At 40.5% G+C, this 54697-nt stretch overlaps 2 protein-coding genes across 2 annotated transcripts; both read right to left on the bottom strand.

The window, feature by feature from the left end:
- Nucleotides 1-14910: 14910 nt before the first annotated feature.
- On the bottom strand, nucleotides 14911-26929 carry LOC138955552 (UBX domain-containing protein 11-like). The gene is made up of 3 exons (XM_070327137.1): nucleotides 26857-26929; nucleotides 25802-26294; nucleotides 14911-23691 (listed from the first exon to the last, which is right to left on the bottom strand). The coding sequence occupies exons 2-3, from the start codon at nucleotides 26147-26149 to the stop codon at nucleotides 22408-22410; spliced, it is 1632 nt and encodes a 543-aa protein (XP_070183238.1). The 5' UTR covers nucleotides 26150-26294; nucleotides 26857-26929; the 3' UTR covers nucleotides 14911-22407.
- Nucleotides 26930-28287: 1358 nt separating this feature from the next.
- LOC138955550 (myoneurin-like) lies at nucleotides 28288-48530 on the bottom strand. The gene is made up of 6 exons (XM_070327136.1): nucleotides 48238-48530; nucleotides 42740-42947; nucleotides 41847-42133; nucleotides 40817-40975; nucleotides 40317-40482; nucleotides 28288-39629 (listed from the first exon to the last, which is right to left on the bottom strand). Exons 2-6 carry the CDS (start codon nucleotides 42942-42944, stop codon nucleotides 38716-38718), a joined length of 1731 nt encoding a protein of 576 aa, XP_070183237.1. The 5' UTR covers nucleotides 42945-42947; nucleotides 48238-48530; the 3' UTR covers nucleotides 28288-38715.
- Between the last annotated feature and the right edge of the window lie 6167 nt (nucleotides 48531-54697).

Genomic DNA, 54697 nt, shown 5'->3' with positions numbered 1-54697 from the left:
GGAGAAAGGGGGAATGTACGTTCTGGCTCACCGATTCCGACAGACCCTAAATATTAACGCAAAATAGGCTTCTGGACTAAACTTTTACTAAAATGAAACATGCGACAAAATCAGAAAAATACTGCATAAATCCATACAAAAAAATACAGTAAAGTAAGGTTGTTTTGAACCAATCCCGGGTCTGTCGGAATCAGTAACCCAGAACGTACATTCCCCCTTTCTCTTATACAACATTCTTAAGCTCAATACGCTCTCTCATTTACAAACTTTACTTCATATGTTCTTTCACTGTTAGAATTATATCTGATACATGCAATGTGACTGTCTAAACGAATAGTTAACTCTTTACAAGTGATTCTATTTTTACTTTTTCTTCCCGTCCTATTTGAATCCCCTTTTTTAAAAACTGCTTTTTCAGATCTTCTATATCGAGTGGCTTGTTATATTCAGCTCGTGTTTTTGTTTGAATACTTGCTTTCTTACTTTTGTAGTCATCAAAGTCTGTTTGTATCTGTTTGAATTCTTCGTCAGAAACTTTTGAATCTTCAAGTGCTTTACTGATAGACAGTTTTAGGCTAGACAATTTTGATGATGCAAGAGTGGAAATGGATTCGTGTTTTTCAAGCTTTTTCACAATTTTTTTCATTATAGCTGATGCTATAAATGATAAACCACCAACTGCTGCTGCGACACCACCTAGGATTAGAGAAACTGGAGTCCCTACTCCGGTAGCTAACAGAATTGTTCCCGTTACACCTGCAGCTGATGCAAGGATAGTAGAACCAGTGCTGGCATTAGAAAGGCTGTTGTAAGTTGTTGAGTACTTACGTCTAGCGCGAGAATATTTTTCTAATTCATCTTCTAGTTGTTTTTGTATATTACTAATGTGTGCCAGTCTGAATTGTTGACTTTCTGCTGCACTTTCATCAATATTAGGATAAAGCTTCACACTGCTAGTCATCTTTTTAATGCAAAATATAAAATATTTATCTTAATTCTCACTGGCCAGTGTTTCTGCTAAGCTTTGAAGCTGTTCATTGCTTAACACCTTATCTGTATAGTAGAAAGCAATCAAATCAAGATAAGTAAGATTAATACTTCTTATTTCTGTTAAATTATTTATATCTGCGTTAACAACAACATTTTGGTTTGACGTCTGTTTTTTTATTGTGTTAGAATCCTTTTGAACAGCAATAAATACTCTGACTTCTTCAACATTTAATGGTCTCCAGTTGAGATTTATTCCTCTCATTAGAACAGTGTTTGTGGTTTCTTCCCTTTTCCTGACAACTATATCAAATATCATAGTTGCATTCTGCCCTATTGGAAGCTTGGGTATAAAATCGACAATGGTGTCAGCGTCCTTTTCAACACTTTGTTTTCTGTGAATGAGATAGTTGTTCTTATGGAAAGGTTTAACTGCAACTTCTCCCCTGCTGTTAATCGCAGGAACAAGGCTAACAATTAGTGGTTTAGCATTGATTGACTTACGGAATGTGTCGTCTTTTCCAACAAGAGTGTATGGACTCACAAATTCAAACTTCATTTCCCAGTCAATCTTTTTCATAACAGGACTAAGTACCCATTTTTTATTCTGATGTTTCCACATGTAGAATGTGTCATCGACAATTGGATCAGGTACATTAACATCACGGATTTGGCCTAGTTTGAGAAATCTTGGTTTCTTTTCATCGTCGATTTCCTTTCTCTTGTAATGACCAGTGTCTGTAAACTCGAATGCATACACTGCACCAACTTCAGCATTGCTCTCAAAGTCGATAGCGTCTGCTAAATCTTTCAACTCTATAGTTGAACATGCAACAGGATAAGCTATTGTAGGTCCACTCGACATTTTAATACTCAATATTTTATGGAACTATTTCCAATGTAATGTTAAACAAACAATCAACTGGTTGTCCACTTTGATTTTTCAGATCAATGTGTAGGAATTCATGACACCCTTCCTCCAAGTCCTTGAACTGAAGTGTCTTAAATGTTGGCACGTGCATTTTACAAAAAGAGGCATCACTCGGTGGAAGAATCCTAAGCAGATCAGAACGCTGATCATTAAACAGATTATAGGATGTGTTAAGCTCTCTCATGTGAACAAACAGTACACTGTTAACATCCATGTCAATGGGACGTGTTCCCTTGTATATTTTTGTAATTCCAAGCATATCAAGGAGTTTGGTTGGAAACTCAACGTTTACTTCTCTAGTTTTGGGCATAGTAAGAGTAGCAATGAGACTTGCATGATTTAAACTCGCTGTAATACCTACTGGAGCAAACAATTCTTTCTCTAAAGTGCAGAAGTCATAGTAACCATCTTCTACAGAATGTGTTTTACCATTAATTCTAACCCAGTTGTTATTCTTTTTTTTACTGATATTATACCAAGTAACCTTGTACATAATTTCATGCAGTGCAACTTTCATTCCTCCATTTTGATTGTTGATAGGGTTTGCAAGTTTAACTGGCACACCAGTCTTCACATTTGTTAGTGTGATAAACATTTTTTATTCAACAACAAAAATGAGTCAGTATAAATTCAACAAAGATGTTAAATACAAAACTGGACCATATTACAATCCAAAGACTATTTCTTTCCATGAGTTGGACTTTGCTGTAACAGAAACAGAATCCATTCGCGTTAAAGTGCCTGACCCATTCCATTCTTACCTAAATCCCCCAATCAAAAATGATAGTGTTCCAAAGATGTGGAACTCTCACCCAATTCAGTTCTATCAGAATCAGTTAAACTTTGCAATATTCTGTGCAACCACAGGATGTGGAGTGTCCTATGCAGACCACATGAATAATTCAAACTTACTGACAAAGTGTGTGTACACATTTCACGTTTACTATCAGTGCAGGAGAATCTTGTCTGAACTTCAGGCACCAATGCCGCATGAAAAGAGCTGGAACCCATTCAACAATAGGATAAACATGAAAGTGTATGAGCGTCTCTGCAATGAATTCAATATAGATTTTAAGACCGACTTTAGGCAAAAGCAAGACAAAAACCATGGTATGGGAACACTATATTTATGGGGTGTCCACAGGAGGTATAATTTTGATTACTGGCCAGGTCATACATCTTTTTCTTCAAATGTGCAGGTACAGTTAGGATCAATAGAACAACAGCACCACAATGCATGGACTACTTTTATATTAGACACAGGCAAAGGTTTCACTGGATCAGGTGTTGAAAGGATCAATGAATCTATCCGAACATATGCGTGGTGCTTGCTAGGCTCGCAGGCACAGACACGATCAAACATAATGAGAACAAGCACAGGGTTTGGTGCGCAGAAACAGTTGTTATCAAATTTAGAAGATGTCATAAACTCTGCAGTTGATCTGCCTTCCAGCATCAAAAGGTATCAAGACTCTCTCCGTTATGCAAGATCAAAAGTTGACTTTGCTGTTGGTAACGGCCTTTACATGTTACCTTCTGATCTCCAGCTGCAGATTGGAACAATAACAAATTATAACAATGAAATCATTATTGCTAGTGACACCCAGCCGCTTGGAAAGGGTGAAGAACTGAATTCAGAAATCAGAACGATGCTACAGCCATATCACAATGAACAGAAACAAAGCGTGACAAGTGAAGATCACGCTGCAGGTGAAGATCATTCTGTCACTAGGGATGATCAAGCTGTTAGTATTAGTGATGATCATGAATCGCAGAAGACTGCTCTAGTAATTGGTGGAGTGGGTGTAGGCTTACTTTTGCTTTATTCTCGTTAGCAGAACACCTGCAATTAAAACTATTAGAGTCCAGAGATGTTCAGCCATGAAACCAACAACTTTACCTGCAAAAGATAACAGCCAGCTAACAATTGAACCAATGATTCCTGGAAGTGCATCCAAAGCTTTTGCTGCTAGTTTCTTTAATAGTTCTGCAATGTGTTTGAGTTGTTTCTTTACCCATCCCGGATCAGATGGAGATGAAGGTGGAGGTGGAGGTGGAGGTGTGACAGTGCCACCTGTGAGTGTTAACACTAATGTGCTTATTGCAAATCCTAACGCAGTTAGTATACTAGCTATTGTGATTCCCTGCTCTCTGAAAAGCGTTCTAATTCTTTCAGCAAGAGTTGTGTCTTCGTAAAGGATTCTTTGAATTGTATTTTTTATTCTGCTGACCTGTGTTCTCAGTTGTTCTCTATTGTTACTTAGAACTTCTAACCTTATGGCTTTCTCCTCCTGCAAATCTTTTAAACGCTTAGAAATTCTGTTTTTTACTTCTTGTTCTAGGTTCAAATCATCAGCATCAGCAAGTTTTTGTTTCTCTTTGTTTATATCTTCATCCAGCTGACCTAGTTTTGACAGATTATTTGCTATTTCACCTCTGATGGTTTGTAGTGATTGATTAAGGGCTTCTATTTCTCTCATAGGTAATAGTTCATGTGGAGTCTTCAGTGAAGTTTCCTCAGAAAAAGAAGTCTCTATCTCTTGTATAAGTTGATCAGCCTCATCTGCAAGTTTATTAAGATCTTGCAATGGAACAGATTCTATTTGAGTAGCAGTTGGTAGTCCTAGTTCTGCTTGTTGAAGTAAGGAAACAACATGGGAAGATGATGACCGTGTGCTAGGCACAATATCTAATTGCCTAAGTCGATTAGCAGTAAGTTTTTGTTTTAGTGAAACTTTTGATAGAAACTTAGCAGGATTAGATTTATATGTAAGTTGGACTTTTTCTCCTTTATCGCTAGTTGTATATAAATGATTTGCTTCCATTTTGAACTGGTTTGGATCTAAAACATCAGGTTCTTCTCCTAAACTTTTGTAGAAATCTCTAACTTTACCTTCCAGAAGTTCATGTCGTGCCACCTCATAATGCAGTGAATGATGGTAGGGAACCAAAGGGATTGCTTCGCTCATGTCGTCCGCTGGCTCAAATAAATCTTCAAATCCACCTTCTGCCATTTGTAACTTATTTTTTATTTTGAAAATAAAAAAAGATGGCACAATCGTTCGGTTCTGTTCTTGATCCTTACAGAAGGCTGAAAGAACCTCTCGGGGTAAAAGGAATAAGGCAAACAGTTATAGTCACAAATAATCCTTCTACTATTGATCAGAATGAAATACTTACTGTTAGGTTTCCTAATCTAGGTAAGAACGATGTTATTGTACCAGGCACTGTAAGACTATCATTCAAATTAGAATTAGAATCTGGCTCAGATGAAAATAGGACTTTGGCTTATAATGTAGGAAGAGCAATTGTGAGGAAGATTACTGTCAAACTGGAAGGGCGGGAAGTGATGTCATTGAATAATGCAGATGTATTTTTAGTTTATGCAGATAATTGGTTAACTGACAATGAAAAGAAAAACAGAGTGTTTCAAGGGATTCAGTCAGACAATGGGATAAAAGTTAGAATAGGAGCAGGAGATAAAGCTGACAACAAAAAAGATAACGCTGTCAATGTTGCTTTTGGAAACAAATTTTGTATTCCACTTGACTTTGAACTCATAAATTCACATCCTCCCTTCTATCAAGGAGCATTGCGTGACAGGCTGTCATACGACCTGACTTTCAATAGTTATGATCGTGTTATGCTTTCACAAGACCCGGAAGCAAAGTATAAGGTGTCTGGAATTTCTTTAGAGTTTGATGTTGTAAACCATCCTGAACTGGCTAGACTTATAGAAAATCAGTACAGTTCTAAGCTGCCTATCTATTATGAAAGAGTGTTGAATCACAGTACACTTTCAAAAAGCCAGGCTGATCCAATCTGGAACATTAACTTGAATACACCAGCTAGGTCAATGAAGGGAATACTTATGTTGTTTGAGGAACCAAAAGATTCATATGAAAGGCAAATAGAAAAGTTTTACAATCCACTAATCAATAGAGTATATTGCACAATTGAAGGGCAGCCAAACCAAATATTTGCATCTGGCATGCTGCCATACCAACACTATGATGAAGCAAGAAAGTACTTTACTGGAGGAAGATTGAAAGACCCAACATCTGATCTTGTGGCTAAAGATCTACATTTACACGGTGTTGGCGTAGAAGATTTCTTGACAAATAAATATGCGTTATGGCTGGATCTCAGAACAACTGACGACAACAAACTGCATGGAAGTGGAAGGCGAATTGAAAACGGATCAGAAGGAATCACAATACAAATTGAAAAGGAAGTAGGGAGTAGTAGTAAATCAGTTAAGATCTACGTGTTTGTTGTGTCAGATGCGCAGTTAAACATCTCTGAAAGCAGATTACAGGATATTGTTTATTGAACGTGTTAAAATGAAGTATCTAGATTTTCTTCCAAAAGATCCACACTGTTCTTTGATTTGTGGGGCAACAGGTTGCGGTAAAACAAGATATGTTTTGGATTTATTACAGACTGTTTACATAAATCACTTTGAACACATAGTCATATTCTGTCCAACCATAAAGCATAACAGAACATACAAGGAGAGAAAATTCATATGGTCTGATCAAAATATATTTATTGTAAATCCTTCTGATCGTCTAAATGTTTGCTTGGAGCATTATTTCGATCTTTTTCAGAACACACCAACACTGTTTATTATTGATGACTGTGCAGCAGAACGTGACATTGTTAGAAAGAAAAGTGCACTAGCAAAGCTTGCATTCAGTGGACGACATGCATTAATATCAGTTTGGATATTAACACAAAAATACAATGCAGTTCTGAAAGACTTTAGAGAGCAACTCAAAACAATAACATTGTTCTATTCAAAGGACCGTGACAGTTTTGAAGAGTGCCTTCGAGAAAATGATGTCATTGAAAACAAACAGGAGAGAGAAAGAATAAAGAATAATCTGAAATCTTCTAAGCACTCGAAACTGGTTTTAAAAACTGATCAACCAGTTCAGTATGTATGTTTGTAGAAATCCTTGCTAAGTTCTTGTCAAGTTCTTACTCAAGTTCTTGTCAAGTTCTTACTCAAGTTCTTGTCAAGTTCTTGTCAAGTTCTTACTCAAGTTCTTGTCAAGTTCTTACTCAAGTTTTTACTAAGTTCTTACCAAGTTCTTACACAAGTTCTTACTCAAGTTCTTACCAAGTTCTTACACAAGTTCTTACCCAAGTTCTTACACAAGTTCTTACTCAAGTTCTTGTTAAGTTCCTACCCAAGTTCTTACTCAAGTTCCTACCTAAGTTCTTGTTAAGTTCCTACCCAAGTTCTTACTCAAGTTTAATTACTAGATTTTAATTTTATTCTGCATCAAAATAAAATGAACTGTGATGAATTGCTGATGCAGACTGCTACAGATATTGAAATCTGTGACAGTAGGACTATACCTGATAAAAAAGAAAGATTGTATTCACTTGCTGTTTGTGGAAAAACAAAACACTACCTTGGGCAGCAGTTAACTGTGGAAGAAGTACAACATCTTTCCTCAGAAGATATAGAAAAGTATCATGGACGGTATGAATCAGTGCTTGGTTCTAAGATGGTTAGAAGTATTGGACAGACTGTTATAGGTTTGTACACAAAGATCTTTGGACATTTTACACCTCTCGACTCGGAGGAAAACTTAACACATGATCTAACTCATGACCCTGTTGTTTCCAAGTCCCTCGAATCTCTTGCCTGTGGCCTGTATTATCGATTTGGTGCTTTATTAGTACCATTTGTTGCTGGATTAATTACTTTCAAACACATTAATTTTCATAATAAAAAAGATGACAGATCAGTTGAAGCAGACAGTGGAGCAGACGAAAATACCAGAAGTGAACACAGTGACAAAGAAACCTGGTAGAGTAGAAGCAGGAAAAAAACTAGCCGAATGGAACAGACAAAAAAAGTTAAATCAAAAGGCAAAGCAGAACATTATGTCTGAAGTTGAGCAGACACCAAACATTCCTGAAGTGACTAAGGTCACACAAACTGATCAAGAATTAAAATCTTCATTTCTATCATACAGAAAAGTAGCTGTAGCAGCTGTTGTTGGAGGAGGTGGATACTTGCTTTACAAACTTTGGCAAGGCAAATATAAAGTGTCAGAAAAACCAAAATCAGAAACACCAAAATCAGAAACACCAAAACCAACAAACAAAGCAGTACAAACAATAAAAAAGCCCACAGTAGTACCTGCAGTGGATTCATTTCATATGGAATAATTTTAATATTTTAATTTTGATAACATAAAAATGAGTTCTGAAAAGACAATAGTTAATCTAGTTTATCACGCTGCAGTGATTGGAGGCTTGAGTGTAGGTTACACAATGCTGGGTAAAAGTCTCCTCAGAATGAAACCAGCCGACTTGGGAAAGTTAGACTTCGAAGACGGTGCTAAACTAATTGGTGTTGTGACAGCTTCCTTTGCAACAAAAGACTTCCTGGTGAAGCAAGGAATTATTCCAGAAAATATAAACATGTAAGACAATAAAAATGGCTAGCTTGGTTATGATGGTGGGAGGTGCGATTGTAAATGCGCTTGCATTTTCTGGCAGCAACTATTTGTTTTCTAAACTGCAAAATGGTGAAGAGAGGGAAAGGCACAACAAAGCCATGGAACAACTGGCGAAAGCACAGGATGAATACGAGAAGAAACGAATTGCGCAGTTAGACTTTATGAATGATAAACTCAGGCAGCAAGGACATGCAAACAAAACCTTTGCCAATGTTGATGCAGCCATTCAAGAATACTATCTCGTAACTGGAAAGAAAATGAAGACAAGTGCTCCTCCAAAACTGGGTGACTTTTATCAGCCTTCAGAAGAGCAGAAGGTGGGCGAGATTGTTTTCATTGTTATTGGTATGGCTGTTGTTTACTTTATTGCGCGTGCTGTCAAATCTTAATATTCTGTCATTTAAAAAACCATGAGTGATGCTTTGTTATCTAAAATATATTATTCCCCAAAAGGATACTGGAAAGGAAGAACTGCTATTGACAAGCTCAGTGACGCAGCAGGTGTTTCTCAAGATATAGCAAAGAAATGGTTGTCAAAGCAGGCAGTTTGGCAGATCTATTTACCTGCACCAAGAAAAATTACACGACCACACTTTGTTAACATTAAACCGAATGACACTCATCAAATAGACCTGCTGTATTTACCGCATGACACAGTCAGAAGGAAGAAATATAAGTATGCACTGACTGTAGTTGATGTTGCAACAAGATACAAAGATGCTGAACCGTTGACAGAGAAAAGTGCTATAGCTACAGCTGTTGCCCTGCAAGAAATTTACAGACGTGGACCACTAAAGTATCCCAGAATGATTCAGTGCGATGATGGTAAGGAGTTTAAAGGAGCTGTCAACCAGCTTCTGTTAAAACATCATGTTACAGTGAAGAGAGGTATTCCAGGAAACCACAGGTCACAGGCTATTGTTGAGAGCTTTAACAAACAGTTGGCAGAAAAACTGTTTTCATATCAGTACCATCAGGAATTTTTGGACACAGAAAGTAAATTGCGTAACACTGAATGGGTCAAAAGATTACCATCAGTACTTAGAGCAATGAATCTGGAGGTATTTAAAGCTACAGGGTTAAGACCAGTTGATGCAATCAAACAGAAAACAATACCTGTTGCTCCAAAGTCAACAACACCAGTGGCATTACTACCTTTCAATCAGAAAGTCAGATATTTATATGCACCCGGTGAAGCTGAGGGTGACAGCAGGAAGCGTGCAACGGATCCAATCTGGAGTATTGACATTCATGAAATCAAGAGAGTAGTAGAGACAAATCCACCTATATATTACTTGAGAGAACCAGCACCGCAAAGAGCCTTTGTAAAAGAGGAATTACAATTAGTTCCACGTGGTACAAATGTTAAATGATTTTTTATTTCAGATTTTATAGTGTTAACAAAAATGGAAGCTCTGAGAAAGAATTCTAAGCAACTTCATTTCTTTAATTTATATTTTTATTTTGAGTTATAAAATCAAACTCACAGCGATGGAAGACTCTGTATTAGAATCTTTATCGACAGTATTTGACACCGTTGAATTACAAGTAACGGATCCTCAAAATGTGCAGTCCAGTGTGCAAGACGCTATTGAACAAATTCCAAACAATTTGTTGATTGAACCTCCAGTAAAAGTGCAGATAGTCAGTTTAATAAAATACAAAACAGTCAGTGATGAGGTGCTAGAAGTTCATGTTTCAACCAGACAACTAGCACTTAATTCTATGGCAGAATTGAATGGAAACTGGGCAGATGAAATGATGAAACGGTTTGAGCAAGCTGCAGAGGATGCAAAGATGAAAGGATCCGGATGGTCAGAAGGTGAAATTCTAAAAATAGAATTGAAGCTAAGTAAATTTGCCCCCATCAGAGGTAGAAGTTACATACCTTTACCTCCTGCTCTTGTCAAAAAACGTGCTGTGCTGAACATAAAGAATGATGATGACAAATGTTTTATGTGGTGCGTTCTGGCAAGACTGTACAGTGTAAAGAAAAATGCAGAAAGAGTGTCTAACTATCATGCATACAGAAATAAACTAAACTTTACTGGTATTGAATTTCCTGTCAGCATTACAAGCATTGACAAATTTGAACAGCAAAACAAACCCATCACCGTAAATGTTTACACGTGGGATGAGGAAGATGAACTGAAACCAGTCAGAATATCAAAGAACTCACCAACGATTGGTGATTGTGATACTAACCATGTTGACATGTTACTAATGACTGATGGTGTAAAATATCATTACACTTTGATTCGTACAATGAGTAGACTGATGGCGAGCACAAGCAATCACAATAGTAAACAAGACTTTTGTAGGCGATGTCTCTTGCGTATTCCATCAATTCATGCAGCACTTATACACAAGCAACATTGTAAGAGCGTTGATGATGCGGTTGTGAAGTTAACAACACCACCGCCAGACAGCAAAGTGTATTTTAAGAATGTATGCAAACTACAGAAAAATCCTTATGTTGTTTATGCTGACTTTGAATCTATCATTGTGCCATATGAAGGACCTTTACCAAAAGACCTACCTAAAACAGTAACTCTAAGTAATCATCAAGTCTGTTCATATGCATTTATTGTTGTTAGTTCAGATGGTAAACATTCTAAACCGCAATTGTACAGAGGACCTAATGCAGCAAAGAACTTCTTACAGCAAATGAACCAAGTGCGAAATGACTGCTCCAAACAACTGAATCTTTCAGACATTGTTATGAAACCTGAAGACCAAGAACAGTTTAACTCTACCACACAGTGTTGGATATGCGAACAAAGTCTAACACCAAACACAGACAATCCAATAGTAAGAGATCATGATCATGTAAGTGGGCAGTTCCGAGGAGCAGCACACAGCAAATGTAATCTACAATTAAAGTTTGATCCTAAGACTTGGAAGCTTCCAATCTTCTTCCATAACTTGCGCGGTTATGATTCACATCTGATCATGCAGGCAGTAACTGATGAATACAAAGCAAGATGCATTGCGCAGTCTTCAGAAAAGTACATGGCCTTCACTCTGAATAGTTTATACTTCTACGATTCTGCTCAACATCTGATGGGAACACTTGAGTCTTTATCTTCATCACTAACTGCTTTCCCAATCACATGTAAGTACTTTGACAGTGACTTAGTTAGAAAGGGAGTCTATCCATATGAATACATGGATTCGTGGGAGAGGTTTGATGAAGATGAGTTACCACCAAAGGATGCTTACTTCTCACGGCTGAAGGGTAAAGGTATAAGTGACGAAGACTATGAACACGCTAAGACTGCATGGAATAAATTAGGATGTAATACAATGGGTGATTATCATGATCAATATTTGTTGGCTGATGTTTGTTTACTTGCAGATATATTTGAGAATTACAGAAGAACATGTATGAAGCACTACAATCTAGATCCTTCACATTACATATCTGCACCAGGCATGAGCTGGGATGCATTTCTTAGATTTACAGGAGTAAAGATTGACTTGCTATCAGATCTTCCTACACTTCAGATGATTGAAAATGGACTACGTGGAGGAATCAGTATGGCTTCACACAATTACTGCAAAGCCAACAACAAATACTTGGACGACTTTGATCCTATGAAACCTTCTAATTACATCATGTATCTAGATGCAAACAATTTGTATGGTTGGGCAATGTGTCAGACGCTTCCACTTCGGAACTTTAAGATCTATTCAGGACCATTTTCACAATGTGTTGTGCTGACAATATTAAAAGCAGGCCCAGACAGTCGAAAGGGATGGATACTAGAAGTTGACTTAGACTATCCACTATCACTTCATGATCTACATAATGATTATCCTTTAGCGGCTGAGAGGTTAAAAGTAAACCCAAGAGAACCTCCAAAGCTGGTGCCCAATCTGTTTCACAAAAAGAAGTATGTGTGTCACTACAGACTGTTACAGTTTTACATTAGACATGGATTAATTTTGAAGGCTGTTCATCGTATAATTTTATTTGATCAAGAACAGTTTATGAAACCTTACATCATGAAAAACACAGAACTGAGAACCAAAGCCGCTGATGCATCAGAGAAAGACTTTTTTAAACTGATGAACAACAGTTGCTTTGGTAAGACAATGGAAAACCCACACAAGAGAAAGGATGTTAGACTTGTTACAAGAGAAAATGAGGCCATCAAGCTGACATCCAAACCACAGTATCAAGACTTTAAATACTTTCATGAACAGCTGTATGGTATCTTAATGAAAAAACTTGTAGTCAAGCTTGACAAACCAGTATTCATAGGCTTTACTGTGCTAGAGTTGTCAAAACTGTTGATGCTTGAGTTTTTGTATGATTATTTGAAACCAAGATATCCCAAATCGAGAGTACTTTACACAGACACAGATTCATTCTTACTTGACATTCCAGCGGATGACATTTACAAAGATCTAGAAGCTGAAAGTCCTGCAGTAAAAGGAAAAGATTCTTTTTATGACACTTGCGACTACCCTAAAGAATCACCATTGCACTCAAATGTTAACAAGAAGGTTATTGGAAAGATGAAAGATGAAATGAATGGGAAGATAATTAAGGAGTATGTTGGATTGCGTGCAAAGATGTACAGTGTTGCAAGTGAGAAAGGGGTGGTTAAAAAAGCAAAGGGTGTAAGCAAACAGGTTGTAAAGTCGAGCATATCGCATGATAACTACAAGGAAGCACTGTTTCAGAAGCGAGTGTTTCACCATGACAACCCTAAGATCAGTTCCGCGCTTCATCAGATCAACACAACTATTGTAAACAAGAAATCTTTAGATGCTAATGACACAAAGCGCGTTTATTCATCACCAGAATATTCTTATGCAATTGGGCACTGGAGAACAAACGCAAATAGTCTGAGTGTGTAATAAGAATTTTTGTCAATCGGGAAAACCCGCTATGACGGGGAAGTGTTTGTGAAAGGGGAGTAGGCTTTGTTGAGTTTCAAAGCAGCCACCAAGTACACTTGTCAAAGCTTGATTCAATAAACAAGTTTTAATATTCATGAACCACGTGATACACCAGAACCAATCGTGGTGGAACAATATTACACAAGTCATTTGCATAAAGTGCACTCGGTGGCCGCCTGAAAAGGCAGCCTAAATATTGAAGCGAAGCGTTGAAACAGAGTGACCCAAGCCGCCGGTTTACCAGCAAGACCTACCGTTCACGCGTGAACGGTACTATTTTTAGAATCCTAGAATTCTTGAGAATTTCGGAGCTGGCTTGTTTCTGGTACAGGCAAAATTGGTCATCACTGAGTTTGTGTAACACAGGAAGTTGTGAAATACGTCACCCTATGGGAGGGGGAGACGGCAAAATTGTTACCAAAAACATCATAGATCGTATTGTGCAGGGTCAACTGCAACAAACTCAAACCGAGCCATTCATACCTAACTGTATTTGAGCGACTTATATACCAACATTTTTATGTCTTATTTTCAGCACAGGTGTAGGAAAAATCATATACCAAAGTCTTATTTATTTTCTAATTTAACATTTTTTTTACAAATATGACCATGGTCTTTTAAACATACAGTGACATTAAACATTGTTATGTTAAAAAAAAGAAAAAAGAAAGAAAGCTTTTGCGCACAAATCAGAAATACAGGCCAAACCGTGAGTTTCTGTGGCAAAGCGCGACAGAGGAAATTGCACTGGTTTTATTTTTAGATCAGTGGGAAATTTTCAAGAACAGACGCTTGCATTTGGATGTGTCCAATAATAGTAGGTTTGGTTGTGATCAATCAGAATAATGTAGGCAGGGATGTCGTTAGGCGTCGGACATCGGACATATAACGATGAAAATCCCCAAATGTCCGATTCACATTGCCGCATGTCGGTCAGATGTCCTATCCGTTTTAGCCTGAGCGTGGTCATTGTCCGATATGTACTCCATTACTTCGGACAGCGCGATATTCGTTAATTTTCATTTCAAAATACAAATCTTCTAAAAGACCGAACGCTCTCGTGTTCAGCTGACACTGAAGTTGCTGCAGTGCCGTATGATCTTTTCTTTTGTTGGGAATTCCCGAACCGTCTGGTGCAGCCACAGAGTCTGAGATGCAGCGCACTGATCTAAACTGACTAGTGCATGCTACAGGAGTACGGGAGACAACTCCAACTGACTAAATTTGTCGTCTGCTTTTGTTTTCGATACGAGACGATTATTTAGCTTGAACACCTGCAACGGCTTGTAATTTCCGTGGTTGTATGAGAGAAAGGGGGAATGTACGTTCTGGGTTACTGATTCCGACAGACCCGGCATTGGTTCAAAACAACCTTACTTTACTGTATTTTTTTTTGTATGGATTTATGCAGTATTTTTCTGATTTTGTCGCATGTTTCATTTTAGTAAAAGTTTAGTCCAGAAGCCTATTTTGAGTTAATATTTAGGGTCTGTCGGAATCGGTGAGCCAGAACGTACATTCCCCCTTTCTCTCTGTCCGAATAGTGACGATATCAATACAATAACACTAGACCACTGTCGCCACACATGTTAAATACTGGCCTTTGTGTCTATATGTTCTGAGAGTGTGTTTGTATGTGATGTTATCTCGTACACGAGCCAAAAGAAAAATGTCTGTTTGTTGCATGCAGACAGTCAAGGTTTATTGAATTGAATTGAATCGAAGGCACAGTCCTTCTCCAGAAAACAGTCCGACTCACCGTCTTAGGTCTGGACAAGGCTTTGACCAGGGATACGACCAGCCCTCCACTTGGTCACATACCACAAATCAACACCCTGACTGCTTCCTGTGATGATTTGCCATTTTTGATTAATTAATTTCTCAAAACAAAAAAAAAATGAATTCAACAAAACGGCTCACTGTGCACAGAGCCCCCAGGCTTTTCTTTCTTTATTTGGTGTTTAACGTCGTTTTCAACCATTCAAGGTTATATAGCGACGGGGAAAGGGGGGGGGGGGGGGGAGATGGGATAGAGCCACTTGTTAATTGTTTCTTGTTCACAAAAGCACTAATCAAAAATTTGCTCCAGGGGCTTGCAACGTAGTACAATATATTACCTTACTGGGAGAATGCAAGTTTCCAGTACAAAGGACTTAACATTTCTTACATACTGCTTGACTAAAATCTGTACAAACATGGACTATATTCTATACAAGAAACATTTAACAAGGGTAAAAGGAGAAACAGAATCCGTTAGTCGCCTCTTACGACATGCTGGGGAGCATGGGGTAAATTCTTCCCCCTAACCCGCGGGGGGCCCCCAGGCTTTTGAGTTTGGGTATGTGTCTACATGAAGGGACGGTCTTACACCATGTGAAGGTCTGGCCAGACATGAGCGCCTGTTCTTTTGGGCAAAGAAAGCATAATGTTGTTCTGGAATCAAGACACTGGCTGTTAGCTGTTCATTGTACAAAAGAAGAACGACTGCGTCTGCTTCATTGGAAAATTTTACACAGAATTTACCCAACGAATATTTTACTAAACAAGATGGGTTTATGTCAAACTAATAATTGTGAAGTTTGTAATGAACAGGATACACTTGAGCCAAGTACTCCTTCTAGAGAAGTAGTCCTTGACTTGAGCACTTCTTTTTTCATTGTCAAGAGGTGAGGAACGTTTGGAAACTATGTAAAGACTTTATTTATAAGCAAATTTATTATAATATAACTTTGAATGAAACAGATATATTATTTGGTTTTTGGAATGAAAATTTAAAAAGCGATCAAATTTATTTTATAAATTATTGTATTTTGATAACAAAAATGACCATGGGAAAATGTAAGTATGGGAAGAAGTTAGACTTACGTTGGAATTCGAGTTAAACATTAGACAGAAGTTTATGTTTTGCGTAATATAAAGTTGATTATGTTATACAGAAAAAGACCAAGGAAGAAGGACACTCCCCGCCTTAAAAAAAAAAAAATTTTAAAAAAAATTTAAAAAAAAAAAAAATAAAAATCGGGCAAAAAATATGGGTTGAAGCATCTGGCATGCAACTGAGGTAAAAAAAAAAAAAAAAAAAATCCGGCCAGATCTGAGATGATGAGTCAAACTGTTTTATACAAGCGAAGGAGTTATTTGCCTTTAAACGTGCATTCTTTCCTTTATAAACCACCACAGATTTGTCTTGTTCACTAAACAAAGAGCATCCTTCCACTTAAAAACGAACTAAAAATCGACAGCCCGGCTGTGTTCCTTGAGTAGAAATTTTTGACTGATCAGTTACATATAATTTTGCACATAGAAAATGTCACAGCGCTGCTGCTCTCTGAGCAAGGAGTTGAATTTTTTTTAAACTATTTTTTTGTTTTACTGAGGTACTTGCACACACAGAATGAACAGCTTGTCTGCTACCTGTGTGGATAATTTTGCTGATTTAATCTCACATGCTGACACTGGTGTCAATTATGAAATTAAATCAACAAAACACGTCCCTCTGAGTCTCTGCACAGACATGAAGCAGCCACTGGGTGGAAATGTGTTGTGTGTGTGTGCAAGTTGAAGAGTGGTCTTATCTCATGCAAAAACCTGGACAGCTCTGTGGTGGCCGACACGACGATTTACGTGAGAAGGACGGTACCTTTAAATATAAGTTAAAATCATGCAATGTTCTGCCAAAGGTACCTTTAAATATAAGTTAAAATCATGCATTGCTCTGCTGTGCAAATATTTGTTTGGTGTCTTTTTAAAACAAAAGTTTCTCATACTTATCAACTTATGTGATGTGCAAAAATGCTGATGTGAAACTGAAGAAGATATATATATATACCAAGGTCATCACAGTGATGGACAACATTCCCTGATACTAAAAGGAACTCAGGATAGCCAAACAAAATATTTTAAAACAAATAAATAAATAAATCTAATTGATAAAGAAAGAAAGAAAGAAAAATGGAGAAATTGCAATAACAAATACAACTGTAGCAAACAATGCAACAAAGTCATACAAATCAAAAACCTCAATATTGAATATATATAAGCACACAATAAAAATATTTAAAAAAATAAAAATAAAAATGTGAACAAGTTCAAAATAAGGGATCAGCATTAGCAGATCAAATCCATGAATCACATTCTACCATTAACTGCAGAAGCATATATATATACACACACAGGACAATACTAAAAAATGTATAATAAGCATTGACCATTTATTACACGACAGGGTGCAAAGCAAAGGGTTTCATTGATTTTTGGTTTGATTTAGCAATCATGGCACTTATCACAACTTGGTTTTACATATATATTTATCAATGATGATCTATGAACCAAAATATAAAAAGCTCACAATGAACAAGTGGACGGAGAGAAAATGTGGGGATGGGGGTTGGGAGGGAAGGGGTGGGAGGTCTAGTCGTAGAGTTAGTTAGAAATGTCTGCGTGTGCGCACCTGGTTGTGTGTGTGTGAATACGAATACGAATGAATATGAATACAAAAAATGTGTGTGTGTGTGTGTGTGTGTGAGTGTGTGTGTGTGTGTGGATGTGTGTGTGTGTGTGTGTGTGTGTGGATGTGTGTGTGTGTGTGTGGATGTGTGTGCGAGTGTGTGCATGAGAGAGAGCCAGAGAGAGAGCCAGAGAGAGAGAGAGAGAGAGAGAGAGAGAGAGAGAGAAAGAGAGATAAAGAGAGAAAAAAGAGAGAGAGAAAGAGAGAGAGAAAGACACAGAGAGAGTTAAAAAGAGAGAAAAAGAGGGAGAGAGAGAGAGATAGAGAGATAAAGAGAGAGAGAGATAGAGTGGTGGGTAGAGACTGCACAAGAGCCAAAGAACCCAAAAGGGGGGGGGGGGGGGGGGGTTGACATTGGTAACACAAACAAACACAACAATAAACAGACACATATATATATATATATAACACAATACCAACAACAACACAGACACATATCCACAACAAAACCATTCCCTTCCAGTCATTGCCTTGAACACCATAAATATCAACTCAGGGCAAAAAGCACACCTCACGAGAAAATGTGACTCTCCATTAGTAAGGCAAAACAACTGACAATCCACTTAATAGTACCTTTGACAAACAGAAAGACAAGCCGATTGAACGACAGATGTACACATGTACTGAACAACAGATAGACATGCAATAAGGTCATTATCTAGTCTGATATTGTAAGAGGATACAGACATGGACAGTATAATGCAAATATATTGACATTTCTGTCATATCCTCTGCAAATCCCCAAGAGCTATAATAGGAAAGAAAAGAGATGCACAGAAGTACAACAGCATGGGGAAATAATGATGCGCTCAATTTCAGGTTAACAGAGATTCTTGGACTTGAGAATGAAGAGACTACACCACAAAGTGAGATCTATACAATGTGTGGAGACCATATATATACTGACATGCCCTTCCAATAAATGTGTTTGTTTGTTTATTTGTTGCTTAACGTCCAGCCGACCACGCAGAGCCATATCAGGACGAGGAAGGGGGGGATGAAGGGGGCCACTTGTCAAGCGATTCCTGTTTACAAATGCACTAACCCATTACTTGTGTCCCAGCAGGCTTTAGTAAAACTAAATTAATACCTACTGGAAGATTACCAGTTTCCAGTATGTTAAAATAGGCTTAACCTATCTACTGCTGGACTTACATCAGAACACTAACAGATTAAACTATACATGAATCGCGAGACAAGCGGCAAGAGAAGAGATTTTTGGAAAAAATACAGGTGAATGAGCAAGAAGGCAGAAAAAAGAAAAGAATTCATGAAGAAAAAGAGAGCATGACAGGAAAGAGGAACCAAAAATCTACCTAACAGCAAACTAGAAAGCTCCTGCGGTTCCAAAAACAGGAGGGGCCTTTAATTTCATAACCGCAGTGCCCCACTGCGGGACCTTCCAATAAAGGACACACCAAAATATACCTCTCATGAAAGGCCACCTGCAATGTAGGGACACTTTTGGGAGGTCCTTAGATTGTCCTTTCATTGCAGGGATACCTGCGATGAAAGGACGCCCTTGGGACTAGCCAAGTGTCCCTACATTGCAGGTGGTCTTTCATGACAGGTATACTTTGGTAGAGATAATATAAAAAGGGACAAGAGAAGGTGTCCTCTCATGGGAGGGTCCACACATCACAGGTACTGCTGTACCACTGTACTACTTAAGAGTGGGGCCTAAAGTATCAATAATATACATGTACAGATATTGCCACACAGAGAAATGCAGCCCTTCATGCTGTTGTGATGATCTGGGAAGAGGTGAATGCATGAACACAAAAAGAGAGAACTTTACAGACTGTTCAAGGACATTAACACTTACACGCATCTTAACTACATGTATACAATTCTGATATGAAGATCATAATGGGACAAATCTTGGGACCCAAATAATTATCTATTGATATGCCTGACAGAGCAACGTTTACACTTCCCAAGCACAGTTTTACCTGCGATGTAGGGCCCCTCTGATCAGCTAGAGGACACCGTCCAGTAAAGCACACTTTGTGGTTTCTCTTTCGTCTTGTCTTGACCAAAGTATACCTGTCATGGCAGGCCACCAGCAATGTATCTGGACAAAAGTTTCGTTTAATTGCAGGCTTCTTTTTCTTCTTCTTCTGCGTTCGTGGGCTGAAACTCCCACGTACACTCGTGTTTTTTGCACGAGTGGAATTTTACGTGTATGACCGTTTTTTACCTCGCCATTTAGGCAGCCATACGCCGTTTTCAGAGGAAGCATGCTGGGTATTTTCGTGTTTCTATAACCCACCGAACTCTGACATGGATTACAGGATCTTTTTCGTGCGCACTTGGTCTTGTGCTTGCGTGTACACACGGGGGTGTTCGGACACCGAGGAGAGTCTGCACACAAAGTTGACTCTGGGAAATAAATCTCTCGCCGAACGTGGGGATGAACTCACGCTGACAGCGGCCAACTGGATACAAATCCAGCGCGCTACCGACTGAGCTACATCCCCGCCCACCTTTAATTGCAGGCAAAAGTGTACAGAAGCTATACAGATCAGAAAGACAATTAACCACTGTGACGGAAATATCAAGACAGACAAATGCATGGGTGGGACTGAAAAATGTCATGAATCGTGAAGAATTTTAAGGGGGGGGGAGGGGGGGATTTGGGGGCCCCCTGACGCAATAAACACAGCTGTTGGTTAGCTGCCCTTACAGAAATGAAAAGGCTGCGCAAGGTCAATGCACCCACAGCAACCTAACTGTAGACTAATCAGTGCATGTCGGTTAGTGCTCAGAAATCTACGACTGATCGGGAACGTGTGGCATTACTGTGAGCTAACTGCGAAACCTTGTAGTAATCTACCGCTAGCATGCTGAGACCAACAACAATACAATGACGACAGCATCGCAGCGTAATTTTATACTCACATGTGGCAAACTTCTGTTGGTGTGCAAATTCTTGTGACTAGATGAGAACAAGCTTGTTCGCCTAACAGTAAACTGAACAAAATTATACTACTGGCTCGGTTCAGGTGTAAAAGCACATAATATGAAAAATACTGTCCACAAAAAAGTACAAAGAACTATGACTCCCTATTATGACCAAATTTATGCACTTATTGGGAAAAGCATTGGGATTGCAGTAAAATCTCATTTTAGTATATATATATCTTTTCTAAACCAACATTCTAAACCAATACAAAAAACAAAACAAAAAAAACACACACAAAAACCAAAGGCAAAACAACTCAGGGTTGAACATTCCCCCAAAACCGGCGTATGGCTGCCTAAATGGCGGGGTAAAAACGATAATACACGTAAAAGCCGTGGGAGTTTCAGCCCATGAACGAAACAAACACAGATGACAGACATGTCTGTCATTATCTACCAGGCGGTAAGGGGTGGAGGAGGTTGGGGCGGGGATTGCAGTGGATGAAGTCTGCATCATAAACGTATTACACAATTTATACAGTAAGTGTCACAGCCAGTCAACTCTCTCTCTCTCTGTTTTGGGAGACGAACAGGAAAAAAGGAACAACCATCACACAGTTAGATTCGCATAACACAGGTAAGGCCAAATCTGGGACCACTTTTTGTAATGTCAATAAAAGCATCCACAGTAAAGGTGAACACACACACATGTAAGAAAGCTAGGGACTGTATCTCAATTCTCAAAGGTGTACCTGAGCTGAGGCAAACATACATAGGTAAAATTGCTGGGAACTGTTTCTCACACCACAGAAAAGTACCTGAGCATGGAAATTCAACAAACTGCAGGCACACAAATCCACACCAAATGCACCTGAATACTCAGTGACAAACATACATGACCACCATACAAAAGGGTAAGGACAGCATCTGAATACTTACAAAGATGTACTCGAGCTCAGGTAAAAAACACAGGTAAGAAGGTTTGCAAAATGTGATACATGTATGTATCTACATGTACACACACATGTTAGAGATCTAGGGCAAACACAGGTGGTATGGTCAGTCAGTTAGAACAGTTAAACTTGACATACACATCAAGATATCAGTAGACACACACAGTTGGCACTCGAGTCTAGGTCCGTGGAAGGGACATCAAATATGAACACTCCATGCATAGTACAGAGGATAGGGTACGTACGTGTACATAAAGCCGGCTCATCTGAGAATCGTTCCAATGGCAGAATCATAACACCAGCAGGATCAAGACAAGAGGTTAAACCGCCACACATTATTTTGCCTCGTCACTGCCAAGTAGTAAAGCACAAATTTGATTAAAGCTAGAGCGTTGCTGCACAATATAAATCAAGGGTGGAACATCATTTTTGGCTACACATTGGGATGCACTTCAAGTTTCAGGTTTTAATGATAGGGTCTGTTTTGTTCAACAATTGCAAGCTCCTGACTAATTCTTACCACACAGACAAAAAAGCCTCACCCCTTTTTTGAGTCTCAGCCAGGAAACACACACAGACACACGTTTACTCATGCAGGGACTTAGGACTCACTTTTGAATGCCGGCAAACAAAAAGACCAGGACACGACTTCAGTTTTCTATTTCAGGTTTCTATTTTGTTTGGAGACAGACACTTCAGTTATCTTCTCTGCCTGAAGACGGACACTTCAGTTTACTTCTTGGCCTGGAGATACAGCACCCCGTTTGGCACCAGTCCGCTGGCATCCATGGTAGCTTTCTCGTCAGTGAAAACCTGGCGCGGGTAGGTGGAACAGATGTCGAACTTCTCTGTGTTGCCCGGTCGGTGATCATTCAGGTACTTGCGCAGGTCACCGATCGTTTCACTGAAGCGCATCTTGACAATGTAGGTGTGGTCGCCCTTCTCGGACTTAATCCGCAGCGTGGTGATGTCGCGAGGAGTTTTTGGACGATCCACCTTGGCTTCCGATATCGTCTTCTGAATTGTCCTGGTGACGGCTGTTTCCACTACTGTAGCTTGTTGCTTCCCCTCCAAGGGTACTCCGCTCAGCTGCTTCCCCACGCTGCCACGAATGTCAATGACCTTGCCCCCTTTCACCACCGACTTGGGCAGCCTGTTGAGAAACTGTTCAGCCTTGACCGGTTGAAAACCAAGGTCAGAGGTCACCGTGCTTGTTGAGGTGGAGGCGTGCTGCGCCCAGTCTTGTTGATGTCTCAGCCCCGTGGGAACCAGACGCGAGGGTTGAGGCTCACCTCCCAGCGTCATGCCAACTCCCGAGAACACATCAGCCGCCTTCACCGGCTTGAAGAAAACGGAGCGCATGTCTCTCACGTTGAACGGCACACCGTCTGGATAACGCAGCTGCAGCTCTGAAGGGAAGTAGCCATCCAGAAAGTCCTGCATGCACTGAACCGTGGCCGGGTCTATGTACGGCCGGAACGGTCCTTCAAACATCACCATGCCGTTGGCGTAAAACGAGATGGGTATGTTTTCTTGCCGCATCAAACGCGCTCCGTCCGTGGTGTGGCACACCCGCTGCTCTCCCTCTCCGGCGATGATGTTGAGGTCGCGGATGTTCTCAAACAGGCGTTCAAAATCAATGGCGTAGGGGGCAGAGGATGTGACATCGGCATCCTCCAACTGCAGGCCAGCCTCAGCCTGTTTCTCTTTCCTGACGTCCTCGGGGTCGTTATCAACGATGTACATGTCCGCCTCTGGGTCGTCCTGGTCTCCGACCCAGACCATGCCGTAATCGGCGAGGAAGGTCTCCATCTCGTGCACCTGTTGCTGCAGGAGGAGACAATGCTGTTCCAGCTCCATCACTCGCTTCTGACTGTTGTTGGTGTCCTTTCCTTCCACCTCTCCGTTGCTGTTGCTTGCGTCCACTGCGCGGGCCTTGCTCATAATGCGCAGCTTGTCCTCAAGGACTTTGACGCGGCGGTCTTTGGTCTTGACTTCCTGCTCCTGCGTCTGGATCTGTGGCACAGAAAGGGAAGAAAGAATGCCAGGCTTAATATTTTCCTGCTTCTGTGACTGGGTCTTTGGCACACAAACCAAAACAATAGAAACATAACATGCTGACGTTAAAGACCTATGCCGATGCGATATACTTTCTTTTGAGCCCGTCGTTCATTTGGCAAAGTCGACTACGCAAAGCTTGCTGCATGAAGCTGAAGCACTGAATTTTCTGTGAAAAGATTTTGCACAGTCTTTGTGAAGTCGAATTCCGGTTCAATTAAGGATGGGCTTGCTGTTCTTCCATCTGCTTCTGCATTCATGGAAGAAACCTGACAACCTGATAACTGCTGTCATTTTTTAATTCGTTTGTTTTTTAAAAATGTTCCTCACCTGTTTCTAATTCAATCACCAATTTTGGCAATACTTCTACATAATTGTTTAAAGTCTAAAAATAGACTGCTAAGGAATTAAGTTCCAAAATCCAGAATGATAAAAACAAGTTAAAGTTACTAGTTGGACTGGATATTTTTTTGCCAAAACAAGTCATTCACAAGTCCATCGACCCTATTTCAGTATTTCATCTACAAAGTGGACAGACAAACAAAATTAAGAATTACAAAACAAATGAAAGAAAGAAACTAATTGTATGTTTTTGGTCTAACCTGTGGCAAGGGGACGGTAAGACTCTAAGAGTTGAATAAATGTTTCACTCGGACCATCCCTTTGCCAGAGATGTAAAAAAAAAAAAAATACAAACATACTTTCATTTCATTTGTTTTCATTACTTTCATAATTGTTTTCTTGTTTATTCACTATAAAGACCATTAGTTCAATGTACAGTGGAACCCCCTATTTAACTTTTAAGATCCCCCAATTTCAGACTTCCTCCCTTTCAAGACCCAGTGTTTTAAGATTTTCTGTTAATAACCTCTGTAAATTTACCCCCATATTTATACTCTTTTTTAAGACCTAAATTTTGCAGATTTTTTTTTTAGGTCTTTAACCTTCACCAACTGCTTCACCGACCCAGAGCCTCACAAAATCGTCTTTATCTCTGAAACGATTTGGAGTTTTTGATTGATACTTCACGAAATCTCCAATCATGATACGACCATCCCATTGCCCAACTTTTAAAAGATTAGTTTTGTAAACAAACATAAACATGATGACGGAATTTGAACTACACAGTCCAGATGATGTGGGTCGTGGACGACCCATATGGAATTACGTAAGGAATTGTACGTTGTTTATATCCTTATTCGGATGGCATGGGTTGTGTACGACCAGGCATGGGAATCGAAAAAAGTAAAAAAGGCTGAACATTTGTAAGTAATAGCAAAGTGGACAGCGCAAAGCGCCTAGCCCTGCTAGGGGTGTACCCCTCCCCCCCCCCCCCCCCCCCACGGAATTTTTTTTCTCCAAAGAACCCAAATGGTGTCATTTGCCTCCCCCTTTTATTTTTTCTGCGGACAATTTTGCTTTTTCGGCGAAACAAACAAAAAAAATACGGCTGAAATTTGCCTTTCGGCGGACAATTCCCATGCCTGATGACCCATTCTCTGCAAAGAGACGGCAAAACGTCTATCCCTATACAGATGGCGTGTGTCGTGTACGACCCATACTTTTTACGTTGAATCCTTCTTTGGAAAGTTTGGGTCGTGCAGGACCCACATTATCCGGACTGTGTCGTCCAAAGCGTTATCCAGTGATGGCACTAGTATTTGTACAAACCGGTACGCAAATTTTTATGATGTAAACAGTCCAGAAAAAAACGGTAGGCTGGTCATGATTAATGGAACCAGTTAGAGTCCAACTCAGAGTACTGGTTTTATTGTTCTACCAGCTAAAAAAAACCCCGGTAGATCTAAAAAAAAACACCCACGGTAGGTCAAACCGGCAGCCAATTTTGTTCCGGTAATTTCTCGTTTCAACCGGTAAAATACCGGTTAATGCCAATACTGGTTATCCGGTGAAGGTTAAAAGGGGGTTCCACTGTACTTGCGAATGTTAATTTGTCAAAGATTGGGAAAAGACACAGAAAAGAAAATCCCTTCTGATGCCATGATTGCCAGACAAGCCATTAACAATTTTGACAAACATTGAGAAAAGACACAGAAAAGGAAATCACCTTTGACTCCATAATTGCCAGACGTGCCATCAACAGTTTCATCAGCTCGCGATCATTTGGCGGATGAACGGTGACGTCAGAATTGGGCGGAGGATCATCAGAATTATTGTTCCCCTCTGCTCTCATGGAAGGATTGGGGGAAGAGTCCATCTGTAGTATCCCTGTACTGAAAGGGTCTCGGGCTTTAATCCGGGTGGAGGCCATGCTGGTAGTAATCTCCTCAAGAAGTCGGCTCTCATCTTCGGAATATTCTGGATGTCGAAAGGGGATTCTTCGGTTGCCTTGAATGTGTCCTGGGAGGCTGCCAGTGCGGTTGCCTTTCTTGAGGCTTGACAGTGGTGAAGACATTTTCTGGATCTCACCAAATTCTTTTCTTTTTAACTTAATCCATCAGAAGTGGGACAGCGTCTGTTATCTTTCGTGGTGTCTGGTAGTGGTATGCTGGTTCTTCTATTTTGCACATATTTTACACAGTAGTTTCTGGTACCAATTTCTGGAGAGAAAAAGAAAATAGTATCAGACACTGATCATGCAGAATACAGACAAAAACGTAACACGCTCAGTTTCATTTTGAACCAAACTATTTGGTTTATGTATGTGTGCGCAGATTTTCAAGCACACATACGCACCAACAGTCACACATACTGTCATAACAATTCCCTAATTCTGGCAGCATTCAACCCAAAACCAACGGGAGTGTACTTTCAAAACGCATTTTTTGCACATCATGAGCTTCTAACCTCTCAGCAAATTAAGCTCATACATGTACCTATAAAACAACGTTTAATGCAACCAGTGTAAAACTATACTCATAACTTGGCTTGCAAAGTTTTGAAACACAAGTCAGACACCGAACACATAAAACAATCGTCTGCTTCGAAGGTTTCCATGGCGATTTACCAAGCGTGACAGATGTTCTTTTAAAGATTCTTAGTAAACACAGCTTTACAATAATAAAATGCACATTTGACAAATGCAACAGTTTCATGTGTTGCCGAGCTACCGTTCTCAGCCTAGCCTTCAACCAAACGCAAGAAACAAAGGGTCGTGTTTACCGTGCCTGTTCCAGTTTTCCTCCGAGTGTGCGTAAACTCAGCAATCCCAGCCTGCATTTGCACCGGATATTGGACATGGCGAGGGAGAAGCTTTTGTCACAAATAGGTTGTTCTTTGTCGTTTTTTCTTCTTCTCTAGTTTTAGATCTGCCTGTTTGCATCGTATCCTCTTGAGTATGTTGTGTCTATTGAATCATTTGGATAATTCCAACTCGTTTGCTGAGTGATTTTCTCAAGCTTAAACACACCAGATTGAAAGTAATGAGTACCCCCATAGTGCATTGACACACACAAAATCGTAAACAGAAGTAGTGTTAGAAGTAAGCAAGCAGAACAAGAATAGAGAGTAAAGCCAGGGTTTGTAAAAAAATACACACACCAGAAAACACAAGAACGAAATCGATAGTAAGAAAATTATGAAAAATAAGACGACCTCTTTCGCGAAAAAAAAAGGGGGCGGTGCAGCGGTGGGTGCACTGCGGGGTGTGGGTGCAATATTGGTGCACGTGCAAAGGGGTCAATCCTAAAAATAATCATTCCATAACTGATGGCTTGCACTCTCTCTCTCTCTTTCTTTTTGTTTTCACCCCTTAACTGGTGGGCGCGATGGCTGATTATAAAAAAAAGCAGCAACGGCTCATATCATCACCCGCGTAAATAATTTCATCATGTTTTTAAATCGTATCTCTCAAACACGTACAGGTTTGAGATACACGGTATGTTGAGTTGTTGTTTTTGTCGTTGCATGGTTATTTTAGTATGTGTGTGTGTGTGTGTGTGTGTGTGTGTGTGTGAGTGAAAAAAAGAACTAATAACACTGTTGTTGTTTTTATTCATGTTTTGTTCTCCCTAATCCAAAGTGTTGTTCCCTGGGTAGGTAGTATCAGGGACCTATCTAATATAGGTCTATGGTAGTATGTTTGAGTATGCCCTTGTCTGTGTTTGAACTTGCCAGAAGAAGCTGTAGAGCATACAGGCAGTTTTGTAATCAACGTTTTTCCCCAATTTTATCAGGTAAGACTTTTTTTTAAAGGATGGAAATACTCGACTGGTGGACAATATTATCCATCCTCCGCATGGGTTTACCACCTTCACTGTCTGTTTCTTTGGTTGTTTTTACTTCCTCTCCATTTGTTAAATTTTTTGTTAGAATAAATTTTCATCCACTTCAATGGTCACTGAGCCTATGTACAGTCCTGTGCATGTGTCATTGTGTGTGTGTGTGTGTGTGCTTGTGAGAGAGAGAGAGAGAGAGAGAGAGAGAGAGAGAGAGAGAGAGAGAGAGAGAGAGAGAGAGAGAGAGACTAGTACCAATAAACTGGCACTAAAAAATAACTCAAGTTAATAGCCTCAAAGCAGAGTAAGAGAGAGAGAGAGAGAGAGAGTTCCCAGGCAATGGCATAAAATATAACACCTTCTCAAAGAACACAAAGACAATCAACAAATTTATTTTCATATGTAGTCAACTTTGACACGATAACAATCATGATGATGTAATAGATCTGTAAACGGTCTGATACACTTTGCTTCAATCACATACGTCAAAAGAATGAATACACCCTAAAATTTACAAATCCTAGGAACAAACAGATGAATTTAAAGCACAACAACAATTAATATTATTAAAATAATAAGCAAAAAAATACACACAAAATACTGAATCAAAGATGGTGCCAGTCAACGTATACATGATACATTAACAAATAAATAAATAAGAAAAGAACGTAATACATACGATTTTGATGGCATCTCTGACATATTCTTCAAGCACATATCTTATGATACCGGGAGATGTGACTGATTAATTTGAGCAAAATCCCAGAACTGCAAAAATAGATTTGGTTTGTAAGAGACAATTATTTCAAAGTCTGTGGAATGTGAAGAAAATGAACAGCCTTAATACAAATAAACTGAATACAGGAATGTAATGAATCAGCTATTTCAAAAAGATTAATGTAATTCTTTTTAAAAATGAAACCAAAATTTACCTCATTCAGTTGTAAGAAATAGGCAAGTGAAGGTAACAGTGATAAAGAGTTTGAAGTGTATTGGCTGTCGTTTGCATGCAAAAACACAATTTATCAATGGAAGAATTGAATTAAACAACAGCACAGGAGGCCTAAACAACAAGAAAATAAAATTATAATAAAGGAATTCTATTGAAAGTTTTTTGTTTTTGTTTATGAGGGGGGGGGGGGCTGTTCCAAGGTATTCACAACAGTTCACCATAATGGTTACTGTCTTCTTGTCAGCACAAACAACATCTGCGAAAGAAACTGGAGGTATTAGCATGTAAAAATAATGCTCCTTCAAAATTACCATTGACATTTTCATTTCTATCAAAAGTGAGGAAAATGGAATGTTTCGCATAAAATTGATGTAAGAAAAAGAGAACAACGCACTCATTCAAGAAACAACGTACATAATCACATAAGTGCATTATGTTCCACAAGGTAAGATCACAGCCACAAAGATATTATATTCTACACATACGAAGTGATCTTTTCTTTCTTTATTTGGTGTTTAACGTCGTTTTCAACCATTCAAGGTTATATCGCGACGGAGGGAAGGGGGGAGATCGGATAGAGCCACTTGTCAATTGTTTCTTGTTCACAAAAGCACTAATCAAAAATTTGCTCCAGGGGCTTGCAACGTAGTACAATATATTACCTTACTGGGAGAATGAAAGTTTCCAGTACAAAGGACTTAACATTTCTTACATACTGCTTGACTAAAATCTTTACAAACATTGACTATATTCTATACAAGAAACACTTAACAAGGGTAAAAGGAGAAACAGAATCCGTTAGTCGCCTCTTACGACATGCTGGGGAGCATCGGGTAAATTCTTCCCCCTAACCCGCGGGGGGTATACGAAGTGATGATTTTTGGCTATTGGACATGTACGTACAGCTATCAAAGAAAGAATGATTCAAGTGTACAAAAGACCACAAAGAAGAGTGTTCTTTCTTTCTTTATTTGGTGTTTAACGTCGTTTTCAACCACGAAGGGTTATATCGCGACGGAGAAAGGGGGAAGATGGGATAGAGCCACACAAAGAAGAGTGTTCTAAAGTGTCGACATTAGACAACCAGAGGACGTCCGATGCATTTTCAAGGCACAGTAATCACAACAAGAGTAAAAATGTGAAAGGCAAGTATCGGTTAATGAGTCTAAAATGTTAATGCGCAGGAAAGAACAATGCTGTTTTGTGTTTTAAAACACTCCAGTAATGCTGATGGGGTCTATGTCGACCAAAAGAGTGGGATTCCCTGTAGGTGGACTACCACAGGTGGGAGTTCCTGTAAGCGTTTCGCCGATCTCGCTGAAAGTCACGTGATGCTTAATGACATCGGTAGAATTTGATGTTTTTCAATCTTTTGGGGTATTTCTTTAAACATTCGAGTATGGTTTGCAATTTTGATTTAAGAAAAGTTTAAATCGATAACTGAATGAAAGAAAACGCAGCTAAAATAAATTACTCGTAATAACGACATACTGCACGCGAATTCAGGAATTCTAAGAGATTTTCCTGTGGAACCGCCATTGTGGAAGGGGAAGTAACGCTAAGGTAACTCAAATCGGTTTACGGCAGTCCCGCACTTGGCACGAGATCGAGCGGTATCCTACTTCCTTACAGGAACTCCACATTGTGGGATTTCCTGTATACAGGGAATCCCCTTACAGGTAGTCACCCTACAGGGAATCCCACTCTTTTGGTCGACATAGACCCCATCAGCTCCAGTGATGAATGCTGTAGTACATTACCAGGCACATGATAACAAATCCTGAGAGTAATGAGTTGATTTGGTATTACAACATGAAAATATCAAAAGCATCTCCTTTTGCACAATACTATAAGTGGTCCATCCTTCCATGTAAGGCAAATGATAATTATCATGTAAAAGTGTTAAAAAACTAAAAAGCCTAAAAGTTTTCCTTTCTGTCTCTACATGATTTTGCGCACCGGCGCGGTTGGCCTAGTGGTAAGGCGTCCGCCCCGTGATCGGGAGGTCATGGGTTCGAACCCCGGCCGGGTCATACCTAAGACTTTAAAATTGGCAATCTAGTGGCTGCTCCGCCTGGCGTCTGGCATTATGGGGTTAGTGCTAGGACTGGTTGGTCCGGTGTCAGAATATTGTGACTGGGTGAGACATGAAGCCTGTGCTGCGACTTCTGTCTTGTGTGTGGCGCACGTTATATCTAATATGTCAAAGCAGCACCGCCCTGATATGGCCCTTCGTGGTCGGCTGGGCGTTAAGCAAACAAACAAACAAAGGGGGTGGAGCGGAATGTGTACAGTACTATATTATGGATAGAAAACAGGATTTACGATTAAAACTGTAAAAACACTTAGCAGATTGCTGAGACTTTGTGACCTAAATACAAAGGTATCAACAGAAATGGTTACTAAAAGAAGCTGCCAACAGGTTTTTTTATTGATTCAAATTGTTCTATTTAAAAAGGAAAAAATGGACAAACTAACAATTAAAATTACTGTGTACTTTGAATTAATTAAACAAAAAGAAGAAAAGAAAATCACAACAAGTATGATTATTATGATACATATACTATCAAGCAGACGTTCTGCGCTATTCAAAAACCAATGGCGGAGTATTATTATGGCATTGCACAAATCGTGTGGTAATAAAAGGAGTAATTTTCACTTTTAGTTGACTCGACAGGGTGGGAATATCAATCTGAGCTTACTGAGTTAAATACTTGTTATATTGGTTAATAAATAGTTACCATGGCAATATGGCTGTACAAAATACAAAGACGGCAAACACAGTGAGAAAAGGCTGCAGACTAGACTCTTGGTATTCACAAACTTCACCGCAAAATATGTGTTGTTTATGCCAACAACAAAAATCTTCCAACACTGGTTTTGATAAAACTCACAAAAGAGAAAAAAAACCACCCAACAACCTAAGATTATGATCGGAAAAATGGAATAACTGCTTTAACTTCAGGAAAGAAAAAGGCAAGGAGCATAGCATCTTTGCTTCATAAATGATTTTGGTCTTAATGAAACATTGCAAAGAAAACGGAGGGTAGTACTTTTCTCTTGTACCTGGAATCTACAGGAAGTTCAATATACTGAAAATTATCCCTTTTCTTTATTTGGTGTTTAACGTCGTTTTCAACCCCGAAGGTTATATCGCGACGGGGAAAGGGGGGGAGATGGGATAGAGCCACTTGTTAATTGTTTCTTGTTCACAAAAGCACTAATCAAAAAATTGCTCCAGGGGCTTGCAACGTAGTACAATATATGACGTTACTGGGAGAATGCAAGTTTCCAGTACAAAGGACTTAACATTTCTTACAGACTGCTTGACTAAAATCTTTACACACATTGACTATATTCTATACAAGAAACACTTAACAAGGGTAAAAGGAGAAACAGAATCCGTTAGTCGCCTCTTACGACATGCTGGGGAGCATCGGGTAAATTCTTCCCCCTAACCCGCGGGGCCCAAGGCATAACTCCTTGAAACTAAATAAAATAAATATAAAAAGTACCTTCTTTTCTGTTAACTCCTTACAGAACTACTCTTACATTCATGAACAGAAATGATTTTAGCACTACCACAAAATGAGCATTCCACAGAGAACAAGTGCACATACAAACACACAATTTAGAAGAAAAAAAATAAAGAAAAAAAATAATAATAAAGGAAAAAAATAATCAATGCACGTCATTGAGCTTTCAGTTTTTAAATAAAACATATTTACAAGAAATACATGCACGCAATAATAAATAAACCCTTGAACACTGTGCACTGTAAACAACTTGAACACTGTGCACTGTAAACAACTTGAACACTGTGCACTGTAAACTTGAACACTGCGCACTGTAAACAACTTGAACACTGTGCACTGTAAACAACTTGAACACTGCGCACTGTAAACAACTTGAACACTGTGCACTGTAAACAACTTGAACACTGCGCACTGTAAACAACTTGAACACTGTGCACTGTAAACAACTTGAACACTGTGCACTGTAAACAACTTGAACACTGTGCACTGTAAACAACTTGAACACTGTGTGCACTGTAAACAACTTGAAAACTGTGCACCAACCAAAACAAACGACAAATTGATGACACACAATGTGGCAAGGAAAAAACTTGTAGATTATACATGTAAATACATATGTTTTCATGATTCAAATATAAACACACTGTGCACCAACAAACGACAAATTTATGACACACAATGTGGCAAGAAAAAAACTTGAAGATTATATATGTACGTATTTTTATGATTCAACTCAAAACAAACTGTGCATCAAAAACAACCCCGAAAACACAGTGCACCAGAAATCAGATTAATACACAAAGGAGAAAATGTACCCATGGTTAACATAACCAAGCTTCCTTCTTTGAGACATACCATAATTTGATTTACCTCTAACTGTGGCCAAAAAACAAAAAACAAAAGACAGTAAAACTTACTGGACTGATAAATTGTCGTTGGTAAGATTTTCTGTTCGGTAATTGTAAAGCATACACTCTTCCAAAACAGACAAATAATTAAGACATTAATTATTCATAAAAAAATAATTGAGACATTGGGATACAGCAATCAATTTGTGTCTTTGATTATGATGACAATCAAAAATATCAAGTAACAGATTTTATGAATAGTCACAGAAAAGGCAACAAGGAATACTAGATATACATGTACAGTATTTGAATGGGAGGCACAGTCGGACTTTAAACATTTCAATATCACAATGAGACACACAAACAATATTTGAATGATATCCATTATGTTAAAATTGGAACATAAACACTTTTGTGACCAAGACAAGGCAATCGGCAAACAAATGTTAATCACATTTTTAATGCAGACATCAAAACCCAAAAATAATATTAAAAAAAAAAAGACTGCCCACTATAACATTCTGTATTCAAAAACTATTTTTCTCACTTTCAGTACAACTAGTATGACAGCCAATTTACCATTTTCAATGACATCTTTAGTCATGAGATTTTAAAACAAATCTGCAAAACTATTAGGAACTGTTGGATTACAACATAGAGTAAGGTTTTCTCTTACCTCTTTGAAAAATTATATCTACTTTGTAAAATCTGCAAATTTAGCAGGCAATTAATACAGGATTTCAACATTGAGTCAAATTTTCTTTGAAAAATGATATCTATACTTTGTAAAATCTGCAAACTTAGCAGGCAATACAGGATTTTAAAATTGAGTCAAATTTCCTTTGAAAAATGATATCAACTTTGTAAAATCTGCAAACTTAGCAGGCAATACAGGATTTCAATATTGAGTCAAATTTCCTTTGAAAAGTGATATCTACTTTGTAAAATCTGCAAACTTAGCATGCAATACAGGATTTCAACATTGAGTCAAATTTCCTTTGAAAAATGATATCTATTTGTAAAATCTGCAAACTTAGCAGGCAATACAGGATTTTAACATTGATTCAAATTTCCTTTGAAAAATGACATCTACTTTGTAAAATCTGCAAACTTAGCAGGCAATACAGGATTTCAACATTGAGTTAAATTTCCTTTTTTATCTCTATTGATACATGACCGCAATTTCACATATATTTGTGTCCAAACAAGATATGCATTCTTTTCCCCGCCTTTATTTTCCCCCCTCACATTGAAATTCTGAGACAAAAAACGGCTGGAATATTTTGAAAGGTGTTAAGCTTGTTACATTTCTTATAATTTTGCCCAGCTTTCCTCGTTTACCAGATTGTCACACTTGGACCAAAGAAATATTATTTATTATGACTTGATGTAAGATTGAACAGTCAAACAAAATATATAACTCAAAGAAAAAAGACTTGAGCAGGATACGTTTGGATTGTAACAAGAGCATTTTTCCATAGCTGTGGTTTGAATACTTTCTCTGAGCAAAAAATATTATGGCTGCGTTGAACAGTATAATAAATAATCAAAAACCAATAATATGTACACAAAAATGTGTGTTGGGACTAGCTGTACATAACACAGGGACTGAACAAAAAACGGCACCAAAACAGAACATCATTGTAGCAAATATACATGCATGAACTTATATGACATGTCTGACTGACAAGGCAGAACACTATCCGTGTTTATAATAATTCATGACTGAAAAGTGAACATTATGACATTTCTTAACGTTAAAACTAACAACACTAACAAATCAACGAGGAATAGTCAAACATTTTACAAGATCAAAGAAGACGTTTTCTCCTCCAAATCTCTTATGAATTGAATTCAACAACTCTTTTGTCATTGAAGCAAAGCTTACCAATCTAAGACACAGCCGAAGTACCAAAACAAATTTCTTATTTGATTGTACTTTGACCTCTTATCTCAAAAAAAGAGAAATAGAATAAAAACCACGGACACACAAACAGGCAAGAGCTTAAGAATCTCTTTGCATTTTAGCACAGAAAAACAAGTCTTCTCCTTTAGCAATTAAAATTAATTTCCGCCTGTAAATTTGCTGAAGGATGTTGCCTAACTGCAACTGGAGTTTTTAACTGAAATAATGTCAAATAAAAAACATTTTCTAACAACTAACAGTCAGGTCTTCTGTAAATTAATTAAGCAAGTGCACGTTACCCAGCGTATAAATGAGGGGGAAAAGCCCAATTACAAGGCAGCGAGTACAGATATTGCATACATTATGGCTGCCAGAGTGAATATGCAAGGATTATTTAGATTTAAAAATCTTCAGATTTTGAGCAAATAAAACTTTTGAGTAATGCAGGAGTACACTTTCAACGAATCAATTCTTTGGTTTTGCATAATTATTGCAATGGGAGATTAGACTATCCGCAAGGCAATAAAAGGCAAGTGCAGAAAAATGTATTTACATTTTTCCGGTCATTTTGTACAGGAACACAGACATTCTGATCTCTTTCTATTTTGCATGATTACAGGACAGATTTGATATAATACTTTGAAATGTAACAAACACGTCCAATCTCTAAAGTTTACATTGATTGAGCGTCAGCTCAAACAAACACAAAACAGATGAACAATTCACTTAACAAGGCAGCATTATTGTTTGTCACCTTCGATCTTTCCTTAACATTTTCACACACAAAATTTCACCCAAAAACAAGCTTATCTTAATCACAGTTTCAACAAATCAATAAATGTGACCCTCCACCACGAAATGAGTCGCATGTCACCTCGCGCGGTTCTGCGCTAGGCTTGATATAAGTCCGGAGAGTGTCTGGTAACAGTGTGAGGGTCACCTTAGTCACAGGCTTATAACTCAAACATTTTTCGCTCTTTTCTAAAACGGTTTTCACCACAGGATAGAGCATAAAAAACTCTTTAGGAAAACATAAAAATATGAAAATCATGCAAAGGTGACATGCGACTCATCCCGTGGTGGAGGGTCACAAATGTAACGTAAATCATATGAAGCATAATTGACACGGAATATCAAGACGCTGGAATGTTACATATTACTACATTGCACCACAGCAGAACCCAATACTTTGAACAGCATGGAATGGCATGTAAAAGAATAGCACTGTTGGCAAAACAGCCTAGTAGAATATGTTTGTCTATTATAACAAACGTAAGGCGCCCAGGTCTTTTGCCATAATACGGCTTGGATTTCAATGATGTTTTAGCTTGTCCACCCTGAGGTTAATTTTCGTTGCTAAAAACCGATCAAATGAAAGACACCCAGGGCCTTCGTTACACGGTATGGATTTTTATGATGTTTAGTTGGTCTACCCTGAGTAAATCCAGAGATATTATTAAAAAACAGCAAAGAGTTTCTCTTTTTTTCTTTCTACATCATCGGAGACACTAAATATAGGGAAACAAACCATTTAAACGTATACTTCTTACTCTTTCTTGTAGCTAACCTAGTACAGCACTGCTCACACCTGTCTGGTGTTCTGAGCACTTATCTCCCTTTGTTTTATGACTTAGGTTTTAACCATTCAACACCGTAAAACAATCTTCCGTACTTAGGGCAAGGACAATAAAGTCTTGAGACTTGTGCGAATCTAATGCTGTGGTCTCATCTGTTTCCAATCATTTTTTGCTGCACAGCTTGAAGCAAGAAAGTCATTGTTTCAACCATTAAGTTGACGACAGACAAAAACGGACTTCCGTTTTAGACTTAGGTGTACTAGCTGTCATTCTTTCCTTCTATCTCTGGTTCAATTCTGAGCACGGTGCCAAAGGTGGTGCTTCTCTCCCTTGAACAGTGCACACCACTTGGGAACGGTCAGCTGACTAAGCTGCAATCATGAATTGATGCTATATTCTATGCGGCTCAACCCTTCTTTGAATTGTTAGTCTGGTAAAAACAACAGACTTATATTAACCAGGGTTTGCCTCCTGCACAGAATCCTGCTGTCTCCCATTCAGTTTCCATGAGATTTAACTGAAAGATCTTACAAAACATGGCGAAACACTCTCATATCTGCTTAAGCTATGCCGTCTCTGGTTGCGAAAGGAGGAAACAAGTTTGCAGATGACTCATGCAGCCATTACACGTGTATTATCTCATGGGCAATATTTGGCGCTCTGGAAGGCATATTGGGTGAACAATTGAGTCTGTGACAATCTTTGACGGTGCAAGTAACAAAAGAAGAGGTCAGTTAAATACATTCTGAATGTCGACGATCACTTCGATCATTACACCACCAGCCGCAGATTCTCTTCAACAAATACTGTCAATCTTGTAAACCCAGGCTCCAACAAAACAATTTTCTCTTGCTTCTGAGAAACGTCAAAACTCTCAAAATCAATACCAACATTGTGCAGAAAAAATCTTGCAACAAACCATAACCAAACTGCCCCTGACACAACAAACCAGCAACTTTCACAAAAACAAACTTTGGTGTGTGACCAGAAGTAAATGACCCATGCAAGCATTATTTACAGTTTGTATAACCTTTACCGGTCCTGATTGAAACAACCTTAACAGCTTCAAAAGGTTTTACAATATAATATTTTGGCACCAAGACTGTTCGTTCTCATTCTCTCACTCCCAATCAACATTACAGTTAAAGACGCTCACCTCAAAAACTAATACTTTTCTTGCCAAGTACCACATGTACTTTGCTTGCATTGTTGCACAGAACATCACAGAGCGAATAACAAATCAAAACTTTCACTTTCTGTTACCATTCTTTCTTCTAATTTTTCAGAGCAGCACATACATGCAGTATACTCAGCTTAATTACCAAGCACTATATGTACGTGGCTTTCATTGTTACAGAAGACATGAGGAGACATAAATAGTCAGAACGTTGACCCTGGGCGTTAAATGGAAGAAGACATCACACAGCATAACGTAACAAATCAACATTTTTTCTCTCTGCTACCAGCCTCACTTCAAATTTCTCAGAGCGGCACATACATGTGCTACACTCGCTTCATTCGCTTACATGGTTGCACAGACTATCATACAACATAACAAATCAACCTTTTTACTTTCTGCCACCACCAGCCTCTTCTCTCATTCCTTAGAGCGGCAATTCGAGCAGCTGCTATGCTATCACCATTCAGTTCTCTTTAGTAGACAACAAGGTAAGAATGTCTCAAATTAATGAATAATGTTGAGAAAAAAAGAAGTGCAATTTACCCAGAACTGCCCCTTCTCCAAGCTCTCACAGAGGTATAAGGACGTGACTGAAAAAGCTAACGGTGGACAATATTTCAAAATTGTCTCAACATAGAACGCCTTTCCCTACTAATCTTCTGTCTTAGTGTACATCACAGCAATAATGTCTCAACTCAAAAAAGGTTTTGCACAGTACTACCCCTCAATTTTGTGACATTATCACCCCCCCCCCCCCCCCCCCCCCGATTCTCTAGCAGTAGTAGCACTCCTCCATTCTCTAGCATTACCGCGCCTCAGCAGACATCACAGTCGCAGGGCTTCCCATTCGCTGTGCCCCCAAGCCCAGAAACGCCGCCCCATCCCACGATCCTCCCATCCTCATCGGCATGACGGCAGGCCTACTCCCAACAGCCGTGGCAGCGTGATGAAGCTCCAGATGCTTGTTGAGCTCGTACTTCCGGACGAAGGCCTTGTTACAGACGTGGCAGACGTGCGGTCGCTGGCCGGCGTGGATAGACTGGATGTGGCGTTTGAGGTGGTCGCTGCGACTGAAGTGCTTGAGACACAGCTCGCACTCATGCGGCTTGATCCCGGTGTGCGTGGAGATGTGGCGCTTGAGGTGGATGTTCTTGGCAAAGTGCTGCCCGCACGTGGGGCAGGAGAACGGCCGTGCCCCCTTGTGGCCGCGCATGTGAACCTTGAGCGCGCAATAGCTGGAGAAGGGGTGGCGGCAGTAGTCGCAGGTGAAGGGCGACTGCGTGCCTGAGTGGAGCCGCATGTGACCCAGGAGGTGCGACTTCGTGCTGTAGCGCTTCTCGCACACGTTGCAGGAGAAGCCGCTCTGCGAGTGAGTCCGCATGTGCTTGCCCAGGGACTTCTTGTCGCCGAAGATCTTGTAGCACAGCTGGCACACGTGCTGATCCGAGGCCTTGCCCTGCACCCCGTCCCGCTCCTCCTCTCGACTGTCAGACGACCCCGCCGGAGAGCTGGGGAAGCCGTTCTCGAGGACCTCGCCGCTTTCCTTGAGGAGGATTTGCGTGCAGTCGCTCTTGTGCTGGCTGAGGTCCGTGGGGGTGTGGAAGATCTCGCCGCACACCAGGCACAGTGGGGCAGAGAAACTGTCCTGGCTGTCGGAGGCCACCGACTCGAAGGCGTCCTCTCTAGACAGGGACAGGTCCAGTCCGTTCATGTCTGAATCTGAAATTGAACAGAGGAGCCATGAGTATCATTTTGTTTGAAAGCAAATAGTATAAAAGTTGATTAAATTTAATATATATTTTGGGAAAGAATTCATTCTCAAAAACAACATTGATAGCAGCAACAACTATTGACACCTGCCACCACTAAACTCACACTAACAGATTTAAACAGAGAGAGAACTTTGAGAGAGAGAGAGAGAGAGAACTTTGAGAGAGAGAGAGAGAGAACTTTGAGAGAGAGAGAGAGAACTTTGAGAGAGAGAGAGAGAGAGAGAGAGAGAGAGAGAGAGGGTGGTGGAGAGAGCGAGAGAGAGAGAGAGAGAGAGAGAGAGAGAGAGAGAGAGAGAGAGAGAGAGAGAGAGAGAGAGAGAGAGAGAGAGAGAGAGAGAGAGAGAGAGAGAGAGAGAGATTCTAAGCTGAAATGCAATCGCCCTAGTCCCAACCAGCTCAACAATTGTTTCATTTGATTGAAAAATGCAATAGCTTGAGCGAGGCCCCAAACTGATTTTATGTAACATCATCCAAGACATTTTCTTAAAAAAATAAAAACAAAATGTTTCGATGTTATAACTTATGTGGAAGAACTTTTGAGCACATTTCTGCACACATACACTCATAGTCAAAATATTGACTGCATGCAAAATACCCTAACCCGAACTTTGCCCATTAACTCTTTGACACCCACCACACTCTGGAACTTCTCGGCTGCGACTGAAATCCACAGGGGAAGCCTGTGGCGTCAACTCAGACGGTGAGGCGGGCAGACTGTCGAAGTCCACCGGTCTCAGCACCACGTCCTCCGGCAGGAACTCCTTCAAGCGACTCAACAGCCCTGGGAAGGAACGCGCCAGCTGCAAAATTGTGCAAAAAAAAGTTTGATTTCAAAGCCCCCAAGTCATCATGTTCTCAAAAGGTTTGGGCCTGGTAACACTCACACAGTTCCAACTTTCTGTGGTTTTTTTTCAACAACAACAAAAGTGAAAGTTGTTCAAAGACAAGTGATCAGTATAAATTTCTCCCCCTCACTGAAGAAACTTTCCTTTAAAACTAAAAACGACTTGCAGAATCTTCACACACACACACACACAAACACACACACACACACACACACATGCAAACGCACGCACGCATGCGCACGCACACACACACACACACACACAAAATACATCAACTTCAGGGCCTCACTTGTGCTGCATTGAACTGACGCGAGTCTTGTTTGTACTGGAACCAGTTGCGTATGGCACGCACTGTGTCGCGGTGACCTAATACTGACGACGGCAACGCTTGCAGAACTTCGCTCACATCATTCACGTTCATCTCAAGAAAACCTTCACTCTCTAGCACCTGGTGAAAGGAAAAAAAGTTTGCAACATTTAGCAACTTCGCCACACACGAATGAAGCGCAGGTGAGGATCCACACAGTGCTGGTCATATTTTGTACAGGTATATTAACTCATTGTCTCCCAGGTACAGATATATCCGTACCCACTTACATGGCTCTATCTGACCAGGTACGGATATATCCGCTCAGACTGTTAGCTTCAGTCGCTTACTGTAACCTCGATCTAACGCCTGCATTCCAGCGTGGTGATACACAGTTACTACACAGTTACTACAATTCTGAGTGACCAGCTGTGCTCGGCCAAAATAACCTTGGTCAACATAGGTGGGGTAGAAAGTGTTAATATGGTTTGTTGGGTTATGCTCACTGACTGACTGAGGCTAATGTTAACAATGTTAACAATTGTCAAATAAATGGGGGGGGGGGGGGGTGTGTCTTTTGGGAACACAGAGAGAAATCATCATCATCATCATCAATCATAGTCATAGTCATCATCATCATCATTCATCATCATCATCAATCATAGTTATCATCATCAATCATAGTCATCATCATCAATCATAGTCATCATCATCATCAATCATAGTCATCATCATCATCAATCATAGTCATCATCATCATCATCATCATCATCATCATCATCAATCATAGTCATCCAGGGTTAATTGTTGGTACGATTTACTTCATTCTGCAAATTTTTTTAAATATGACCTCACAAGTTTCGGTAATTTTTAGAAGTCGAAGGCAATCCTAAATTGGCATTATACCTTGAAAAAGCTTGCCAGCTTTGCCAAGAGGATGCCATTACATTTTTCATGATTTCAGTTTTGCGGACTGCTGAAGCCAAATGCCATACATGTTCATCACACTCACCTTATCTAAGTCATCCTTCAACATTTTCTGGGCATCTGCAGCCAGATCCACCAGACCGCTGCGCAGCGCTGCAAGACACGTCTGCATGGATGTGTCAGGGCTCAGCGATGACCGCAAATAATCTGTGCAGAGGTCGCACAGTTCTGACATCTGGAGGCGTGTTGCCGTGGGCAACAGAGTCCAGACGTTTTCCTCGTTGACACAGATGGAGGAGGTGTAGCAGAACTCGATGATCTGCTCCATGGGATCCGGGTCAAGGTCGTTGAGGCAAATTTCCAAGGGCATACCTGGGCAAGCAGAAAAATGGAGAAATCCTTGATATAAATGTTAGAAATTTGTTAAAACTTCTACAACAAACAAGTAACCCATTGCAGGGATGGGGCCGTTTGGGCGGGGAAATAGCTCAGTCGGTAGCGGCGCTGTCTTCAAAACCAGTTGACACTATCGGCGTGGGTTCAATCCCCACGTTCGGCAAGGGATTTATTTCCCCGAGTCAACTTTGTGCAGACTCTCCTTGATGGCTGAACACCCCCGTATGCACGCATGTGCAAGATAAAGAACCCAAGTTCACAGCAAAAGTCTCAGGGGTTGGAAACATGAAAACACGCATGCAAAAAAAAAGAAAGAAAAAAGGGTAGCGCCCAATACTGTATGGCAGCTCGCTTTCCCCAGTCAGAAAGCAGCCCGAATTTCCATGAGGGTAACCTCACAGGACTATATGCAATCTTACCCTTCAGAGAATAAACTTGATGGCAAATTACTGTTAATGGGTGGGGAATGTACGTGTGGGTTCTAGAAGAGGACCGAAATAAGGCGAGGAATAAATAACTCTAGTCAAAGAAAGAAAGAAAGCCTGGATGGGGTTATAGAGGATAAACTTGATGGCAAACTACCGTTGACGGGTGGGGAATGTGTGGGCTCCAGAAGAGGACCGAAATAGGGCGAGGACGCCGCCAGGACCAGACGGTGTGCTGCAATCCTGGCGTTGCCCGCAACGATGATGACATCACACAGCTGACCTCCGCGGCGGAGTTTGTTGATCGTTGAAACCAGGCAAGTGGCGTGGTTCACCGACGTGTAGTGTAGTGATGTGTCCATCTTCTGCAAAACACAACATACAGGGTGGCCACATTTAGACAGGTTGGGTAAAGTGACACTAGTACAGGGCCGGACCCAGGGGGGGGTTCCAGGGGTTCCGGAACCCCACCCCTGGAAAAAGCATGTACCTTGCTTTGAGTGTTTTTTTTGGGTTTTTTTTACTAGTTTTTGCACCAAAACAATGCTGCTCTTAACCCTCAAAACAAGGCCCAGAATGCACCAGATTGCACAGATTTTAACCGTTTTTCAAAAATGTTCCGGGGGAGCATGCCCCCGGACCCCCCTAGTTCGCAAGTGCCCCCCCCAAAAAGGAGGAACCACCCCCCTTACAACCCATTTGGTCCGGCCCTGTAGTGTGGTCTCAGGATGTTTTGGAAAGGCATGGGCGTAAGGGGGGTGGGGGGAGGGTAGCAGTGTGCGTGTATACCAGTGTGTGTGTGTGTGCGAGCCTTTTAAGTGTTAACTGTGACGGGCGCAATGGCTTGGTGGCAAGACGTCGGCCTCTAAAGCGGAAGGTCGTGGGTTCGAATCCCGGCCGCGCCTGGTGGGTTATGGTGGAGATTTTTTCGATCTCCCAGGTCAACTTATGTGCAGACCTGCTAGTGCCTTATCCCCCTTCGTGTGTACACGCAAGCACAAGACCAAGTGCGCACGGAAAAGATCCTGTAATCCATGTCAGAGTTCGGTGGGTTATAGAAACACGAAAACACCCAGCATGCTTCCTCCGAAAGCGGCGTATGGCAGGGTAAAAATGGTCATACACGTAAAAATCCACTCGTGCAAAAACATGAGTGAACGTGAGAGTTTCAGCCCACGAACGCAGAAGAAGAAGAAGAAGAAGAAGTGTTAACTGTAATTTCCTTTCAAGACAGTTCATCACTGTCCCTTTAAAAAAAAACAAAAAAAACAAACACAATTGTGATCTTTATGATCATTAGTTCTGTTTGGGGCCCGGTAGCTCAGTTGGTAGAGCACTGGACTTGTGATCGGAAGGTCGCAGGTTCGAATTCGGGCCGGGACGGACACGGGTCAACTTTATGTGCAGACACAGAGACGGAAGCCATGTCCCACCCCCCGTGTCATCACAATGGCACATAACAGACCTTGGTCATTCTGTCATAAGTGCATGTGGCTGAATACACCTAAACACGCAGACACCTGGGTAGCGCGACTCCGTTGCTGCTAGCTTTCCACTGGGAGGAAGTGACCCGAATTTCCCAGCGATGGGACAATAAAGGAATGAAAAATACTAGTTTGAATGCTGCCACACATCAAACTTACTGAAACATGAGGGGGGGGGGGGAGGGGGACAGACAATGAGAGCACGCCCCCACACAAAAAGAGAGAGAGTGAGGGAGAGATAGAGAGAGAGTGTCACATATTTGCTCTAAATAAGAAACTCTACGGACATGAAGACAAACTTACACATGGTGAGCACATATGAGTGTGTGTATGTGTATGTGTGTGGGTGGGGGTGGGTGTGTGTGTGTGTGTGTGTGTGTGTGTGTGTGTGTGTGTGTGTGTGTGGGTGGGGGTGGGTGTGTGTGTGTGTGTGTGTGTGTGTGTGTGTGTGTGTGTGTGTGGGTGGGGGTGTGTGTGTGTGTGTGTGTGTGTGTGTGTGTGCGTGCATGCGTGCGAGCGTACGTGTGTGCCTGCCTGCATGTGCCTGATTGCGCATGTGTGTGAGCTTTTGTGCGTGTGTGTGTGTGTCCTGGTTCTTAGAGCCCTCGCTTTTGTTATATGTAACGCTAGTACACTTGAACTAATCAAGACTTGAAATATAGAAATGCACAGATAGAAAGCGCATTAACTACTTCCAGCTAAGAGGGCTGTCACACATTCGCGCGATTTACCCTGTCACACAGCCGACTCAGTCGTAGAAAACAGCTACGACAAGTCTGCGACTCAGTCTCATGCGATTCCCTCGTAGCTTTGAGGTTTAGAACATGTTCTATTCCTGCGATCCAGTCGTCGGTCAATCGCAGGGGCAGAGCCAACAGAGCCAATCAGAACGCGTTGCTGCGGCCTTGACGCCGTGACGTAAAATAATGGCGGACAGTGGCGTACAGCGTCTCTTCGTCGATTCAAAACTTTTTGGAAGAACAGTTTTTTACTCAGATATAAAGGAGATGTTTTAGGCGTGTACAGCGGTCGGAAAACATTAATTGCAGCTGTCTGGGAACTTTATTTCTTGCAAAGGCGTAATGCTGAAAGGAATTTTTCAGAAAGGTAGAGCGACGTTCGAACATTTAGCGTCTGCTCTCGCAAAGCGTGTTTGCCGTGTTCACTATGACACGTCACTTCCGCCCCGCTCGCGTGGAGTTATCGTTCGCCAGTCGTTCGTCTATCGTTCATCGTGTGATGGGTCAATGGCCTACGATGTGATGTGCGATCTGCCAAAGACTGAATCGCAAGACTGAATCGCAACGACTGAGTCGCCTGTATGACCGAGGCTTAAACCATCCTAAACAGGAACTAATATATCCTCCTTTTTATATTTAGTCAAGTTTTGACTAAATATTTTAACATCGAGGGGGAATCGAAACGAGGGTCGTGGTGTATGTGCGTGTGTCTGTCTGTCTGTGTGTGTGTGTAGAGCGATTCAGACTAAACTACTGGACCGATCTTTATGAAATTTGACATGAGAGTTCCTGGGTATGAAATCCCCGAACGTCTTTTTCATTTTTTTGATAAATGTCTTTGATGACGTCATATCCGGCTTTTCGTGAAAGTTGAGGCACTGTCACGCCCTCATTTTTCAACCAAATTGGTTGAAATTTTGGTCAAGTAATCTTCGACGAAGCCCGGACTTCGGTATTGCATTTCAGCTTGGTGGCTTAAAAATTAATTAATGACTTTGGTCATTAAAAATCTGAAAATTGTAAAAAAAAATAAAAATTTATAAAACGATCCAAATTTACGTTTATTTTATTCTCCATCATTTGCTGATTCCAAAAACATATAAATATGTTATATTCGGATTAAAAACAAGCTCTGAAAATTAAATATATAAAAATTATTATCAAAATTAAATTGTCCAAATCAATTTAAAAACACTTTCATCTTATTCCTTGTCGGTTCCTGATTCCAAAAACATATAGATATGATATGTTTGGATTAAAAACACGCTCAGAAAGTTAAAACAAAGAGAGGTACAGAAAAGCGTGCTATCCTTCTTAGCGCAACTACTACACCGCTCTTCTTGTCAATTTCACTGCCTTTGCCAAGAGCGGTGGACTGACGATGCTACGAGTATACGGTCTTGCTGAAAAATGGCATTGCGTTCAGTTTCATTCTGTGAGTTCGACAGCTACTTGACTAAATATTGTATTTTCGCCTTACGCGACTTGTTTTTTTTATCCCTGTTTGATAAAATATTTCGCACTTCAGCGAGACATTTTTTGTGGCGTATACACAACAGCAATACATCTAAGCTAATAGCTTCTGTCATAAGGGAAGTAAAGACAAAATTGAGTCCGATGTACGTGGAATAGGCATAACTAAATTATGTTAATCAACATTTCCACGGTACCTATGTAGGCATTCAGGTGTAACTTTATTATTGACTTACTTCATGATTATAATTTTGGGGATGGTCGAAATAAGAATATTCAATTCAAAACACGCACACACGCATGCAAACGCTCACAAACTAACGCACAGATCAAATTATAATATTGAAGAATCTTTGTCCTTTTTTTTTAAAAATCACACGTCTTCTCTTACACACTTTCTCCTTCAAAACCTCAGCCTAACACTCACTGCTTACACATCTGCATTTCAACACTGAATGGACGGGCGCAGTGGCCTAGTGGATAAGATATCGGCCTCCTAATCGGAAGGTCGTGAGTTCAAATCCCCGTGGCCGCCTGGTGGGTTAAGGGTGGAGATTTTTCCGATCTCCCAGGTCAACTTTTGTGCAGACCTACTAGTGACTTATCCCCCTTTGTGTGTACACGCAAGCACAAGACCAAGTGCACACGGAAAAGATCCTGTAATCCATGTCAGAGTTCGGTGGGTTATAGAAACACAAAAATATCCAGCATGCTTCCACTGGAATCGGCGTATGGCTGCCTGAATGGCGGGGTAAAAACGGTCACACGCGTAAAAATCCACTCGTGCAAAAACACGAGTGAACGTGGGAGTTTCAGCCCACGAACAAAGAAGAAGAAAACAACACTGAATGATGTCAAGAAAGAAAACTCACCAAGAAAAAAATCACTTAATGATCTTGATCAGACGTGAACAATTTACAACATTAAACCATAGATTCACCGTAGCTATGGGCTGTGTTTCTCTCAAAGTTCTTCCTCCAAGTGTGGTAAACAGGACATAGTAACATCATCAAGTATATCCCCCAATAGGCCTCCCTCCTACCCTGCACACCCCAAAAATTGAACAGACATAATCTAAATTCTGTTGAAAATTAAATCACGCCACTCCAGAAATACTGGTATCTTTCCTTCAAATGCCTTCCTCCAAGTATGATTAACGGGGCAGTCACATCCTTGAGTTTATCAACACACACACACACACGCACACACATACATCAGAAAAATCGTGACCATAATTCTGCTTCAAATTTAAATCGCAACACTCACCCTAGTGGTGTCATTCCTTCAAACTCCTTCCTTGAAGTATGCTAAACGTTACACACGTGTACACATGCAGAATCAAGTTTATCCTCCAAATTCAAGAGCCTCAGAATTTTTGCTGTTGTAATCTTGACCAGACCATCAAGTCAGCTTTGATATTAAATCACATCACTCACCCTCTGGGTGTCTTTCTTTTAAACTTCCTTCTCCGGGTACTGGTGACTGGGTTTAAGAAAATCAGGTTTTAAAAAAAAGGGGGGTACATTTAGAAAGGCTGGAAAAGTGGGGTCATAAAACAGGGTAAGTGGGGTCATAACACAGGGTAAGTCTCAAACCAAGGGGTCTGAAACGGGGAGTTGCACTGTGTGGTAAAAAGGACACAATTTACCATCAACTTTATCGGTATCTTCCAAATCAAAAAACCTCACTCACACACACGCACGCACACACACACACGCACACACACACACGCATGCATGCACACACACACACACAAACACACACACACACCAGACCTCAAATTCAGCCTGGAAAAGAAATGTATAACTCCACTCACACACATACACACATACACACACTGAGACACACATACACACACTGAGACACACACACTGAGACACACACACACACACACACATACACAAATATCCACCAGACCTCAAATTCAGCCTGGAAATGAAATGTACAACTTCACTCACCCTAGCTAGCTGTCTTTCCTTCAAACTCCTTCCTCCAACTCTCAGTACGCTAACTAACGGGGCACACCAACACACAACATCAAGTTGAAAACTCAAGTATCTTGCAATGACGAAGGTACTTGTAGAAGAAATGTCAGTACTACTTCTAGCTAACAAGACCAAGGCAAAATGTTGTCATCAACAATGTCCTTATGGGCCAGAGGCAAGCGTGACTCCAAACCTCCGAGGTATAAGAAGGATGGCATTCAGGTCCTGAAGTGTATCGCCAAGAGGCTGGATGATGAGTGAGACTTTCTCCAGCACGCGTACTTTTATAAACATGCTTGCAAGCTAGGATTCTGTATCCTGTTACTTCTTGGAAGAGAGTGTTGAGGATGTTAATTCCTGTCTTGTGTTGTGTTGTGTGTGTGTGTGTGTGTGTGTGTGTGTGTGAGTGTGTGTATGTGTGCGTGTGAGTGTGTATGTGTGCGTGTGTGTTTTGTGTATGTCTGTGTGAGTGTGTGTGAGAGAGAGAGAGACTGTGTGTGTGTGTGTGTGTGTGTGTGAGCGTGCGTGCGTGCGTGCGGGCATACGTGTGTGTGTGTGTGTATTCGTGTGTGTGTGTGTGTGTGTGTGTGTTTGTAAATGCTTGTGATCGTGCATGAATGCGTGCGTACGCGTGTGTGTTTTGAGTGTGCCTGTGTCAGTTGGTGGTGTACTAAAACGGCCCCCTATCGCGTTATGACCATAATACATTTTTCCTCATCTCTCAACAAAAAACTTTCTTTGTAGTTGTTTCTGGAACAGAGAGCGTCGAGGATGTTCCTGCCTCTCCGCCTTTTGTTCGTGGGTGGATGTCTGTTCGTGGACTAGAACGATCCTTGGTGTTTTCATTCTTAAACTATTTTCCTCATCTTTTGAGAGTATTAGTCCTTCTTTGTTGTTGCTGGACTTTGTTTTCTCCCAATACGATGCGTAAACTGTGGTTTTCACGCATAGGAGGCGTGACTCGTTTGGGACATCTCCTACGTCTCCTAATACAGTTTTCTTCATCTCTGTCGAGAATATTTTCCTTTGTTGTCGATTTTGTCGGATTTATGTTCAAATGCGTGGCAGTTTTTAACGTGGAATTCACGCACAGAAGGCGTGATACCTTCAGTCATCCTCTCGAATTCACCTCCTCAACACTCACCCCCTCCTCCCCCCCCCCCCCCTTCCTTCTCTTCCTCATGTTTAAAGACGGGTTGTCAGTGATGAATGCAGCTAGAACACACACAGGCACAGATACACACACACACACGTACACACACACACACACACACACACACACACACACACACACACACACACACACACACGACACCGGGCTAATTTTCTCTACCTGACTTGAATGACCCATCTCCCTCTCCATCTTCATTCGTTGTGTTCCTACTTTTCCAACGTTATCAAGTTAAGAATAGCACGCAGGCGGACAGACAGACGAACACATGCACACACACACATACAAATAATACGCAAGCAGACATCGAGACACGCTCGCGCACACTCAAGGTAAAACAAACCCTCTTCATACATATACAGGATATTAAAAGAATACGAAACTTCTAAAAAAAAGTCTTCGAACTCACATCACTTATCCCCCCCCCCCCCCCCACCACCTGCTTCAAAGCTCAGCCTCCCACGCACCGTCCCATCTACTTCCACCCCCCCCCCCCACCCACCTACCCCCAGACTGTTTTTGACACATGGCATTAATCATTACATCTAACTTTAGAACTCAATAATAATGCTTTTCTCTACAGTCTCACTGTATCATACTATTCACCGTTTCCCTTTCTCTTTATTTTCATCACCACCACCACCACCACCATCCTGTCCCTATCGCTAAATAACTAAACGGAATCTCGCTGCAAAAAGACAACCAACAACAACAAACAACAAACAAACAAATAAACAACCAAACAACCAAAACACGCACACAACACACATTGAAGGTGTGGGTGTAGGGGTGTATGGTGTAGGGGTGGGGGCGGTGGCGAGAGGGGCAAGCTACCAAACCAACTAACCATTCACCAACACAAAAAGTGTCTCACTTTCAAGCGAAAAGCACGTCACAGTTTTTGTCCGATCGAGCGCGCGTGCGTGCGAGAGTGTGTCCTCGTTTGTGTGTTAGTGGGTCCGCGTGCCAGCGCGGCCGTGTTAACTTGCGTCGCGTTTGTCAGTGTGCCATGCGTTAAATATTGGCACAGATTTGCTCATCAACTACATGCAAACCGGGCCAAACGAATGGGGAAAGGTAATGATCTGTCGATCTCACTTTGCATAGTACATGCGAAATATATACCACACGAACACAACAACAACATATCATCCCGCAATATTGCATTTGACACAGAGTATGAAAATGTCCCATCACAATTCCCTTCAGTGCGTCAAAGGGCGCATTGAGATTACGTACCACTACGCCAAAAAATGTACACTTTACATCGGATTACACACACACACACACACACACACACACACACACACACACACACACACACTCACACATAAATGGATAATTATACGATATAGGGGCTAATTTGGCACCATATATATTGCACCATTTTGCATCATTGGTGAAAAACGCGTACAGGCCTCTTTGGTGTTTCCTGCCTTCGACTATATATGTCCCATCGGAATTTGGTTGTTCCATCGCCTTTTTCTCCCAGGTTAAACCCTGCAGTACCAAACATTTAATGTTGAAGGATTTATTGACAGCCATAAAAATGTCGGTAATTTTCGGAAGGTTTACGGAAAGTCCTCGGCGTCTCGTCGATTCCGCAACAATAAAAATAAAAAGTTCGGAAACTTTGCAAAGTTTTCCGCGGTTTGGAATAAGTTTCGACGTTTTGCCGACGCCCGTTAAACAACATTCCTAACCACTGTAAAACCTACATAACATGCACAGTACATGCCGAGCACCACTGTACGAACCGAGGTGAACGCTGTGCCTTTTAGAGCGGGTACCTCTGTTCATGTACCAGTGTGCAAGCAATAATATTCACTTTTCCTTGCATCGAAAGCGGGTACCCGGTAAGGAAACTCGGTGTCGGTTGTACCGACTTTCATGGAAGCTCGCTTTTGGGAAGTGCAGGAAACACAGGAAATGTGTGTGTGTGTGTGCGCGCGCGCGTGCGTGTCTCTCTTTCTGTCTCTCTCTCACTGTTCGCTTGCGTGTGTGCGTGCATTGGTTGAAATGGGCAAGCATACAGTAAGCACCCCCCCCCCCCCCGTTCATGTCTATCACCGCGCGCGCGCGTGCGTGTGTGAGGTTAAAGAGAGAGAGAGAGAGAGAGAGAGAGAGAAAGAGAGACAGAAAGAGTGAGAGAGAACTCGAGCACTTTATTACGGAAGGATTATAGCATTTAGGTTTATATGTGTGATCCTTTCTTACAGCTAGTCCCTACTACAATACACACATGAAACGGTGTAAAATAAAATATATAAAAAAAACTTTTTTTTAAACACACAGAGAAAGAGAGAGAGAGACAGAGAGAGAGAGAGACAGAGAGAGAGAGAGAGAGAGAAAGAGGGGGGAGAGAGAGAAAGAGGGGAGAGAGAGGGGGAAGAGCGAGAGAGAGAGGGGAAGAGCGAGAGAGAGAGGGAGAGAAAGAGAGAGAGAGAGAGAGAAAGAGGGGAGAGCGAGAGAGAGAGGGAGAGAAAGATAGAGAGAGAGAGAGAGAGAGAAAGAGGGGAGAGCGAGAGAGAGAGAGAGAGAGAGAGAGAGAGAGAGAGACACAATGACAATGGCAATGACAAATTCTTTATTAACGAGGGTAGTGGCATAAGCAAACAGGTGCTTTTTTACATCCAGCCCTCGCCCATGGGAGGGTTTAATCTAATGATAATACGTTTTAAAAATGTTGCAATATCATATAAAGAAGTAATAAAACAAACGACAAACAAGCAAACGATTAACAGACTAAACAAACAAACAAAAATATACATACAAACGAACATGACATATTATTGTCAAAGGTATAATGAAAACTGCTTCAAGCAACAAAAAACGTGTGAAACTTCGAGGGAAGAAAAAATCCGTGAAACTGAGGAGTCAATGAAGCAACTACGTTGCAAGTAATAGCATGTAGCATCGTTACATAAGTCATGTTATGAAATTAATTAGGTACATTTATCTACTGAAACGTGTAAAAGGTACAAATAAGGCATCAACAATATAAACATGTTCAGGCTAAGTGAGAACGAAATGTGCCATGTATAAGGAATGAGAAATATCTGTCTTTAAAAGTCTTGGCATTGACAGAATGTTTGAGACCGCTTGGAAGTGAATTCCAAAGATTAGTCCCCGAAAAGAGTAGGCTGGACTTAAAAAAAGATCTATACGAGGCCGAGGAGCATACATTTTTGTCGGGTCTCTTAAATTGTGGGAAGTGAATTGAGAAGAAAGAGGTGCAGGCGCTCTTCCAATTATGAGTTTATGCATCAAAACGCCTTTATTGTACATGAGTCTTGATTTAGGAGGAAGAATGTTTAAAAGTTTATAGTCTTCGTTGGAAACCGAGACTTGTAATAAAATAACTTTGAGAGAGAGAGAGAGAGAGAGAGAGAGAGAGAGAGAGAGAGAGAGAGAGAGAGAGAGAGACAGACAGACAGACAGACAAACAGACAAACAGACAGACAGACAGACAGAGTCTAAGAGCCTCCAACAAACAAACACGTTGAACGAACACGATCGTCAATGCAACTTGACAAGACAATGTCATATTAATAAGGATATCCGCAGGACTGTCAGCACAGAGGAGGATGACGATGAGGCCGATAAGACTCTGGATGTGCGCAGAAACTTCAAGAGGGAAAGGGAAGGGAGGGGGGCGGGGGGAAGGGGAGGAGCGGAAAAGGGGCCCTTTCCTCCGTGACAGGGAGGAAGTAGAGGAAGCGGATGTCAATCGGACAGTGCAGGGCTGTAGCTTACGACTTTGCACACCACGAGGCTCACACTACAGGATTTGTTCCCATTTGCCGTAGATATGTGAACGTGATAATAACAACCAGTCCTATATTGTAGAGATATTAGTCCTAAAGTTTCCACGAACTATCGTATTATTATCTTCATTAAAAAATATTTTTTTTAAAGCCAGCCTACAGTGTTGTAGATTACGATCTATACTATAAATATATCAGTCCTTAAGTTGCCACAAACTATCGACAATCGTTTTCTTCATTAAAAAAAAATGCAAGCCCACCGTGCTTAGGATTACGACCTTATACTTCACACACACACACACACACACACACACACACACACACACACACACACACACACACACACACACACACACACACACACACACACACACACACACCTGAGGAATTTCTTCCATTCGTTGTAGATATATAAACGTGATAATAACAACCAGTCCTATATTGTAAATATATCAGTCCTAAAGTTGCCACAAACTATCGACAATATTTTCTTCATTAAAAAAAAAAGCAAGCCTACAGTGCTGCAGATTACGATCTTATACTTCACACACTCACACTACAGGATTTGTTCCCATTTGCCGTAGATATGTAAACGTGATAAATAACATCCAGTCCTGTATAGTAAATATATCAGTCCTAAAATTACCACGAACAATCGTATAGTTATCTTCATTTAAAAAAAAAGAAAAAAAAAAGCCTACAGTGTTGTAGATTACGATCTTATACTTTACACACACACGAGAGGAGTTTCTTCCATTCGTTGTAGATATATAAACGTGATTATAACAACCAGTCCTATATAGTAAACATATCAGTCCCAAAGTTGCCACTAACTATCGACTATCGTTTTCTTCATTAAAAAAAAATGCAAGCCTACAGTGGTGTAGATTACGACCGTATACTTCACACCAAATGATTTTCTTCCATTCGTTGCAGATATATATATATATAAGTGTGATAATAACAACCAGTCCTATATGGTAAGATATCAGTCCTAAAGTTATTGACATCGAACTGAGCGATTTGCGTTTTCTGCCTTAAAAAATATGCAAATTAATAAAAACAAAATAGCGTGCTGTGGTGGTCTGTCGTTGACGACTTGAAGCTTCATACACACCACACGATTCGTTTATAATTAATTGCAAGGGCTCCGCTGTAGATATAACTGAACAACATATAAACAACCTGTCCTAAGATGTCAGCCCTAGAGTTACTGGCTTCGAACTAAGCAGCTATTATGTAAATCAACAAACAAACAAACACTTCACTGAAAAACTGCAGCCGACACTTTTATAATTCATACACACTACATATTTTTTTTCCATTCAGTCCTATTCATAATTACGCCAAACAAAAGATGTCAACCCTAAAGTGATTTTAATTTAAAAAAAAATCGGAGAACTTCCTTAGCGTCCAAAACACTAGACTGATGAAGTACAATACTCGATTACTATGCCGGAGTATTGCCTCTCACGCGCCGATAACTATACATTTC

This window comes from Littorina saxatilis, unplaced genomic scaffold, assembly GCF_037325665.1.
Source record: "Littorina saxatilis isolate snail1 unplaced genomic scaffold, US_GU_Lsax_2.0 scaffold_916, whole genome shotgun sequence".
Classification (NCBI taxonomy): Eukaryota; Metazoa; Mollusca; class Gastropoda; order Littorinimorpha; family Littorinidae; genus Littorina; species Littorina saxatilis.
The sequence above is the reverse complement of the archived record's forward strand: the minus strand, read 5'-3'. Positions and strand labels throughout refer to the sequence as shown.

Bases quoted from the DNA above. Each gene is read 5' to 3' on its own strand.
- LOC138955552 (XM_070327137.1), bottom strand. From the start codon at position 26,149: ATGTCTTCACCACTGTCAAGCCTCAAGAAAGGCAACCGCACTGGCAGC. The intron at 23,692-25,801 runs GTGATTTCCTTT...TCTGTGCCACAG, and splicing joins TGGCAATTATGGAGTCAAAG to ATCCAGACGCAGGAGCAGGA.
- LOC138955550 (XM_070327136.1), bottom strand. From the start codon at position 42,944: ATGGACACATCACTACACTACACGTCGGTGAACCACGCCACTTGCCTG. The intron at 42,134-42,739 runs GTAGTTTGCCAT...CTGCTTGCCCAG, and splicing joins ACATTCCCCACCCGTCAACG to GTATGCCCTTGGAAATTTGC. The intron at 40,483-40,816 runs GTGAGGCCCTGA...ACAATTTTGCAG, and splicing joins GTCAGTTCAATGCAGCACAA to CTGGCGCGTTCCTTCCCAGG.